The sequence below is a fragment of the Helianthus annuus genome, chromosome 13 (genome assembly GCF_002127325.2).
Source record: "Helianthus annuus cultivar XRQ/B chromosome 13, HanXRQr2.0-SUNRISE, whole genome shotgun sequence".
NCBI lineage: Eukaryota > Viridiplantae > Streptophyta > Magnoliopsida > Asterales > Asteraceae > Helianthus > Helianthus annuus.
Genome location: NC_035445.2, coordinates 148062636 through 148134724, shown reverse-complemented (window position 1 = coordinate 148134724; position 72089 = coordinate 148062636). Strand labels below are relative to the sequence as shown.

The window sequence follows — 72089 nt, the reverse complement described above, 5'->3', positions numbered from 1 at the left end:
CCAGAGTGCCAGTAACACAAATCTTTGTTTTTAAACACACTTTTATCAACCAAAAACTCTATTTTTGGACACATTGAGGACAATGTGTAATTTAAGTGTGGGGGGGGGATGCTAAAACCTTGAAATTTTTGCAAAATCCTAAAACAAGCCTTACACAAAACTCTATTGGAACCGCTAAACACCCCAAATTTTTTCAAAAACTTTTTCATTTTTTATTTACTTGTCTTAGTTTAAGTTGGGAATAACAAGTTATAAAAGGGTTATATTTTTACAAACTTACAACCGATAGCGTCGTGATAAAAAGAACTAACATAAGAAAATTATGAAACGGTATAACAAGTCTAGCTAAAATTCGATTATATATGCTTGTTCACATTAAAAACCCATTCCCACAAAAAGTGAGTTTTGAGCCTATATTGAGCATAAAAATACACATACTTAGATTAAATGCTCATTTTTTTCGTTTCTTGTGTGAATAGCCGCTCGGTCTTTACAAATCTAGAACTTGCCACGACGATACATTCCCGGTCTTTACCAACTTAAACCCAAGTAAGTAAATGACAGAGGCATTAGGACTAACTATTTTTTCTTTCAAAACCATTATTTTTCATTTTTTTTTTACTACCCAAAATCCCCCTAGAAAACCCCTTTGAGCCTAAACCTTTCATTTCATTACCCCCAAAACAATTTTCTACCCACTAAAAACCTTTTTCATTTTTTTCACCTTTATTTTAGTGACAAACTCGGTTTTTCATAAACATACCTTTACGTGATCAAAAAAAAAAAAAAAAAAAAAAAAAAAAAATGTTGAAGTCAAAAACAAACATAAGCTACAAAAAGCTTGTTTGGAGAAATACTTCAAAAATAAATATCACCAAAAATAAGGTATTTTACGAAAACCGACACTTGTTACGATTTTTCGCCCTTTTTACTAACCACCAACCAACCACCCACCTTTAAACCCAAGCCTTCACCCCAAAAAGACCTCTTGATATTTACAAAGGTAAAAGTTAAAAAGGAGGAGGATTGATCGCTTGGCAAGCATATGGAAAATGTAAATCCGTGCCGCTCTCGAGCGATTCACTTAAATATACACCTTCGGCCGAGTGATTGAGTGATCTCCCGTGAGGTATGTGAACTTGTATATAAATGGAATTTTAATAAGGCATGCTATGCCAAATTAAGTAGTTTATCTTATGAAAAGTTCAAAATAAACCATGACGAATAAGATTGTAAATAAAATAAAAATAGAACCTATACAAACCTTGGATTCCCGACACTCTAGGACAAGTTAAAAAACTTCTCTTCTACCTATTCCATTTGGGAGTGTAAGCCACATTAAAAGAGTTTTTGCTTGAGGACAAGCAAAAGTTCAAGTGTGGGGGTATTTGATGTGTGTAAAATGCAACATATAAAACACATCAATTAAGGCATAAAACTAACCCTTTTTAAGTACTAATGTTGGAAAAAGAGTGTTTTTGTCTTCCTTTTGTATTTTCAGGATGAAATGAGCTCAAAATCACAAAAGAAGCAAAAAGACTACTAAATCTACCATAAATACAAGAAAAGGAACAAAAGTGAACTGCCCGGACCCTCAACGGCACCTCCCAAGACAAAGAGAAGAGAAACAGAGCCTGAACACGCCCCGTGTCCAGTGAACACGGGGGCGTGCCCAGGAAGCAGCAGAAAAGACAAACCAGTAGAAGCTTCCATTGCTCACCACGGGGCCGTGCCCAGCGGACACGGGGGCGTGTTGAAAGTACAGCAGGCGCATTAATTGTAATTCGCAATTACAATTAATGAAGAGAGAGAATGTCAGACGGGCACGGGGCCGTGTTCAGCGAACACGGGGCCGTGTCCAGCGTTCTGTTCAGCCTATAAATAGAGGAGCTTGGCTTCATTCTCTCTCATCCCTTGGCACACCACCTCTCTCACACTTCATCCACCACCCACCACCACCATAACACCATCATCCATTGTCCATCATAGAGTGTGTGAGTCGTCTCGGGATCCAAGATTGATCGTAAGAGTTCTTGACAATCAAGGCCATGTTTGCCTAAGTCTCTTACATCACTTGGTGAAGACAAGTGTTTAGTATAATACTTTTTATTTTTAATCTTTTGCACTTTTTATTTGGTTTTGTATTAATGACTTTAATAACTAGTTACTTATGTTGAAGGTGATCTTTCCTTATCGTTTGTCCGTGGTGTCTTGGCGTTATTTTACTGTCTATATAAAATAAAAGATTTTCACCATTCATATCTCCACGGTCTATATGGAGGTATGTTGGCTACCTGGTCGGGGGTTAAGGGAACGGTTTGGTAAAGGTCTTGCCCTTGTTCAGCGTTTAGAGGTCCTGCTTGGGACCTGGGTCAAATTTAGTAGGATCTCCTTCAATGCCCATAGGTATTGGATGGCGGGGATCCAAACTCTTTGACCCCCTCATAAGCTAACTACTATTAATACTATAACCCGGCTATTTAGGACTGTATCCCTGCTGACTCAGACTACTTAGCCGAGGGTAACGTCACCGCCAAAAGCGGGGCCTACCATAATTTGCATTAATAACTTAATTCATTATCTTTCAATAATCCAACCCTTTAGGATTGTATCCTTGCTGACTCAAACTACTGGGTTGAGGGTAACGTCACCTCCGAAAAAGGGGCCTACTACAATAACTAAGATAATCTCTTAAACAAGTGCAAAAGTGCGAAAATAATCAAAGGTTATACTAATACACTTGTCGGATCCAAGTGATTCATCTTGTCTATCTGTTTTTATTTTATTTTATTTTTCAGCATTTAGTTAGTTTTTATTTTTCTTAGTTTAAAACATTTTTCTAACTTTTTGATTTGATTAGACGTTGAGGATAAACCGGTATTAAAAGCTCTTGTGTCCTTGGACGACCTCGGTATCTTACCAACACTATACTACGTCCACGATGGGTGCACTTGCCCATATGTGTGTTTAGTGTTAGTAAATATCGTGTTTTATAAATTTAAAACTTGGCTAAAAGTGTAAAAAGGGCTTAAAAATATATCTAAAATTATATACACACTGACACGCATCAATCCAAAAGTTTCTTTTCTTCTTCATGCACCAATTCAACAATTGGTTTGAAGACAAGACCACCTCTCAGAGGTTGAAAACCTGTGCATACCTTCAAACCACCATCTCAGAGGTTGGTTCGAAGTTTGTGCAGCATTACTAACAAAGTCTCCAAGAGACCTTCGGCACAACAACAGGTGGCAAGCCACCTGGTGACATAAATCGGCTGAGAATTTCGCATCAGACGAAATTCCTTCACCGATACGGAAGAGGCGTCAGATGACCCTTCCAGACCTCCAGCTTGATTTACATACAGAACAGACCACACATGGTCTAGGATCTTCTCCAGACTCCAAACTACCTTCCAAACACCATAGTCCAGTACTCCTCCCACATACAACTTGTATGTGACAGCAACACTAGACTGGGGGGACTTGAAGGGGTATGGTCCCAGATCTCGCGTCAGCATCGACCGCGAGTGACCATTACCCTTATCAAAACCCTCACTAGCTAACAACCTACTTGTGCCCATGCAAGAACGCGTCGGCACAAGGGTTGAATCCAATCTATCTAGTAATGAAGGAGGACTTACATGGAACATGAGAACGGTAGAGTGATGCGACATAGCATCACACCTGGTGTATGAAAATAGAAGTATTCACAGCGATGCGGCCTCGCACCGCATCCAGTGAACACTTCTATCAATACAAGAAAGCCTTACCTTAGGCATAGAAGAAGATGAACATAACGGTGCGGCTGGCACCGCACCATATGGGCATTTTCGTCACGACAAGGGATGCAGGCAAATAGTTTCTGCGGACGACGATGCGGCTAGCACCGCATCTCGCGTATTCCTTGATCACAAGTAGGAGACGCGGTAACTTCAGACGTTACCGCATGCAGCGATGCGGCTTGCACCGCGTCCTATGCACCCAACAAGTGGGACTGACACCACAGTGCAAGTGGCACCAATGGCAGTTACCTGTCAGAGCTACGTAAGCAATGGACTGACGTGGCGTAACCTGCACAACCGACAAGCCTGACACACCTGCAAAGGTGCAGCACGTCGTCAGTCCATCCATCATCATCCTCCTTCACTCCTCGGCTATAAATACCAACCCCAAACCAGGTTTGAGGTATCTCTTCACAACTCTCTCACTACTACTACTATCTTACTTTGCTTCTCAAGCAAACTACTGATTCTCACGCCGGAGAGTGGTAACAAGGAGCACCCCGCACCCCATCCTCCTTGTTACGAGTCACGGCTTGTTTCCTTGTGCAGGAGATCAACCACCGGTGATCCAGCCAGCGATCCTCGAGAGGAAGGGATTAACCCTTCTTGACGAGACTAGTGTGTTAACCCGGCCCGGTTAACCATTGTTTCATCAGCAAGCCTTGCTAAACGATATTGAAACGAGCTCGAGCCGAGTCAAACCAAGCCCAACCTTTGAGTTTTACTCACGAGCCGAGCTCGAGCTCAAATAAGTAGGCTCGAACCGAGCTCAGCTCAAGCTTCATAAAAACATGATGACACGAGCTCGAGCTCAATCCGGCTTGTTTACACCTATACTTACAATCAAATAATCCCAATCACCATAACCTCACCCAACAAACAACCTCGAGACCCGACCCGCATGAAACCAAATAACCCACGACCCATATCCGATTCAAATAATGATCCAATTATAATTTTTTTTTTTTGACTTTTTAAACTTACATCTACATTCATTCCCTCTTACCAACTTCATCTTCTCCAAAACTTAAACATAAACCCTATCATAAGTCTCTAAAATCTTAACGAAATTAAACAATTTTTCACTGCATCTTGTGTGGTTTTTCGAGTCTAACAAAACCCACCAAGTAGAATTTCGATTTAGAGCTCGGTTTGGGGGATTCAAGAAGGGTTTTTGACGAATTTTTTGGGGGTTTTCAAGATTTCTTGTTTTCTTGCTTAGATATGTTTTATTCTTCAACAAGGTACGTGTTTCACTCTCTATTAGCGTGATTATTACAGATTATGTTATTATCTTTTGATTTTGGACTTGCATGTTTGAATGTGGGTGGGAACTTGAATATTTGATGAGTTAATTAGCTAGTTTTGGGGTCGTTATTTGATTTGTTGATGATGGATAGTTGCTTAAATTGATGAAATTTGGATTCTTGTTAGAAAATCATCATTATGATTATAAATTATAATTATAATTATAATTATAATTATAATTATAATTATAATTATAATTATAATTATAATTATAATTATATTATGACGTAAAATAAACACTCAAATTAATTTATGACATAAAAGATATTGTAAAAAAATATAATATAGTATAAATGGGTTGAACGGGTCAACCTGCCAACCCGACCTGGTTGACCTGGACCCGACCATTTTTAGCTAAAAGGGTTCGCAGGTTCTACCTAAAACTGATCCGAACCTGTTTAGACTAAACCCAAACCTGCGAATGTCGTGTAGAAAATCACACCCCTAGCGCCTGGAAGTCATTATTGCTACATAACCCCCACAACCCTCTGTGACTCCGTTAGAGTTACTAAAGGGGTAGCTTGTTTATAATCAAGTTTAAGGGTTATGTTTGAAATGGTGAGAAATTAAATATCCTTTAGTAGTTCACTAGTTCGTTACCTACATATAATATATACTTGATGATGTTTTGTTAAAATGTAGATAGATGGAAACGCCGTTAAAATGTTTGAAAGTTTCATCGTCTTGGTTAATTGCAATTGGTATCTTGTTTAGATTTAAACTCTTTTTAAAGCAATTAAGATATATAATTAATCAATTACCCAAGTTTAGGAAAATGTTGTTGATTTTGAAAGTTGTTGATTATTGTAGGTAAAATGGCACGTACAGGTGTTCGAGTGGATAAGAAAGGGAAGGCACAAGAAGAACCTTCTCATGGGGCTTCAAAGAAGGCAAAGAAGCAACTTCTTGTTGTGGAGGAGCCGGGTGGCTCGAATCTAAAGGAAGAAGAAATAAATGAAGGAGAAGAGGCAGGTGAGGAGGAAGAAGTAGAAGAGGAAGACGGAAATGATGATGAGGTGGAATTAGTGTTTGATGAGGATGGGATACCGAAGTGGGACGCATCAAAGAGATTATCTAGGTATCCTATTGAACATAGAGCAGATATGTATCGTAGGAAGCTAAAACAAAGTACACAACATAGGATAGATTTATTTTTATGTGAGAAGTTTATAATTTTGAAGGACTTTCGTGCATTTGGTATAGAAGAGTGTTTCAAGAAATTAGGTTGGGTTGACTTTCTACAGTTTACCGGCGAGGATGATATCTATATGGATGAAGTTATAGAATGGATGTCTAGTTTAGAAAAGGATGAGGGAAATAATCCACCGGTTACCACTCAGTTGATAGGGAAGGTTAATGGAGTGAAAGTGGTTTTGTCATTCAAAGAGATAAAAAAGATAAGTAAGTATGATACTAAGGCTACTCGGAATGGATCGTATATATATCCTAAGGATGCGGAGTTGGCGGATGAAACAAAGACAGAAGGATGGAAAACGAGAGTTAGAAGTTTATTTGAGGTACCCCCGGGGGTTGATTTGACAAAGTGGTCCTTGAAAACAGATTATTTACGTCCTATGGCTAGGTTCCTTATACGGTTTATAACCTACAATGTTATGCCGCGTACTAGTGATTTGGGTAAGGTACGCTTTCCTGAAATGTTGGTACTTGTAGCTTTAATTACAGGTGCCCCAAAATTGTCAGCCAAGCACCTTATCATGTACAATGTGTGGGAGGCAAGAGAGAGGGAACAAAGGATGATGATCCCTCATGCTAGATTGTTATCTTTGTTGTTGAAAAAACAAGGATCCATCCCTAAGGGGGTTCGGGGGTTTGTAAGGAAGCAAACAAAAATTAATATGCAGTTGTTCACTAAGTCGTCTAGGTGGATGCATTCCAAGACTAGGACTAAACACCGATTGACTGTACAAGGGACGCATGAGGTTCCAGATAAGTATGTAGAGGGACAAAGATCAGATGTGGAAGAGGATGAAGAGGATGAGGAGATTAATGTTCAGGCTAATATAGGTGTTGAGGAGGGTGTTCATATAGAGGTTGAGTTAGAACCAAGGAGAGATGTGAATGAAGATGAAGGTGCCCCGCAGGCAGTAGTGTTGAAACCATATTTGACCGGGTTTACCCCGGAAATGTTCAGGACGCCTTATTATTTTCATATGTATGATGCGGTGATACGAGCTAGGCCCCCAGTTTTTGGGACATGGGATGAATATAAGAGGATTAAGTTTGATAGGCAGTCTCAGGCAATAGAGGAGACTAGGATGTTTCAAAAGTTGGTGATCTGGCAGAATCAACAGCGGATTGGTGAAGAATCGAGTTCGCATGAACCGCATGGCATGGATGCAGTGCTGAGAGGCTATTATGAGATGGTCCGTACGGGACATGATATGCCTCTAGGTGTTTGATGGGTAGTGTATGTTTCTTTTTAAACACTCACTGATCAAGGTTGCATCCACGATCAGGTCCATGTGTTTTTCTTTATCTTCTATTTTGTCTGTTGTACTTGTCTTTTGATATGATTGTTAACTTTACATTTGTTTGGGAGGGTTAGGAGGTGGATTGGGATGTTCTATGGGATGTGTTGAACAATATGGTATCATTTTGGTTAGAACGATAATGGTGGGTTATAGATCTTATTGTGCAAATAGTACTTCGTCTCGTTATTTATAAAATCGTTTTCTAAAAAACCATAAATGTATCCTAAGTGTGGGGATGTAGGAATGTAAGTCCAACGATCTTCAAAAGTTGGTGATCTGGCAGAATCAACAGCGGATTGGTGAAGAATCGAGTTCGCATGAACCGCATGGCATGGATGCAGTGCTGAGAGGCTATTATGAGATGGTCCGTACGGGACATGATACGCCTCTAGGTGTTTGATGGGTAGTGTATGTTTCTTTTTAAACACTCACTGATCAAGGTTGCATCCACGATCAGGTCCATGTGTTTTTCTTTATCTTCTATTTTGTCTGTTGTACTTGTCTTTTGATATGATTGTTAACTTTACATTTGTTTGGGAGGGTTAGGAGGTGGATTGGGATGTTCTATGGGATGTGTTGAACAATATGGTATCATTTTGGTTAGAACGATAATGGTGGGTTATAGATCTTATTGTGCAAATAGTACTTCGTCTCGGTATTTATAAAATCGTTTTCTAAAAAACCATAAATGTATCCTAAGTGTGGGGATGTAGGAATGTAAGTCCAACGATCTTCATAAAATACCACTAACACAATCAAAGGTGCGGAAAACAATTGAATGTGAACACAAAAAAAACAAGAAGAATGATTGTATATTAATATTGCACACAAGCTATAAGCTTGTCTGGTAGAAAATCGTTCAAGAGCAAACCGCACACATCCAACCACCACTCTAAGACCTAGGAACCCCTATTTATAATACATAGGGCGAACCATTTACAATTTGGGCTATGGCCCAACCGCACACTCTATCTAGTATCTAGACAAGCCCAAAACATCATAATTAGCCCACAATACCAACCCACTACCAAGTTATACAAGACAAACATAAACCTACTAAATTATACCCTTACAATATCCTCCTAGATTTATGTTGTCGTGGAAAACTAATTAATCTTTACTTTTTGGTTTCTTCTTCAGCTGTGCATCAGATATCTTGTTTCTAATGTGGGGTCCAAACAACTGCATCTCAACTCGACCTCTTTTTCCAGACCACATCTTCAAATTTATAATTTGAGCAACTCCAACAGTATACGCCCTTATACATACTTCATACTATGGATCACTCTGAATTAAAGATCTTCCAAGCAAATGAATATCATTTTCACCAAAACGCATCAGATCACGAATATCAATAATTCAGAATTCATCATTTTAACACACTATGACAGCTTGACCCGAAACAGGATCATACATCCAAAACTTAAACTCATGCAGGTTGTCATCAGGAAGATCTTTAAGTAAAGGAACTGTCTTTGCTCGTTTGGTTAGAGGCCACATCACTGTCTTCAGCGGCTTGTTAGTGAAAGGTTCAATCACATCTTTATGCACTTTAACAAACGATTTCTGCAGATTCATATCCTTGAAATTCACCAATGCTTGTTTCTGTATCTTGTTATAGAAATTCCATCCTATTTACAGTTTGGATTCCTGCATTGGTCATAATAAGGAGCATGACTCAACTCACGAAGATCAACAGCAGTCCGTGACTCAAACGAACTGGCAGAGTTATAATATTCAACATTTCCATTCTTCCTTGTAACCAAAAGCATCCCCTTCTCATCATTATATGCCCAACTTTTGATTCCAGTTCGATTTCCATATCTATCATATCGATCTCTTCTAGTAGTAACCACATATCTATCAGGCAAATCTTGAAACCCATAATCTTTTTCGCTACCAACATTTCTCATGATAACTTCTTTCTGTTTCAACCGTTGATTTGCGGTACGTGGAGGATTTTCTATATACTTGTTTAGAGCTTCTTCACGTTCCATGTCATGTTAATCTCTTACAGCTGCAGTATACTCTATCCTGGGTTCAGTAAAATCCTTCCCAAACTTTTTTTCCAACTTCTGTTTCAAATCCATCACCACAGTAGAAAGAGATCCTAGATTTGTTTCAAGATCTTAAATCTGCTGATTTTTGTGTGTAATCTCTTCCAATAAACTAACAATCAGAGCACCCTTAAAGATCTTATCTTCTTCAAGAGCTGTAATTCTTTTCATCAACACCCCAGCATCTACATCACCAAACAGATTTTCACTATCAAGACTGCTAACAGGTTCATGAACCTTCTCTTGATCAGGTTTGTCTACATTAGCATGATCTTCACAGCTTGTGCTAACAAAGACGCTGCCTTAAGCACGTCAACATCAGAAGGAGTATTGCTTGATCCTTCTCCAGTTTTGGCAGCAGGCATGAACATGGTAGATTTACGGTTGGACAAAAACTCAATGAACACATCACTAACAGCTGTTCCAGTAGTGTTAATGGGCTGTGATTCCGTAAACACTGGAATATTCACTTTAGGGCTTGTGCTAGAAACTCTAGTCGTGTCACGGCTGATCCTAGGGTCTCTTCTACTACGTTTCCTACGATGAAGATCTGTTGTAGGGTCTTCTTACATCTCATTAGATATTCGCTCAAATGTCGTTGTATGAGGATGATTCACACTTAACATTTGTTTTCATCAATTCGTTCAGCAGTTTGGCTTTCTGTTTCAATCTTTGTTCCACCTTCACCATCATTCTCATCAACTTCAGCATCAGCCATCAAGTTATCTTCAAAAGCAATCTCATCATTATTGTAACGCACCGCATTTTGGAACTTTTCTTAGTTATAAAGTCTGTATTTCTATTTTTGGAAACTTGTATTTCCTTTGTATTCGTTTTTCCTTTCCAAGCATTGTAATCTGAGGCTTTGATCATAATAAAACTCGATCATTTTATACATTGTGTTATACATACATGATACATACTCATTACATACTTATGATACGTGCAAACATTTATACATGCTCATATACGCGAACTCATACTTAAAATACATGCAACATCGGTTTATACATGGATTTATTTATACAATACACATATACATTGCACTTGTATGCTTAAAACACTTAAAACCGGCTAAAAGATGCGAAAATGGTAAATTTAATCCTTCGAGCGACTGGCCATTCTCTTCACGCGAAGAGACCAACCCTCTTCGTGCGAATGACCTCTTTGTCCCAATTCATGTTGCACCAAGCATCCCCTTCGCCTATAAATACGAACCTTCATGCTCATTTCTCACCTTCCACTCACCCAAATTCTCTCAACTCGCTACACTTGAATATTTTGGACAAGGCACTCCAGAAGCTCCAAAGTGAGTCTTAGCTCACTAGCTTCAACATTTCTCCTACTTTTTATACTTTTCTTCAAACTTCACAACTTGGATATCCTCTAGATGATTTCACAGACTTACTTGGGTAGTCTAAAGAGAATCTCACCACATTGAGGTCCAAGATTAAAGTTCTACTTTTTCAAACTTTTATAAAATACTTTCTGATGTTGAAACTTGGCAAAATCTAGAACCCACCGAGCTCACAAGCTAAGTCTATAGCTGTGGGTTAGTGTTGAGGCTGATTCCAACCAAGAAACGAGTTTGTTCAAACAAAACCGAACCAACTCGTCCCAAAACAGAGCCACTCGCACGAATGGACAGCCCACTCGCGCGACTAGAAAGCTTGTTCGCGCGAAGGGACTATATTGACTCTTGTTTCTACAAAATTCTAGGCGTTGGATGTTATCTCAGATTCCCATCTTTAATATGGACAATTTGTGCTTAACAGAGTGTGAATCGTGAAAGCTTTGGCTTTCAATTTAGTTCCACCGCCTCACTTGAACTTGCAAAGGAACACCCAAACAGTCTTCTAGACCTAGAATAAGTTAACCCCGCCTCGCCTCCAACACTTGCCATGTTGGGAATGACACGTCTGAGTTGTCCTTGTTCGGCTGTTTGGTGTTTACTTACTTTATTATTTACTTTCTCTTATATTCATGACCAACCGGTTTGTTAGTGATGCGTGTCAGTGTATATATGTTTTTAGATATATATTTAAGCCCCTTTTTACACTTTTAACCAAGTTTTAAATTTATAAAACACGATATTTACTAACACTAAACACACATATGGGCAAGTGCACCCATCGTGGACGTAGTATAGTGTTGGTAAGATACCGAGGTCGTCCAAGGACACAAGAGCTTTTAATACCGGTTTATCCTCAACGTCTAATCAAATCAAAAAGGTTAGAAAAATGTTTTAAACTAAGAAAAATAAAAACTAACTAAATGCTGAAAATAAAAATAAAATAAAAACAGATAGACAAGATGAATCACTTGGATCCGACACGTGTATTAGTATAACCTTTGATTATTTTCGCACTTTTGCACTTGTTTAAGAGATTATCTTAGTTATTGTAGTAGGCCCCTCTTTTGAAGGCGACGTTACCCTCAACCCAGTAGTTTGAGTCAGCAAGGATACAATCCTAAAGGGTCGGATTATTGAAAGATAATGAATTAAGTTATTAATGCAAATTGTGGTAGGCCCCGCTTTTGGCGGTGACGTTACCCTCGGCTAAGTAGTCTGAGTCAGCAGGGATACAGTCCTAAATAGCCGGGTTATAGTATTAATAGTAGTTAACTTATGAGGGGGTCAAAGAGTTTGGATCCCCGCCATCCAATACCTATGGGCATTGAAGGAGATCCTACTAAATTTGACCCAGGTCCCAAGCAGGACCTCTAAACGCTGAACAAGGGCAAGACCCTTACCAAACCGTTCCCTTAACCCCCGACCAGGTAGCCAACATACCTCCATATAGACCGTGGAGATATGAATGGTGAAAATCTTTTATTTTATATAGACAGTAAAATAATGCCAAGACACCACGGACAAACGATAAGGAAAGATCACCTTCAACATAAGTAACTAGTTATTAAAGTCATTAATACAAAACCAAATAAAAAGTGCAAAAGATTAAAAATAAAAAGTATTATACTAAACACTTGTCTTCACCAAGTGATGTAAGAGACTTAGGCAAACATGGCCTTGATTGTCAAGAACTCTTACGATCAATCTTGGATCCCGAGACGACTCACACACTCTACGATGGACAATGGATGATGGTGGTGGATGATGGTGTTATGGTGGTGGTGGGTGGTGGATGAGGTGTGAGAGAGGTGGTGTGCCAAGGGATGAGAGAGAATGAAGCCAAGCTCCTCTATTTATAGGCTGAACAGAAGGCTGGACACGGCCCCGTGTCCGCTGGACACGGCCCCGTGCCCGCCTGACACTCTCTCTCCTCATTAATTGTAATTGCGAATTACAATTAATGCGCCTGCTGTACTTTCACCACGCCCCCGTGCCCGCTGGACACGGCCCCGTGGTGGGCAATGGAAGCTTCTACTGGTTTGTCTTTTCTGCTGCTTCCTGGGCACGCCCCCGTGTTCGCTGGACACGGGGCATGTTCAGACTCTGTTTCTTCTCCTTTGCCTTGGGAGGTGCCGTTGAGGGTCCGGGCAGTCCACTTTTGTTCCTTTTCTTGTATTTTATGGTAGAATTAGTTGTCTTTTTGCTTCTTTTGTGATTTTGAGCTCATTTCATCCTGAAAATACAAAAGGAAGACAAAAACACTCTTTTTCCAACATTAGTACTTAAAAAGGGTTAGTTTTATGCCTTAATTGATGTGATTTATATGTTGCATTTTACACACATCAAATACCCCCACACTTGAACTTTTGCTTGTCCTCAAGCAAAACTCTTTAAATGTGGCTTACACTCCCAAATGGAATAGGTAGAAGAGAAGTTTTTTAGCTTGTCCTAGAGTGTCGGGAATCCAAGGTTTTCATAGGTTTTATTTTTATTTATTTACAATCCTATTCGTTATGATTTATTTTGAACTTTTCATAAGATGAATTACTTATTTGGGCATAGCATGCCTTATTAAAATTCCATTTATATACAAGTTCACATACCTCACGGGAGATCACTCAACACTCGGCCGAAGGTGTATATTTTAGTGAATCACTCGAGAGCGGCACGGAACTTACGTCTTCCATAGGCTTGCCAAGCAATCAATCCTCCTCCTTTTTAACTTTTTACCTTTGTAAATATTAAGAGGACTTTTTGGGTGAAGGCTTGGGTTTAAAGGTGGGTGGTTGGTTAGTGGTTAGTAAAAAGGGCGAAAATCGTAACAAGCGTCGGTTTTCGTGAAGTACCTTGTTTTTAGTGACTTTTTATTTTGAAGTATTTCTCCAAACAAGCTTTTATAGCTTTTGTTTGTTTTTGACTTCATCATTTTTTTTCTCAATCGTCACATAAAAAGGTGAGTTTACGAAAAAGCGAACTTGTTACTAAAAGAAATAAATAAAAAGGTTTTTGGTGGGTAAAAAGGGTTTTGGGGTAATGAAATGAAAGGTTTAGGCTCAAAGGGGCTATCTAGGGGGATTTTGGGTAGGTAAAAAAAATGAAAAATAATGGTTTTGAAAGAAAAAATGGTTAGTCCTAACGCCTCCGTCATTTACTTACTTGGGTTTAAGTTGGTAAGGACCGGGAATGTATCGTCGTGGCAAGTTCTAGATTTGTAAGGACCGAGCGGCTATTCACACAAGAAACGAAAAATGAGCATTTAATCTAAATATGTGTATTTTTATGCTCAATAAAGGCTCAAAACTCACTTTTGTGGGAATGGGTTTTTAATGTGACCAAGCATATATAATCGAATTTTAAACTAGACTTGTTATGCCGTTTCATAATTTTCTTATGTTGGTTCCTTTTTTTATCACGACGCTATCGGTTGTAAACTTGTAAAAATATAACCTTTTTAGAACTTGTTATTCCCAACTTAAACTAAGACAAGTAAATAAATAAAAAAATGAAAAAGTTTTTGAAAAAAATTGGGGTGTTTAGCGGTTCCAATAGAGTTTTGTGTAAGGCTTGTGTTTAGGATTTTGCAAAATTTCAAGGTTTTAGCATCCCCCCCCCCCACACTTAAATTACACATTGTCCTCAATGTGTCCAAAAATAATATTTTTGGTTGATTAGAATGTATAAAAGTGTGTTAAAAAGCAAAGATTTATGTTACTGGCATCCTGGACACGGCCCCGTGTTCACCGGGCACGGCCCCGTGGTCAAGTGTCAGTAACAAAAATTACAGAATTGAAACAGAAGCCTGGACACGGGGGCGTGTCCGCTGAACACGGCCCGTGTCCAGTTACTTGAACTGGGTGATTTTCTGCAGGGGCTCAGCACGGGGCCGTGTTGGTTGGGCACGGCCCGTGTTGAGCCTTCTGTGATGGAGATTTTTGTCGGGTTGCTATGTTCTTCGTGCATGGTTCCATTTTTCTCGTTCCCTTTTTCATCCATTACCACCATGAGTGTGTTTTATGCTCAAAACAACCATCAATCTTAAAAACCATCATAACATTGCTAATAGAGAGACATTACATAAAGATAAAAATTACATAGATATTAAACTTATGGAGTTCTAGCCCTATGTTTTTATTTTAATTTCGCAAAATTTCCAAGAAGATACTAGTCTTGGTTAGATAAGGCTTTGTAGAACTCCTCCTTTCGGGTGCGGTTCTCCTCATATGTTGGCAAGCCACTCCTCTACCTCCCTTGGAAGGAGAAAAGAGGGCTCGTTTGCATTGGTTTGAGGAGTTTCAACTTCCGCTGGAACTTCTTGTGGGTTTTCCATAGGAGGTTCTGCGGGAAAGTCTCCCCACCCGGTAGGGTTGTTAACACCGAGTGCCAAGTTCCAGTCTTGTTGTGGAAGGACTGGTTCCATAGGGGGTGCTACCAAAATGTTTAACCTTTGGTGCAAAAGGTTAATCTCTTGGAAGCTGCTTTCAAGTCCCATTGTAAGATCGTTAATACGGTCAATGAGGACCTCCTCTACTGACGTCATTTCGTCGAGAGCTTCCCTTAGCGCTATCACGTAGTGCACAAGTGTAGCTTCAACGGAAGGCCTCCTTCCCCTTCGGCTGTTTGAGGAATGAACGGATGATGTTTCGCTGTTTTCGCTCGCCATTCTACGAAAAATAAACCAAAAGCAGTTTATATGACGAAACAGTTTCTGGACACGGCCCCGTGCTCATTGAGCACGGCCCCGTGTTCATCTTTCTGCAGAATTTTGGAGCAAGGAATCTTGGGTTTTTAAGTTATTTTCTGAGTTTATGCAAGCTTTTTGACAGTAAATAACTTTAAACAATGTTACATAACATGTTTTTACCAAGATTCTATGATCAAAACTCATTGTTCCCTACCACAAAGATTGAAAATTCAAACTTTTCATGGTAGTTCTTGAAGAAAGATGAAGAAGAAGGAAATGTCTAGAAGAGGAAAGGACAAGATGGGTTGTTGAAAACTTCTTTTAGACTTACCTAGGATTGTTTGAGAGAAGATTCCTTCAAATCTCTGTCCCCAAGTTGGTCCAAATGTGCAGGATTTTTGGCTGCATTTATAGAAAACGACAGCCTGCTGGACACGGCCCCGTGTCCGCTGGACACGGCCCCGTGTGCAGATGAAATTCTGACACAGTTTGTCCGTATTCTGACGTTCTGATCAGAGGGGAATCTTTTGGTGGACACGGGGGCGTGTTGGCCGGGCACGGCCCCGTGTCGGAAAGCTGTCTTATGAAGTTTTGTCTTTACTAAGGAGCTAATCTATATCGGGTGGCTCTTGACTTGTTGGAACAACCCCAAAGTGCCTAAGATACCTTAATTGTCCTATACTAAGGCGAGAACGCAAGAGGTTGTCGGTGAGGGTAATTCCTATTTTCATTCTAGGTGGACAAGTCCAACCCTTTCCCGGGCTCTCGTTAAAGAAGGTGTATGCCGAATCGCTCAGGTCTATGTATGCACCGAACGAAGTCGATGGGGAGTCCTTCACGGCACAATCGACACAGGGACGACTATCGTCCGCGTCTTTTCTAGGTAAGAAGGTATTTTCGGGAGCAACGAGGTTGTCGGAATGCGGTTCCAACATTTCCTCATGGTCATCATCTTGGGATGGATCTAAAAAATCCTTCCTGAGTTCTTTTGACCAATTGAGAAGTAGTTCTTCTAGTTGAAATAGCTCGTCAAGGAGCATTTCTCCTAGAATATCTGGCTGGGCGCATTCGAGGGAGAAATAGTGCTTATTTTTACTTTCGCCCCTCTTAAGGTTACAAGGAATCGGTGGGTCTATATAGTGGGGCCTATAAGTGAGGAAAAAACATTTTAATTCCTCATGTTCGCCCCCACATATTCGACACCACAAACCATAAGAGTGCCGAAAGTAAAAAGAATTACTATCACTCATGTTTGTGTCAGAAATTACCAACCGCCGGGATCTAACGGTTCTGTTTTCAGCAACTGAATCTTGGGCACGGGGGCGTGTTGAGTGGACACGGCCCCGTGTTCAGCCTACTGTCTGACTTAAAACAGGATTGCCAGTTCCAATGATTGAGCACGGGGCGTGTTCAGCGGGCACGGCTCCGTGTTGAGCTCTGCAGAAGCTAAAAATCTAAGAAAAATCCTAAAAAAAAAATTAAAGAAAAATAAAAATATGATTAGGCCGTTGATTCCTAACTTTCTTAAAATCCTTGTGTCCCCGGCAGCGGCGCCAAAAACTTGGTGCGTGTCAGTGTATATATGTTTTTAGATATATATTTAAGCCCCTTTTTACACTTTTAACCAAGTTTTAAATTTATAAAACACGATATTTACTAACACTAAACACACATATGGGCAAGTGCACCCATCGTGGACGTAGTATAGTGTTGGTAAGATACCGAGGTCGTCCAAGGACACAAGAGCTTTTAATACCGGTTTATCCTCAACGTCTAATCAAATCAAAAAGGTTAGAAAAATGTTTTAAACTAAGAAAAATAAAAACTAACTAAATGCTGAAAATAAAAATAAAATAAAAACAGATAGACAAGATGAATCACTTGGATCCGACACGTGTATTAGTATAACCTTTGATTATTTTCGCACTTTTGCACTTGTTTAAGAGATTATCTTAGTTATTGTAGTAGGCCCCTCTTTTGAAGGCGACGTTACCCTCAACCCAGTAGTTTGAGTCAGCAAGGATACAATCCTAAAGGGTCGGATTATTGAAAGATAATGAATTAAGTTATTAATGCAAATTGTGGTAGGCCCCGCTTTTGGCGGTGACGTTACCCTCGGCTAAGTAGTCTGAGTCAGCAGGGATACAGTCCTAAATAGCCGGGTTATAGTATTAATAGTAGTTAACTTATGAGGGGGTCAAAGAGTTTGGATCCCCGCCATCCAATACCTATGGGCATTGAAGGAGATCCTACTAAATTTGACCCAGGTCCCAAGCAGGACCTCTAAACGCTGAACAAGGGCAAGACCCTTACCAAACCGTTCCCTTAACCCCCGACCAGGTAGCCAACATACCTCCATATAGACCGTGGAGATATGAATGGTGAAAATCTTTTATTTTATATAGACAGTAAAATAATGCCAAGACACCACGGACAAACGATAAGGAAAGATCACCTTCAACATAAGTAACTAGTTATTAAAGTCATTAATACAAAACCAAATAAAAAGTGCAAAAGATTAAAAATAAAAAGTATTATACTAAACACTTGTCTTCACCAAGTGATGTAAGAGACTTAGGCAAACATGGCCTTGATTGTCAAGAACTCTTACGATCAATCTTGGATCCCGAGACGACTCACACACTCTACGATGGACAATGGATGATGGTGGTGGATGATGGTGTTATGGTGGTGGTGGGTGGTGGATGAGGTGTGAGAGAGGTGGTGTGCCAAGGGATGAGAGAGAATGAAGCCAAGCTCCTCTATTTATAGGCTGAACAGAAGGCTGGACACGGCCCCGTGCTCGCCTGACACTCTCTCTCCTCATTAATTGTAATTGCGAATTACAATTAATGCGCCTGCTGTACTTTCACCACGCCCCCGTGCCCGCTGGACACGGCCCCGTGGTGGGCAATGGAAGCTTCTACTGGTTTGTCTTTTCTGCTGCTTCCTGGGCACGCCCCCGTGTTCGCTGGACACGGGGCGTGTTCAGACTCTGTTTCTTCTCCTTTGCCTTGGGAGGTGCCGTTGAGGGTCCGGGCAGTCCACTTTTGTTCCTTTTCTTGTATTTTATGGTAGAATTAGTTGTCTTTTTGCTTCATTTGTGATTTTGAGCTCATTTCATCCTGAAAATACAAAAGGAAGACAAAAACACTCTTTTTCCAACATTAGTACTTAAAAAGGGTTAGTTTTATGCCTTAATTGATGTGATTTATATGTTGCATTTTACACACATCAGTTAGCGATGTTAACAAACTTGTGCTTTGGTGAAACATATAATGAGGTTTATACCTCCATGCATGACTTCTGTGAACTACATGACATACTGGACTGTTAATAATATTACTATATAAGTATTTTACGTAGAATCTAAACTGAAATCAGAACGCTAACCGGTAAATGGTTAAAAGTCACGAACAGACTCTGTTCGCACGAACAGACTTCTTTTCGTACGAAGGGATTTCCCATTCGCACGAACAGTGTTGTGATGCTTCGGTTTTCCGTTTATTTGAGTTCGGAGTTCCTCGTTGCTGATTCTAATGGGCAAAATCTGGAACCCATGAAATCACAGTAACTTAGTGTCACAACGAGTGCCCAGACGAGATATATTTTCTGTTTAGTCATACTTTTATACTTTAAATTCCAAATCTGAATCCTCCGTTCAACTCCAATGACTCACACCTTCGTTTACCCCATGTATGGTAACTTTGGTGTTCCTATTTCAACTCAGCAACTCGCGGATTAACAAAGGAAGCTTTTCTACGTTTTACACTTTTGGGTGCAACTTGTTTACATTATCAATATTACACAAGCACACATACTTTATGCAATCACAAACAAACAATCATCCATACATGCTTATACGTTATTCTTTGATTCATACGTGTTGGAACATTCTTATGTGGTATACTTGTCATTAACTTCGTACGAGCCACCCTTAACATGTATAGCACTATAGGAGTAACGCACCGCCCGTATTCTTGAGGTCATGTTAAGTTAAAACAGAACGGTCCTATCGTTGCTACGATATGATTACGCTAGCGGTAATCTTGGGTTGACATTTATATTTGCATGTCAATCGCATGTTAATTTTAGAAAACAATTTTGCCATGTTGATTGTATAAAACTCATTTTTATACTTATCCGATTATTTAAACTTGTATACTCGCCAATACATTTTTTATTGAACTATACTTTGAACATGTTGCAAGATGATGACATAGATGATGATGAAATCTAGTAGGGTTAGCTAGATACATACTTAGAATGCTAGAATATGTTGTTGTATTTTTGTTTCTTGTAGTACTTGTTGTATTTCAATTTAAATGTTGTACTTTGATTTCAAAATATTGTACTTGAATTATTATCAATGAAATGAAATCGGTTTTGATTAAATATTGTCGCAAATAGTGTTATGAAGTCTCGAGCAATCTCGTCCTCATCCCGCCCTGATGTTTCCGCCATCGGTTGGGGTGTGATAGATTGATATCAGAGCCATAACTATAGGGAATTAGGTAGAATTTTCATGATTTGACCTAATCTGTAGTTTAAGTCCCAAACATTGACCATTCTTGTTTGTCATGCTTAAATGTTACAACTTCTTCCAACTTTGCTTCTATCTTATTCTTTTGTCTTAAATTATGCACGCGTCTTTCCTTAGGCGTTACAAAATACACACTTGAAGACTCGAAGACACTCGTATTATACACACGAGACGACTTCACCAAAATAGGCGTGAAACCCACACTTTAGTGAACGACTCTAAATTCGCGTTATTCGATTTTTCACGAAATTACGCCATCAAGCTAGGAGTGAAATTCACATCTTGATGAAAAATTTCCAATTCTAACTCTAGTGGACCCTCGCCAACGTGTAGAAATTAACTTTCTCAACCCGTTCGACGAGTACCAGCCACACTTAGGGTACGATGTTGCCATGTTAGGGGTGAAACCTGCATCTTGACAACTAGTCCCACTCCTCGATTTTCAATCCCGTCAAAGTTTTGATTTTTCAATCGATTAGGGATGTGTAGTAACTGGAAGGGTGAATACCGTTAGTCGCTTCTCGATGAGAGTATTCTACCTGTTAGGCCAAAACACGTTTCCCTAACTCGAAAAAACTTTAGATTCACTTTGGAATAGTCTTAGTTACATTCCATGACACTCCATGATTTACGTTAATTCTCTTTTATGCTATCTCAATTTTATTGTGTTTTATACTTGATACTTCGTTAGTTTCAAAATCGATGCTTGCACGTCTCTCGCAATAAAAAGCAATAATAATTCTCGAGAACAAACTAAATTTATACTCCTTTCGTCTTTATACATGATTAGGGCTGCAAACGAACTGAACGAATACGAACAAGACCTTGTTCGTGTTCGTTTGTTAAGAAATATATGTGTTCGCGAACCGTTCACGAACACTTATCGAACGAGATTTTATGTTCGTGTTCGTTTGTTAAGAAAATGAACTTGTTCGTGTTTGTTTGTTAATTTTAGGCAACAAACGAAAACGAATGTTGACGAACCCAAATGAGCACAAACTAATGTTCATGAACACAAATGGAAACAAACGAACACAAACAATCGTTTCATGAATATAATATATAATACACTGACACTTATTAGATATTTAATTTGTCGGAATTTTGAAGTATTTAAATAGATATAAACACTAAAAACACTAATGAACCATCGAACACCAACGAACACGTTATCGAATGTTCACGAACATAAACGAACGAACACGACCTCTGTTAATGTTTGTTCATTTAACTAAACGAACGGAATTTCCTGTTAATGTTCGTTTGTTTAATAAACGAACGAACACAAATGAATTTCCCGCCGAATGGTTCACGAACTGTTCGCCGAACGTTTGGTTCGTTTGCAGCCCTATACGTGAGGATACATTGTGAATACATGCGACATACATGCTATACTTATGCAAATACGTGAAACTTAAGTGCTACTTGGATTGTTCATGCTCATACATGCAAACAACGTGATTTTTATAAACATATTATGATTAAGTCTCATCCTTTATCCTCTATTTTCGGTCTTTAGATGTCTTCAAATCGTCTCTCCAACTCTCGCAAGGGCTCCAAGGCCCAACTCAAACTCGATGTCGAAAAAGAACATGATCAAGTTCATAGCCAAGGTGATACCATACATCGTCAGCAAAGTTCAAACCCCGAAGAACACTGAATCCCCCAATGGCTCGGCCGATTCCAAAACCAACCCACCCACCTAACTCGACCTTCACCCTCAAGCAGTTCAATTCATGTAGCCTGATGCCTTTTACGGGCGAAGATGGTGCAACCAAAATGCTTCAGTGGTTCAACGCCATTGAAGTTACATTCTGTCAGAGCGGGTGTCCCGATCACCTGCGTACCACCAATGCTACAAGAGTCTTCCGATCGAGTGCTCTCGATTGGTGGACCTCTGAGCGTGACGCTCGTGGCGACGTCGTTGCCTATGCCCAAACCTGGACCGAACTAAAAAAGCTGATGAAGGACGAGTTTTGTCCTCCACACTAGCTCCAACAACTCAAAAATGAGTTTTGGAACTCAAACAGGTGGGGAGCGACAATATTGGCCTCACTGCTAGGTTCAAACAGCTGAGTGCATTATGCCCTGGCCAAGTCGACACCACTAACAAAGCCATCGCTAAGTACATTCGATGCCTTCCCCCATCCATCATGAACTTCGTCAAGTCAGCTCAACCGAAGACCCTCGAAGATACTTTTCGTTTGGCAGCCAAACTTAACCACAACCGCATTCTAGATGGAACCTTCGATAACAAGGGTTCATCCAAGAATGTTCACCAAGCTACCACTGAACCCACCGTTGAACCTACACCATCTAAACCACTCACCAAAAACAACAAGGGTAAGAAGCAGAAGGCTTTAAACCAAAACTATGCGGTTGTTACTCTGCAAAACCCTCAACCCCTGCAACAAATTGCTGTAACCCAAAACCCTGAACCAGCAAAGAAAGCCTACACTGGGACTCATCACAAGTATAACACCTGTTTGTACCACCATCCCATACACATACCGTGTCGCCTTTGCACCAACTGCAATAGGTTTGGACACTTTGCAAACCAATGCCGAAGTGGTCAAAAGCCACAAGGTAACCAAATGCTAACCCCTGCTATAAACCAAACCCCCGCTCAAAACCCAGGCCAGCCTCAAGCAATCAATGGACAAGCCTGCTTCAAATGTGGAGATCCAAACCACCTAAGCAACACGAGTCCGCAATGCAACAACAACAACTAGCAGTAGCAAGCTCGCGGACGAGCCTTCGTTATCATAGCAACACAAGCACAGAACACAATGATGTCATCAACAGTGCGTTCCTTGTGAACGATGTCTATACTTCTTGTTTATTTGATACTGGCGCGGATAAAATTTTTGTATCCGTCGAATTCGAACCATTGCTTAAGTGTAGACGCTCTAAGTTGCCAAAATCATTCGCGGTCGAAGTCGCTAACAGTAAGTCGATAACTGTCGAATCTATTCTTCCTAAATGCTCTTTGAACCTCAATGATCATAAGTTTTCGATTGACCTCATACCCATGCAATTGGGTAGTTTCGATATCATAGTAGGCATGTACTGGCTTAGGCGAGTTCGTGGTGAAGTCGTTTGTTCTGAGAAATTTATTCGTCTTCCTCTTCCTGGTGGTGACTCTTTACACGTCTATGGTGAGAAACCTTCTACAGGTCTCAAGCTTATGTCGTGTACTCAAGTGAACAAGTACTTGCGCAAGGATTACTTTGCCTTTCTTGCCCACGTTGTGGAAAAGAAGGATAAGGTTAAGAGCGTGAGTGATGTTCCTGTTGTTTGTGATTTTCCCGACGTCTTTCCTGAAGATTTACCTGGTCCTCATCCTCCTCGTTCTGTTGATTTTCGTATCGATTTAGTCCCTGGCGCTACGCCTGTTGCTAAATCTCCATACCGACTCGCACCCTCGGAAATGCAAGAGCTATCGAGCCAACTTCAAGATCTATTTGATAAAGGCTTTATATGCCCTAGTACTTCTCCTTGGGGCATACCACTACTCTTTGTCAAGAAGAAGGACGGTTCCTTTCAGATGTGTATCGACTATTGTGAAATTAACAAGCTTACTGTTAAGAATCGTTTTCCAAGTGTGAATTTTGGCTAAAAGAGGTTCAATTCCTTGGTCACGTCGTCAACGAAAAGGGTATTCATGTCGATCCCACGAAAATCGAAGCTGTGAAGAATTGGATCGCACCTATGTCTCCGTCTGAAATTCGTTCATTCCTTAGATTGGCGGGTTATGATCGTCGATTTATCTCTAACTTTTTGAAAATCGCCATTCCTCTCACTTCTTTGACTCAAAAGGATAAACCTTTTGTTTGGGGTTCCAAGCAAGAGGAATCTTTTCAAACTCTCAAGGATATGCTCTGCAATGCTCCTATTCTCGGTCTTCCTGAAGGAAATGACGACTTCGTCGTGTATTGTGATGCATTAAACCAAGGTCTTGGTTGCGTTCTGATGCAGCGGGATAAGGTTATCGCCTACACGTCGAGGCAACTCAAGATTCATGAGAAGAATTACACTACACATGATCTTGAACTTAGTGCAGTTGTTTTTGCAATGAATATATGGCGACACTACCTTTATGGTACTAAGTGTGTGGCCTTCACCGACCATAAGAGCCTTCAGCACATCTTCAATCAAAAGGAACTCAACATGTGTCAACGTCGCTGGGTAGAGTTGTTAAACGACTATGACTGCGAGATTCGCTACCATCCAGGTAAAGCGAATGTCGTGGCTGACGCTCTTAGTCGTAAAAATCATGTCAAGGGTATTCGTTGTTTCCAACTCGTAGACGATCTTCGAAACCGCATTTGTGAAACTCAATACTCATCTGTTAACGAGGGTAACCTCTATAGCGAGATGAAGTGTGGTGCAGAAGATCAAATCAAAACCAAATCCGATGGTATTCTTTACTATCTCGATTGCGTTTGGGTGCCAAATCATGATTACCTTCGTGAACTCTTAATGAAGGAGGCACACAAGTCTCGATACTCTATTCATCCTGGTGCTGACAAGATGTACCACGATCTTCGTACGTCTTATTGGTGGCCTGGCATGAAGAAAGATATCGTCGCCATTGTCTTGAAGTGTCTCACTTGCTCAAAGGTGAAAGTTGAACATCAACGTCCCTCTGGCTTACTCGAACAACCAGAAATTCCTGCATGGAAATGGGAGAGTATCGCTGTGGATTTTATCACCAAACTTCCTCGCACTTCTTCTGGTCATGACAGTATTTGGGTGATCATTGATCGATTGACCAAATCTGCTCACTTCTTCCCCATTCGTGAAGATTACAAAGTCGATAAATTGGCTCATATCTACACAGATGAAGTCATTTGTCGTCATGGTATCCCCATTGACATCATCTCGGACCGTGATGGTCGTTTCACCTCTCGTCTTTGGCAAATGTTTCAATCCGCTCTTTGTACTCATCTTAATCTCAGTACCGCTTTCCATCCTCAATCCAAACCGAGCGCACTATCTAAACTCTAGAGGATATGCTTGTTCTTGCGTAATCGATTTTGGTGGCAACTGGGATATGCACTTGCCTTTGATAGAATTCTCGTACAATCACAGTTACCACGCTAGTATTCAAATGGCACCGTTCGAAGCATTGTATGGTCGTAAGTGTCGTTCGCCTATTTGTTGGCACGAGATCAGAGAAGCTCAAATCACCAGTCCCGAGCTTATACAAGTGTCACACCCCGATTTCCGGTGGGCCCGGAAGGGTCTAGTCGTGACGGTTGGATACCAGTTACAATCACAAGTTAATTTAATAACAATGCAGCGGAAGTACTTGGAGTAAAAATAACATACATTTCATTCACAATGTTTAATATTCAAATTACAAATGATTGTTCAAGTTGTTCAAATAAAGCCCATAGGCGGATCGAGACGAAAAGAAGCTTAGACATCATAGGCCTTAAGCTAGGAGTTGCAAATTTCATTGCTTTTATCTTAGCCGACCCGAATTCCCAGCCTAACAGTCAAGGTTCAGTACCTGCAGTTTAGTCTTTTGAAAATACGTCAGCTTTCGCTGGTAAATACAATTAACTGACTCATTTTGAAAATAGATTTTCAAAAATGGTTAATACATAGAGAAAACCCGTAGGTAATCATTTAATATTTCTTGGGATTTATTCTTGTCACCAGATTTACATATTTGTCATATGATGGGAACCAGATATCAAAGCCGGTCATTTTCAGTGCTATAATAATTACTGTACTCGCTAAAGTTGAATAAAACGTGTCTTATAGTCGGTATGCCTGCCCTTGCACGCTATTCCGTATAGCCATAATAGTATATGAGTCGGGACGTCCGGACACGGTACCAATAACCCCCAATCATTTCAGTTATCAAGTATAACGGATTAAACCGAGTTCTTACATTTATGGGTTATCATAGGCAACCCATTTATGTAATAGCCGCGCTCCAAGTGGCGTATTCGCCATACCCCGAGTTTGAAAACAAAATAAGTTAAGAGTATTTACCTTTTAGCTAGCTTCCAACAGTTACCGATTTTCAAATATAGTAAAAGTCGTATAAACAAGAACTAAACTCAAGTCCGATTATCTGGGGTGTTCTATAGTCTAGAATGAACAGATTTAGCTATCTGTTAGAATGTATACGAGCCAAATGTTAGTCCCTTTAGATGTGACCCTATACTTAAGAATAGGTTCGCTAGATTAAGCGTATACCGAATAGAATGTGGTTTAAACCCAACAAGTACTAAGACTTGTATAATATGGGTAAACAATGTAAATTCTGGAATTTGAGACAAAAATGATAAGAATTAACCCGTTTCGGTAAACTTACGTAAACTAGTTACATAAGCTCAACCTTACGCGTATAAGCGACATTGGGTAACCGATGAGTCATAATGTCACACCCCGATATTTCCACATATCACCGGTGGGCCCGGTGGGGAGTATCGTGACGTAGTTGATATCATCATAGTCAAATATACACAATTTATAGCATAGCGGAAGTCTTGGAGGAAAATACTATTACAAACCGAAATGTAAAGTACAAATAAAATGTAATACAGACGGTTGTATGATGGGATCCACAGGCGGATCTAAAATATAATACAAAACGTTGTTCAGCAGATTTTAAGCATTAAGAACTTGCAAGATTCTTTAACTAATGCCCAGAAGTTTCCAGCTAATTTCGAGTAGTACCAGCCACTTATTCTTTTTGAAAAATACGTCAGTTTACACTGTAAATACAATTAACCGACTCTTTTGAAAACATTTATGAAAATTTATTTAAGTGCACAAGGCACAAATTTTCTTTTATAACTTGGGATAATTATATAAAATAATCTTGTATACAGATTTACATGTTTGTCGTACGTTCAGGGCCCAGGATAGAAGCCGAGACAAGATTAACAGACACACCACTAATATAAACCCACAAGGAGTTATCCTCACGTGTGGGTATATCATTTTACATACGCAACTGTCAGGTGTATGCCTACACCCCGTGCTTAAGTCGTGGCCATTTTCAAATGAAATGAGCAGAGGATATCCAGGACACGGTCATATTAACCCCCAAATGTTTATATATCAAACAAAACGGATTAAAACGGGTTATGTCAATGAATTAACCACTAATCGATTAAATATTCCATACCGACCAAGTGGTAATAATTTACCGTATCCCAAGCCCGTATAAGGAAAAGTTAAAAGTATTTACCTAAGCTAAAAATACAAATTTTTGTATACTCAGCCGTATATTCTATTCAAACAAGTGTAGGTAGCTTTTACCGGGCTCCTAATCTGGAACGAAGGTTATATTAACCTATTAGATTCCTAACGGGTCTTATTTAAGTTGTAAACTTAGACCGGTTAGTCTAAAGAAAGGTTTACGGTACGAAACGCGAGATTAAGCGATGGCCGGATTAGAATGTGATTTAAGCCCAACAAGTGTGAAGAATTGTATAAAATGAGTAAACTAAATACATTCTGGATTTTAAAGTAAAAATGATAAGGTTTGATCCGTTTCGGCTAATTTATGCAAACTAGTTACATAAATTATACCGAATGCGTATATGCATAACGGGTAACCGGATGAGTCATGTACAAGTTCCATAAGTTATTATGCTTCATATACATTATGATATCAGTAGGATATCAACAATTATGCCCAAAAAGATTTTTAAACCAATTTAAGTCCCGTAAGGGTATTTTGGTCATTTTAAAGTTTATAAAAGAGGTTTAATAGTAAACTGTGGTTCTGGTCTAAAACATTCAGTAAAAATATTTATTTTATCATGTTACATCAGTAAGATATCATACATATGTGAGGTTTACCATTTATGGCCAAACTATGCACCCTAGGGGCATTTTGGTCATTTCACATATGTTTTTAAGGACAAAATTGGAAGTCTGAGTTCAAGCTTTATACTTACTGTTAAAGTATTAAAATTTATTTATGAAATCAGTAGGTAACAAGTCTTAGGTGTTAAATATGGTTTTAAACCATACTATGCACCTAATTATCGTAAAAGTTGGTAATTGACGATATTTGAGATGTTGATGAAATCCTGAGATTTTTATCAGCCTTTAATGTTTAAAATATTTTATTTAACATATAACATCAGTAGGAAAAGGTTTGACGTGTTAATCATATGTTAAACTCATTTTATTAACAAAAAGGGTATTATCGTCATTTATCGAATTATACAAGAACTCAATGATATGGTCAGTTTATAATCTGACCCAAAATTCCAAAAATCCCTAAAAATAATATCAAAACAGTAGATAATGAGTTTGGTGCCAAAATTTGGGTTTAAACATGATTTATGCTAAAAAGCGTAGTTTAATTATAAAAAGATTCATTTTACGACATCTTGCATAACTTTAGTTTGAGACCAGAAACTGATGTCAAATTTATTTGACATGCTTATATATCAGTAACAAAGATATTTGTATACTCATATACCCAAAAATCTCGTTTTTATATTATAAGGGCATAATAGTCAAATTTTAAGCAAATAACGGAAACATGCAAATGAACTCTAATTTCTAAGGGACCATGTAGTATAACCTCAGAGGGTTATACTAACATATAATATGGTCACATAGGAACCCTAAGGCATAAAGATACTAAGCTAATTCGGGTCAGAACTGAAAGTCAAATCAAAAGTCAACTTTTGCGACTTTCGGTTGCGAACCGAGCCTAAACTCAGAATTGTCGGGTTGAACATGTCTAAACATGTTCTTATAATATTTACCAAGTTATTAAAGTGATAAAACTGATTTTATAGCTTGAACATTATCAGTTATGAGTTTTATTTAAAAACTGATCCGTTTGACTTTTATTTTAATTACTTTGACCCGACAATTAAAAAAGTAAACGTGATAATTAGGAGGTGCCCTTTTGAGGGATTATCACCTACTTAATTACCAACACATAGCCAATATCAATTCGAATCATGGCTGGACCGTTAATGATTAAACAAAAAGTCAAAGTATAATTACGATATCTTTGATTTTCGGTCCTCATACTAATAAAAACTTAACTACAGAAGCTAAGAACACTTACAAAGGTCCCTTAGCACGAAAATTTAACTTGAGAGAGCTTCCTTTAGGTTCAGGATGCTCCAGAGAAAGATTTGAGGTTGAAGGTGCAAGTTTCAAATGATCAAACAAGCTCCTTTATATAGAAATTTGAGAGCTCCTAGGATCATTCCAGCTGTTATTAGGAGTTACCAGATGATCAAAAGTGTTAATGTGGCAGTAAAAACCGTTTACAAGCCCCTGGTATTGCTCAGAAGCCATGCAATGGCGGTGTAAGAGCTGCAACATGCAGCTGTCCAGATTTCTGTCGCTGGCACCTTCCTCGCGGTCCACGAAGATGTTTAGGGATGGCCTACGCGGCCCGTGACACTCCCTCAATCCGATTACAAAACTTTCAAACTTTGCACTTTCAGTCCCTGGTCCTTTAATTCTTGAAATATCTTTCATTTATTGCACTATTAACCCCCATAGTTAACTTTTAAGTGTATTGGGTCATAAAATAAACATCGTTAAGCTTCTGATCAGTTACGGGATCACCCCAAAGGTCTTATTTTCAAACGTTGATGCTTTTAATCCTTTTTCTTGGGATTTGCAAATTAAATCGTTTAATTGTACCGAAACTTCATGAAATCGTTATCCGATATTCATGAGAGTATAATAAGATATTACAAAGCCTCGGGATCGTTAAAAGGTCACTCAGAGGTAAGAATTAACATGTTGACACGTTTAACCCCCGTGCTTTATAAACTTTTGATTTTTAAGCACAAACGGCTTCTTGCGTCCAACAATTTACTCAATAAAGAATACGAACATAGTGTGAGGTCAATCGGAGGCACAATTTTGGCATGTTGACACTTTTAGTCCTTCCACATACATATTTACACTGTTTGTCAACTTTAGTCCCTCAAAGTTAAGTTTTTACATGATTAGTGTTTATGACACGTGTTATTACTATATTGGACATGTTTTTTTTGCGAGGTGTTACATCCTCACCCCCTTAAAAGAAATCTCGACCTCGAGATTTACTGAAATAAATGAGGGTATTTTTATTTTATCGTGGATTCAACTTCCCACGTATATTCTGGGCCTCTACGGGCATCCCATTTAACTTTTACGATTGGCACATTCTTTCTTCGAATCTTTTTAACCTGTCGATCCTCGATCGACAAAGGCTTTTCAACAAACTTCAAGCTTTCATCAATCTGCACGTCCTTATAGACATTGCTAGCGACTCATCGGCTACATTTCTTTAAATTGCAGTTGTGGAACACATTGTGTATTCCGCTAAGTTCTTCAGGAAGATTCAGCTTATAGGCCACACTTCCAACACATTCGATAATCTCGAATGGTCCATATATCTTGGGCTCAACTTGCCCTTTTTTTCCAAATCGCATCACTCCTTTCCGGGGTAACAGTTTAAGTAATACTTTATCACCTACCTCGAATTTTAGAGGTTTGCGCCTTTTATCTGCGTAGCTCTTCTGCCTATCCCTGGCAGCTTTTAGACGATCACAGATCTGAATAATCTTATCAGTCGTCTCCAGGACTATCTCAGGTCCTGATAGTTGGGTTTCTCCAGCTTCCGCCCAACAAACTGGCTTTCTGCACTTTCTTATATACAAGGCCTCAAAAGGCGCGGCTTGGATGCTCGAATGATAACTATTATTGTATGAAAATTCAATCAAAGGAAGATGGTCATCCCAACTTCCACCTAAATCAATAACACAAGCCCGGAGCATGTCTTCTAATGTTTGAATCGTACGCTCACTTTGCCCATCCGTCTGAGGATGGTAAGCAGTACTGAAATTCAAACGAGTGCCTAGAGATTGCTGAAAGCTTTTCCAAAAATGAGATATGTATCTGGTATCCCTATTAGAGATAATAGATACTGGCACTCCGTGGAGAGATACAATCTCATCCACATAAAGCTGGACTAGTTTATCGGAGCTATGTGTCTCCTTTATGGGTATGAAATGAGCTGACTTTGTCTTTCTGTCGACTATAACCCATATTGTATCATTCCCATGTTTCGTCTTTGATAACTTGGTAATAAAATCCATAGTTACCATTTCCCACTTCCAAGTGCGAAGTTCAGGCTGTTGTAGCAAACCTGACGGCTTTTGATGCTCGGCTTTAACCTACGCGCACGTCATACATTTAGCCACATAAGTGGCTATGGATTTCTTCAAACCCATCCACCAGTAATTTGCCTTTAGATCTTGGAACATTTTATCACTGCCCGGATGTACCGAATATTTAGAACTATGAGCTTCTCGGAGGTTTCATTTCTAAGACCTCTATGAATTGGAACCTAGATTCTACCATTTAATCTAAGGATTCCATCATTCCCAGGTGACAATTGATCAACTGTTGCACCTAATCTTTCTGCTGGAAAGTTTTCCTCCATTAAAGCCTCTTTCTGAACTGACAACAATTTTTTGTTCAAACTGTTCTTTAGTTCAATGCTTTTGGCATTGATCCCAATAGGTTTTCCTCCATTAAAGCCTCAATTTTTTTTTCGCCCTTTTATTCAACAACTTATAACTCATATTTTTGTACTTTTTTTTCAATGATTTTCTATTCTTTTTCGCAACATTTCTGAATTTTCGCTTTTTTTTTCGCAAGTATAAATCACAACTATACAAACACATAATCCTATAATCGAATTTTCATCACACGGGTTTAAAAGAAAAAAAAAAGGTTTAACGGTTGTGGGTTAAATGGGTTGTCAAACGAAAGGTTTAGGCTCAAAGTGGGCGACTAGAGGATTTATTTGGGTAAGGATAGATAAATGGTGTAAATGGAAAAAGGTTTACCTAATGCCTTAATCATTCTTGTGTTTGTATTCGGTCTATGGTCTCAAACGTATCAAAAGTTGCAAGTTCTACAATACATGACTTATGGTCCACTCAAACAAAGAAACATAGGTACGTAATCTATGATATAAAAGTGGCTCAAAACCTCACATATATAAAAGGTATGGTATGTGACATGCATGATATGCTAGTTTCTTAGGCGAATTACTCTCAAATAACCACCCGCTAAATACCCGTCATGCTAATTGTTTGAACTTGACCACGACAATAGACCAAATGGGTTGTGTCATCCGTCGTTGACTTAGTTACTTGTGCTTTTTAGATTGATTCAAACAAAGACATTTTTGAAAAATTTTTGAAATTTTTCCCCCATCCCCACACTTGAGGCAAACATTGTCCTCAATGTGTAGTGTTTAAATGAACGGGTCAAAAAATCAAAACTTTTTACTAACTCCCCCATCCCCACACTTGAGGCAAACATTGTCCTCAATGTGTGAGAACTAGAGTTTTTAAATCGCACAAGGGATGTGACACGGTTAACCTCCCCAAAATTTCACCCTGGAAAATAAACTACAATTTACAATCCACTTATTTGCTAACTAAAAATCAAAAGTAAAAAGGGAACGTATGCACCTGATTTTTGGAGCTCATTCCTCGTGTGCTCTTCTTCTCTTCAAGAAAGCGGTCGTCCCACGAACATAATGTACCTATAAATCTTAACCCTTGTGTAGAAGCATGTTTCTCACAACCATTAAAATTTATTAGCTACCTAGTTCTACCACTTTTATGAAAAAAAAAATTATCAAGCCATACATTTATTTACTTTGATCTATGTGGAAAAATAATTTACAACAATAAAAAGCCTAACTCACTTTCGTAGGAATCAGGTTGCATTTAGCGTATGCAACAAGCCCTTTTAAACCTCCCGATAGCTCGGGAGGACGAGTAGGTCTCGTGAGGGTTATATAGGGAACACACCCACAACGTTCATTTAACTATTAAAATAAAATAAAATAAAACAAATAATAATACAAACTCTACAACAATCATACCTGATTTACCACTCATGGTGGTCGAAGTGCACATTTGCCTACCGAGTTTCCAACATATGCACGGTAGTTGGCATGCCGAATCCACTCTCTTTTTCTTCTATTCGGCATGCGTAATGTACAACTTCGGGGTCGCTTCTTACCAAACCGGCCAATATCTTGCAATACCACCCTTCGAATCCTTATACCCGAACCTTCATCCCCAACTTTGTTGGTTGGAGTGATAAGTATGGGAGAGGGATCGATATGAACGTGGGCTTCTTTTGGCTCTGACCCGTCTCGCGGCGTTATGTCTTCCTCTTGGTTCAAACATTCATTTTCTTGCTCCGGAAGTTCTATAACCTCTTCCACCACATCACCATCCACCCTTGTACCCTTAGCCAAATCCTCTTGGTCTCGTCTAAGTTGAACCAATTCTTCGGCGAGTTGACCCACTTTCTTTACCAAGGCTTCATGAGCTTTATCTCTTACTTCAAATCTTTCTTCATTTCAATTTTAATTTCTTGATTTGAATTCCGCATTTCAGTTTTAAGTTCATGATGTGAGTTGGTAAGAGCATTCATGATGGCATCAAGCTTGGAACTTATTGAGGCTTGAGGTTCCTCGTATGCCGGTTGAGGGTATTCATTATAATAATCATCATACACCTCCCGGTAACTTGAGAAATGTGGCAATTCGGGTTCATAATAGTACTCTTGATAATGTGGTGGTGGTGGATTATTGTATGGATAATATGAGGATGGACCATTGAAATCTTCATAATCCGCCCTCCTATATTCAAACAATCCGCTGAGGTAGTCTTCCCGTTCCTTGTTGGCCTGAACTTTTTCGTAGAAAACAGAGCAATCCTCTAAATAGTGCTCTCCGCTTCCGCAACACTCACACGGATCATCATCTACCCAATTCATATTGAAAGATGGTACCTGCAAAACATCTACCTGCACAAACAAGCTCGACCACCCAAAGTAAAATCACGAATATACAAGAAAGAAAGAAAAAAAAACTAAACTAAAATCGAACAAGCAATGAAATACTAAGCGCACTAGCTCCCCGGCAGCGGCGCCATTTTGACGTGACCCTGTCGTCCCGATCAGTCAAAAACCCAATTAACCTAGGTAGCTAGGGTAAGTCGAGTATCGTATCCACGAAGAGCATGTGGTCAGTATCGCACGACCTGTTCGATTCGTTAGACTATTTACAAATAATGTACAAAGTGATTATGAAGCTTGCTAATTTTTATTTTTAGTTTGTTTAGAAAAATTATTAGAAACCACTAATTAGAATGAGTAAAAATAACAAGTTAGAAAGAAGGGTCACACCCGGTTCGACAACTGAAAGACCTAGAGTTTCTGTACGTTAGGCTTAATTTACTTGCATTTGATTATTAACGGATTTAGTATTACGGGGCTTAGGTGTCAAGAGCTATCAACGTCATAGACAACGGACCGCACTACACTTCGTTACCAAGAACATGTAAATCCTAACCTATAGCAAGGCATAATTGCACATATTCATTTCACAAAGTCAAATTTAATAACTCATTCGACAATTCATGAATCCAATACAAATGCAAGACAGTTGATATAAGTTTCAAATGGTTAAATACAACTAGTCACAAATTAAATCATAAACAAAATATTGAAACCCTAGAATTCTTACAGAGTCTACACCGGGGTGAAACCCTAAGAAGATTAGCCGAGCATTATGTGTCAAGATCGTCACCAAAAATCCTTTTTTTCTTCTTGAATTCCGTGCCTAGCAGCCAAGGGCGCTGCCTTCTCTCCAAAATTGCGGACCGTAACCCCTGTGCGAAAACCGTAACCGTCCCCAAAAATTACGAACTCCCTTTAGTTGCTTCTGTCGTTATTCTTTTTCACCTCTTGTTCATGGGCCCTTGACTTTTGATTTATTGCAAGTTATTTATAAAGCCCATATTAAAATTGAGTCTTTTAATATCTTGTGATGCCCTCGTTCCTCTGCACAAAATACAAATGAAACAAATTATTCATTACCACTTAAATATATTAAATGCAATTAATAATTATATTAATTGTTATTCTTTGTTTATGCGTGACTTCAAGACTCACAAAACATTTTAATCATTAATTGCAATTAACATTATAATTTAATTTTCCATGTTTACATTTTGTAGTTTATTTGTCATAAATTCATGGCTTTAAACTCATTTTCTCTACAACCTATAAAATAACAAAAGCGATCAAAGTAGTATCTTTTGTAACAATATCGATGCATATTACTATGATTAATATAAACTAGAGTGTACATAAAATGCACCGATCACCTGCTTAGAGCATCAGCAACCACATTCACTTTGCCCGGGTGATAGCGAATTTCACAATCATAGTTGTTCAATGTTTCCATCCAACGACGTTGCCTCATATTGAGATCTTTCTGGTTAAACAAATGTTGAAGGCTTTTATGGTCTGAATAAATCACACACTTGGTCCCATATAGGTAATGCCTCCATAATTTTAGTGCAAATACAACGGCACCCAATTCTAAATCATGGGTGGTGTAATTTTTCTCGTGCACCTTCAGTTGACGAGATGCAAAAGCAATCACCTTGCCTCTTTGCATAAGCACACAACCCATACTTGTGTGCGATGCGTCGCAATACACCACAAACTCTTGTATCCCTTCTGGCAATGTCAACACAGGAGCATTGCTTAATTTCTGCTTAAGAATCTCAAAAGATTCTTGTTGTTTGGGACCCCAGTCAAACTTTACATTCTTGCGAGTTAGCGAAGTTATGTAGCAATTCTTGAAAAATTTTCGATAAAACGCCGGTAGTAACCTGCCAAACCTAGGAAACTACGAATTTCCGTGCGCGTCTTAGGTGCTTGCCAATTCATAATCGTTTCTATCTTAGCGGGATCCACCTGGATGCCACGCACACTTACCACATGTCCAAGAAATTGGACTTCTCGAAACAAGAATTCACATTTAGAAAACTTTGCGTAGAGCTTCTCTTGTTGCAGAAGTTTAAGGATGCATCGTAGATGTCTTTTATGATCAACTTGACTCTTTGAATAAATAAGTATGTCATCAATGAAGACAATGACAAACTTGTCTAGATACGGCTTGTAGACACGATTCATGAGATCCATGAATGCTGCAGGTGCATTAGTAAGCCCGAAAGGCATCACTAAGAACTCGTAATGGCCATATCTTGTTCTGGATGCGGTCTTGTGTACATCTTCGGTTCTGACCTTCAACTGATGATACCCCGACCTCAGATCGATCTTTAAGAAGTAACTTGCCCCTTGCAGCTGATCGAACAGATCATCGATCCTGGGCAATGGATAGCGGTTCTTGATTGTAACTTTGTTCAGCTCACGATAATCAATGCATAGACGCATTGAGCCATCTTTCTTCTTCATAAATGGAATAGGTGCTCCCAAGGAGACGAGCTTGGTTGAATAAAACGGCCACACCCCAACCGATGGCGGAAACATCGGGGCGCGGCACTAAGCGAAACAGATTGACCAAGAGAAATTCCATAACAACTACTTTACCGAATAGTTAATATTATGTCCCATACCATAACCTATTAAGCAAGTAAATTATTACAGACAACGATATCTCAAAGTCAAATAACATGTTCCGACAACTCAGATTTAAACAAAAATAAAGTAGATTGTCTTTGTTTCTAGACTCTCGATCCTACTTGATTCCATGAAAAGCAAACAACATCCTAGCATCTCAAACACCTGTCACATATGTTAAAATACAGTCAATGCACATAGTGTAAATGTGAGCATACAAGTTTAATAGATATAATAGAGTTCAAAATCGTTTACGCATAACCAGCATGTAACATGTAATAAAGTGAAGGCAAGTAGGTTATCGACAGAGAAATATGCACAGACGTGACTGCGAGTTGTAGAATGCGCAACACATATCCCCACTGGGACACGTGAAGTAAAGCCCTTAACAACCCCTGTCCATGACAGGTGCTGAGTCCAAACTATAGTACTATCGTTGCTAAGGTGTCAGGCAACAATCACTGTATTAACAAAACATACAAGCATTCATTGAATAACACGTAGCACGCAATAGCGGTTAGCTTATAAATAGTGTTTGCGTTGTGTGTCGATTGTGATTTGAATAAGTAACGTATGTAACACCCAAAAGTGCGTAAAGCAAAAAGGGATCGAGTATACTCACAGATTGTGTTTAACAAGTAAACACCCTCTTGGATTGAAGGGAGCGCTGAGAGAGATTAGCCTGAACAGTTAACGATAGTATAAGCGAGGAACGGCGTTCGGATGGTCATTCGATCGGATGTCAATCCGTTCGAATGGTCATCCAATCGGATGGCCATTCGGTCGGATTGACACCTTGTTTGGTAAGGATGTGTTTGTGTATGATGGCTTATCTTTTGAAGTTTTTGTTGTAGCATTTTGAAAACAGAGAAGTATCTCTTCCTTTCAGGTCGTTCGATCGAACGGCGGTTCGATCAGATGACGATCCGTTCGGTGAGATATTTCTCAGAGAACAAGTTCACAGCAGGATTAACATCCAATCGGATGGTCTACCGATCAGGTGACAATCCGTTAGATCTGACTATACATTGAACATGTTGAAAAGTGTTAAGTGTTGAGTCTTAAGTGCAATCCGATCAGATTGCGAATCGATCGGATGGAAATCTGTCCCGCGACCTGATTGTGTTGCTAACTTTGAAAATTCGTTAAGTTTTGCGGTTGTTCGAGACGATATGACAACGTGCTAAACACCGGAAACCCCATCATGACCCAACTAATTCTATCGAACAGGAATCACCCAAGTCCGATCAGTTTAGAGGTTCGTGACAGTGGTTTATGTTTAACCAGAAATCGATTATCTCTTTGATAGAAACCAGATCTTGAACCGACACTTCACTAGGAATGAGTAGAAGATCAGAACGAGCTCCGATTCTTTCGGTTTTGAGTGCATTGAGTGTAAAAGAGTTGAAAGAAGGTTGGAAAACCATCTTTCAATCCTTTTATCCATGGAAATGTTTAGATCTATGTGAGAACCATGTTTAATCATGTGGAAATCCTTCAGACCTGAGTTGTTCTTGGTGGAATGAGGCCAAAACTTGAAGTTCATAAGAACTCCATGATGACATCACCCTAGAACACCTCAAATCCACTGATTTCCCAGTTAAAAGTTAAGATTCAAAGGTCAAAAAGATGAGGAAGTGTGTGTAGATCATAGAAGTACAAGATTTAGGTTGAAAACTTACAAGAATCACGAGAAATCAAGAGAAATGAGTGCTTGAGCGAGCTGGTCGAGTGAGAGAGCTGTCACATCACAAATGATGTGATAGCCGGGTATTTATAGGGTTTCCAAAAGAGGAAAGTGTGCAAGGTCGGATGGGTCACCAATCGGATGGCAATCCGATCGGATGGCCACTCGATCGTTGGCCACTCGATCCTGGTGTCCGGCGTGTTGAGTTTTGTTGTTTCGATTCGCGTGTTGAGCGTTGTGATGTGTTTCGAGTGAGCGATATGATAGTTTAATAATACCCACACAAATACTATATCTAACATACAATCATCATAAATAACTGGCATTCAGCATCTGCGATTCGATTGTGATAGAGTTGCGATTGCGTTTCGATTAATCACCACAAACATAAACATAATTAAAGATGCACAAGTAACACATAATTAGCACACACACGTAAAACAATATCCAGAACGCATAATTCGAGCTGTGAATGCGATTGCGATGCGATAAGCGATAAAGTGATAAAACATGCGATTAAACCTCGATTATACACAGATACTCCACATAATACAACTAAAGCAAATATAATAAAGGATTCCATTACAAGTCAAAGAAATCAAAAACAGTAGTTGAGCAAGGAGTGACAGATCGCAATTAGCAATCTTTTCTTCCTTTGACTTCAATCTTGACTTTGACTTTCGAAACATGGGGTGTTACAAAAACCTTTCTCCAATAGATCATCCAACTGTGTTCTTAATTCCTTCATCTCGGTTGGTTCCAAACGATAAGGAGCTCGGGTGATTGGTGCTGCTCCTGGAATAATATCTATCCTGAATTCCACTTGTCTGTCGGGAGGTAAACCAGGTAGTTCTTCAGGAAAAACGTCTTGAGTATTCTGAAATAACAGGAATGTCTTCTATTTTGGGCTTTGGCATGTCCACTGTCACCTGGGCCATGTAAATGACACAACTTTTCTTCAAACACCTGGATACCTTAAGCATAGATACTTGTTCAGGTACTCTATACTATGTATCTCCTTGAATAGTAATCGATTCACCATAAGGGGTTTTTATAACAACTTGCTTTTTATTACAGGCAATTTGAGCTTGGTTAAAAGATAACCAATCTATGCCTATAACTATATCGAATCCTGCCAATTTCATCGGTAACAAAGACAACGGAAAAGAGTGATTCCTAATGGATATGAAACATCCATCTAAAATTGTTGAAGCAGTTTCTAAGGTACCATCAGTCAATTCTACCTCATATTTTATGTCTAGAATTTTAACAGGCAGATTTAGCAGTTTACAAAATTTATTGTCTACAAAGGACTTATTTGCGCCAGAATCAAATAAAACTCTAGCATAAACATCATTTATGAGGAAAGTACCTGTTATAACATTATCTTTCTGCACTGCCTCCTTGGCATTCATCTGGAAAACTCGAGCATTTGTATTCTTGGCCTCTTCAGGCTTCTTTGGGCTTTTCGGGCAGTTGGTCCTTATGTGTCCCTTCTCATTGCAACCATAACATGTTGCATTCTTCATATTTTTACACTCCAAAGTTTTATGATCCTTAGACTTGCAGATTCCACAAGCTTTAGGCTGCGAGTCCAATCTACATTTCCCAAAGTGCTGTTTCTTGCAGGTTTTGCACTTGGGCTTCTCACCTGACTGCTGGGAGTCCTTCTTAAACCCAGAACTCTTCTTATGCTCAGAGTTACCCTTCCTTTTCTTATCGGAGCGGAGCTCTCATCTTCCCGCTTTCTCTTTCCCTCATCAGAAGCCTTAACAGACTTATTCCTAACTACATCAAGCGTGAGGGATAAGGACAAATCCACCACAGACCTATAAGTGGTAGGCCTGGAAGCTTTAACGTTTCCTTTGATTTCCGGGGCCAGGCCTCCAATGAAGCGCGCTATGCGCTTAGGTTCAGGTGTAACCAGATAAGGGACGAGTCTAGACATGGTGTTGAAATTCGTAACATAAGCTTGGCAATCCAAATTCTTCATGACCAGAGTCAAGAAGTCAGTTTCAATTTTTTTCTACCTCATGCTGGGGATAGAAGTTTTCTTTCATCAGTGCCACGAATTCCGCCCATGACAAGTTATAAAGAGGGATTTTCCTTGTGGCTTGAATTAACGATCTCCACCAAGCCAATGCTTCTCCTTTAAACGACTGCGATACAAACTTCAAAACATCCTGTTCAGCACATCCGCTGATGTCCACAACGGTATCCAATTCATCAAGCCATGTCATACGGTCAATGGCACCCTTTTCATCTGTAAAATCCCTTGGTTTGCACGAAACGAAGTATTTATAAGAACAAGTCTTAGCACGCGGTTCCTGATCGAACGCTATTTTCTTAGACGGTTGGCTTTTCTGATTCGAAGAATGGTGGGAATCGTCCTTCTTTGATTCATGTGTTTCAGAAGGGGGCTTACTATGAGCCACGAATTGGATCTTAGTGTGTGCATTACTTGGATCCTTGAACATTCTGTCAACCGCTTTGGTTACTGCATTGTCTATCAATGCTTGCAAATCTGCACTCGTTACATTCATTCTTGTGGTATTATCATTCCTCACATTGGGATGACTATTAACCTCTCCTGATTCAGGCATGGTGAAGCTTGATTGCTATAAAACAATTGAAAACAACTTTTTTAGCGGTATATTTTGGAATCATCATTTTCGGTGATTCATTAACCATGGTATAAATAGACCATATTTGGTTAATTTGTAAACAAATTTATTTAAATTTTTCATTATAATTAATCGTAGTTATAAACTATTATGGATATCATGGTGGCACAAATGGCCTTGTCACAAGGACAATTTTGAATTTATAAGCCACGATCTCATAGGATTGAGGCATTAAGGTTTGAACACAGTTCTTCACCTTTCTTGATAGGGAGTCATAGACTACACTGCCATTTGTCATATAGGACAATAAGTATAGCCCTTAGGCACTTCATCACTAATGGATGTTTATAATGTGACCATCACATTTGATGATATAAGCCATGATTTCTAGATCATTAGGCTAGATAAGGAATTGGAAGAACCCAATATAAGGATGACTAGTGTGACTTTCTTGAACCACATTTGTCAAGAGTGCTAACACGTTCTTAGGTGTTAACAAGGATTTATTATCTTAAAAAGATTTTACCATCATGGCCATGTCTAAAATGGCATATAGGCTAGGTTATACCTTTAAGATTTTCTTTTGAAATTTAATGGCAGATCAATTATAAATTGAAATGATATTTTGATTTGTGATATAATGTATATGTATATGTTTAATGCCAAATGTAATTTCATAAAGGAAACTTTTCATAATAAGTCCTAAGAATTATAATAGTTGCCCTAAACGGGTCTTTTAAACAAATAACTTGTCCACGCAGGGACTAAATAAGAAAACATGTTCACACAGGGACTAAATATATAAATGAAATGTCCACGCAGGGACTTACTTGAAATGAAAATTACAAAACAATAAACAAGGGTTCTTCAACGGTCTTTCTTATTTTTCCCCTTGATAAGGTTTGCCAAACCTTTTAGAAAACTTTTGTGACACCGATCATGCTCTTGTACCCTACTCTCCACTTCATGCAACCTTTGGAGAATTTCTTGTTGCTGCGGTTGCTGGATTGGAGGTTGCGGTGGCTGCTGCTGCTGAGGTTGTGGAGGTGGTGGGTATTGATACCCATATGCAGGGTACCCAATTGGGTACGCGGGTGGAAAGGGAGATTGGTAAAGAGCATTAAAATTTGCTGCTTCAACGTATGGGTCGACGACAGGTGCATGGTAGTTATAACCCGAGTAAGCTTGTTGCTCAAACGGGTTGTACCCAGATGCATCTGGGTAAGATGGAATTAGGTTTTCATAACCCGTGGGTGGTGGTGCAGGTGCGATAGGTGCAGAGTCAACTTCAGAAATAGCATTTGAAGGCCCACCCATTTGTGGGTCCTCAAAGATAGGAGGATAGTTGCTGGAATGTTGGGGGGGGGGGTGCTGAAATGAAAACCCCCTCTCACGGACATCCGTGCACTTCTTCTCCGCCTTGACGGTTCTGGCGGCGGTGGTTGCTCCGAAGCTGGCGAGGGCGGCAGCATGACCGTCTGAAAGTGTGGGTCCTCAGAGGGGACTTGTTGATGTGGATATGAGTTGCGGTTAGGGGGAGTAAACTCCCCCTTATATGTGGTCCACCTTTCGGCCCATATATCAGGCCCTCTGTATAGTGAACCATGAAAAGAAGATCCGCTGGAAATTTTGATGGGATGCGTGGGCGTCCCTGATGGCGGCATCTCATGATCTGGATCATCTTCGATATCCATGTCTTGGAACTCAGGAAAATAGCCTGCTGGCCCCAATGGGTTATGATCCATTGGTTCGTCATTTTAGTTCATGGGGTTAAAACGGCTTTGAAAGTATGGCGTGGGGTCTTGAAAAGAGTGGTGAGAGCCCGAACGCTGCAAGGGAAGGTATGAGTGGTGCGAATCATGGGGCTCGTCTTCCTGTTGTGGCCGAATGAGTTGTGGTACGAGGGCGAGGAGCTGAGCGAGACAGAACGCCTCGCGGGTTCAAGATAGTTTCTCCAATCCGGATGCAAATCGGAGCTGAAAGTTGCTGATGGGGTCCGTCTATGTGAGGGCCCCGCTTCATGATCATGTCTTCCACGCATAGGTGCCTTACCTCGTCCACTCTGCCTCTAACTCTTGGCGGCATGATAAAAAATAAACCTGTCAAAACAAAGAACAAACAAAAGATATAAACCAAAAAGTTTAGGATTAATCCTAGGTCGTTTGCCTAGACTCGGAAGTCAAGGAATGTGCTACTGTGTCATTGAGATTAAACACAAAAGGCTAGTGTTTAATTCACTCAATGTTGGCTCTGATACCAACCTGTCACACCCCGATATTTCCACATATTACCGGTGGGCCCGGTGGGGAGTATTGTGACGTAGTTGATATCATCATAGTCAAATATACACAGTTTATAGCACAGCGGAAGTCTTGGAAGAAAATACTATTACAAACCGAAATGTAAAGTACAAAAATAAAATGTAATACAGACGGTTGTACGATAGGATCCATAGGCGGATCTAAATATAATACAAAACGTTGTTCAGCAGATTTTAAGCGTTAAGAACTTGCAAGATTCTTTAACTAATGCCCAGAAGTTTCCAGCCAATTTCGAGTAGTACCTACCACTTATTCTTTTTGAAAAATACGTCAGTTTACACTGGTAAATACAATTAACAGACTCTTTTGAAAACATTTATGAAAATTGATTTAAGTGCACAAGGCACAAATGTTCTTTTATAACTTGGGATAATTATATAAAATAATCTTGTATACAGATTTACATGTTTGTCGTACGTTCAGGGCCCGGGATAGAAGCTGAGACAAGATTAATATACACACCAGTAATAAAAACCCACAAGGAGTTATCCTCACGTGTGGGTATATCATTTTACATACGCAACTGTCAGGTGTATGCCTACACCCCGTGCTTAAGTCATGGCCATTTTCAAATAAAATGAGCCGAGTATATCCAGGACACGGTCATATTAACCCCCAAATGTTTATATATCAAACAAAACGGATTAAAACGGGTTAAGTCAATAAATTAACCACTAATCGATTAAATATTCCATACCCGACCAAACGGTAATAATTTACCGTATCCCAAGCCCGTATAAGGAAAATAAATTAAAAGTATTTACCTAAGCTATAAATGCAAATTTTTGTATACTCAGCCGTATATTCTATTCAAACAAGTGTAGGTAGCTTTTACCGGGCTCCTAATCTGGAACGAAGGTTATATTAACCTATAAGATTCCTAACGGGTCTTATTTAAGTTATAAACTTAGACCGGTTAGTTTAAAGAAAGGTTTACGATACAAAACGCGAGATTAAGCGATGACCGGATTGGCAAGATAGTAGATACACACTTAGAATGCTTGAATATGTTGTTGTATTTTGTTTCTGAGTAAATTACAAAAAACATTCTTTATGTTGACACTATATTGCAAACTATGTCCTTTATCTTCAATATATACAAGAAACGTACTCGATGTTTGTAAACCCTTGCAAGTTATGTCCTTTAGACCTAACACAGTTAGTTTTCATGGTTAAATTTGACTAAGTCAACCCCACATAAGGGTATTTTGGTCATTTTATCCTAAATGCTAAAATAAGTAATCATAAAATTAGGGCATATGTTAGAAGAGGAGATCCCACAACTGCATCAAAAAGAGTACGCACAAAGAGTTTTTAATGAAATGTCTTCGAAAAACAAACAATCTACAAACCCAAATACCTGCGCGTGATCTACGCGACACAGACATAAGAGGTCAAGAAACTCTTCTCTGAAAAAACAAACAACCCCTAAATCTCAAATCACCGTCACATTTAACGGAACTCATTGATCCAAGTACCATCTGAACAGAGTTTCAAACCGCCACTCTAGAAAAGTACAGGGGTTAAACTGTAAATACCACATCCATAAAATGGCAAAAGCCCCTGCCGTTTTATCTCAAAAGGGGGGGTCACGGGATTTCATCGTTCTGGCGATTTTGCCCTAATTTTCCGTCAAACCCTAGCTGTCTTCATCAATCGGATCAAAATCACAAAAAATCTCCAATCGATGACCTTCATAAAGCCGATTCACAAGATCAACTGCTGAAATCCGATATTCGTTTCGTGTTTTAAACGATTTATGCTTCATACTTACAGATTTTCAACTATTCGAACCAAAATCGCACTATCGGTCGTAGATCTGTGAAATTGGAACCGAATCTGTCACTGTTTTCGAAGATTCAAGCGTCGGAAGAGGTTTTTGCGGCAAGCAGAAGAGTTAGGGCTCGTTAATTTCTTCAGTTTTTGTTGTTATTGAAAGTTAAAAGTTCGTGTAGCGTGTTATTCGAAGAATCTACGCAGATTGATCGAGATTTTGAACGGATGAACGGATTCAGAGCGTGAAGATGTTTCGAGGAGCTAATTGAAGTTGTTTATAGTCGGTTTGATCTTTTTCAGAGTTATTGAAGAGTGGAAAAACGAAAAAAAAAATAGAAAAAGGAATTTATATTGATTGTTTGTATTTTTATTTTATGTTTTTTTTTTTTGGTGTTGATTAAGGCGATTGATATTTTTGGTTTATATTGACGCCTTTATTGATACTGTTTTGTTCTTGTTTATTGATTTTTGAGGGAAAAGAAAAAGGAATTTGATAATATTAAGTTATGGCAGTATATTATAAGTTTAAAAGTGCTAAAGATTATGACTCGATTTCAATCGATGGCCATTTTATAACAGTTGCCTCTTTGAAAGAAAAAATATATGAATCTAAGCAGTTGGGCAGGGGTACTGATTATGATCTTGTCGTCACCAATGCCCAGACTAATGAAGGTTGGTATTAAGTTCTGGGCTTAGTCATCTTTTTATGTTCTTGAATTCATTCTTTGGCAAATTACACTGAAACATAAATGGCATCAAAATGATTTTATACTTATAATTATAATTAATATAAGATTGTGTTGGTGTTGAGGGGTGCTTTAGTTTTAATAATTTATGTTTAGTAGGATTGGATGTAGATGATTGTCGTTAACCCATGTAAAGGGTTGTTAAAATAGGTTATTATGTCGTGATACGGGTTGGTCGTCTTCTGGGTGCCACTAGAGGGTTATATTGTAGTCTGTTGAAATGGATTAATCTATTAATGGTGTTTCACAAAAGTATTCTATTTGCAATTTCAGAATATCTTGATGAAGACATGTTGATTCCAAAAAACACTTCTGTTTTAATACGTCGAATTCCTGGGCAGCCTCGCAAGCCTATAGTTGCAGCGCCAGTTACTGACCAGCCCGAGTACAGTTTCAAAACCTTTATATTTTAATCAGTTAATAGTCAATGTTTCGGTTTCTTTTGATGTGTCATATTTGCTGATGGCTTAGGCTTGCTTTAACCGCTTGTTTTGGTGACATAAACCAAACCATGGTTTATCAACCCTGCAAAAGTTTTGTGCATGTCGAATGGCTACATTATACGTGTCAAGTTTTCGAACATTCGTTTAGTTATTGTGTGTGATTTGAACTGCAGGCCGAAAGGGGCTAACGAGATGGATAATGCCCAACAGGCTAAGAGTAACTTTTCAGGAGCTGGTCTCTCTGTAACCAATTACGTAAGATTTGTCTAGCACTACTATTTTCGTAAAACATAGCCATAGTTCAGGATTATAACATCTTTTTGTGGTTTTGTAGCTTGATGGTTCAGAATACGATGAATTCGGAAGTGATTTGTATGAAATTCCAGAAGTTGTTCCTGTTATTTTTAATAACAATCAACTTACCGACGCCCCTGCTCCTAGTAAAGCTGACGAGGACAGCAAAATTCAGGCGTTAATTGATACACCAGCCTTGGATTGGCAACAGTGAGATTTCATCTGAGTTGTAGCTTCTTTGTGATGATTTGATTTCACGATAGATGACTGATGTTGTCTTTTTTTGACTTGCAGGCAAAATTTTGATGGGTTTGGTGGTGGTAGGGGCTTTGGGCGTGGAATGGGCGGTAGAATGGGTGCACGTGGTTTTGGTAATTATCTTTTAGCTGATTTAGTTATAAAACGAACTATATGTGTGTATTTCTTCATTATGAATTGAGATGGCATGTTATTCTCGGTAGGGCTGCAAACGAACCGAATGAACTCATTCGGTTCGTTTGTTAAGGAAATGAACGTGTTCGTGTTTGTTTGTTAATTCTAGTTTACGAACGTTCATGAACACAAACTAATGTTCATAAACACAAATGAAAACAAACAAACAAACAAGCGTTGATGAACATAAGATATAATACACTGATACTTATTAAGTATTTTATTTGTCGGAATTCTGAAGTATTTAAATAAAATATAAAAACTAAACTAAAAACACTAATGAACTATCAAAGCATAATTGAACACATTACTGAACATTCATGAACATAAATGAACGAACGCGACCTCTGTTCATATTCGTTCATTTAACTAAACGAACGAAATTTCTTGCTCGCGATCGTTCATTTATAAAACGAACTTCCCGCTGAACGGTTCATGAACTGTTCGCTGAACATCGGTTCGTTTGCAGCCCTAACTCACAGACTTGTATCATTGTCTAAATCTAAAAGAAAATCAACAATTTTGTTTCTATTATATTCATTTTTATACAGCAATTACAGTGTTGAAAACCGAATTACACTTATTAATTTGTTAGGTCGGGGAGGCGGCGGCTTTGAGAGAAAAACACCACCTCCAGGCTATGTATGCCACAGATGCAAAACACCAGGTAGATTCATCAGTCTTGATGTTCACTACTCAAGTAGAAATAGATTTGTTTATAATTTCATAGTCAGAAGCTTATAATTACTAAATTACCCTTTTGCCAGGTCACTTTATTCAGCATTGCCCTACCAATGGTGATCCTAATTTCGATATCAAGAGAGTGAAACCTCCAACTGGCATTCCAAAATCTATGCTAATGGCTACCCCAGATGGTTCGTACGCCTTACCCAGTGGCGCAGTTGCAGTTTTGAAGCCAAACGAGTATGCGTCACGTGCTATAGCTTTTTTAATCTTTCATGTTTTGTAAATCTTACATAACTATTTTTTTTTCAAAACTATTATAATAATAATAGGGCTGCTTTTGAGAAAGAGATTGAAGGCATGCCGTCTACGCGTACTGTTGGTGATCTCCCCCCGGAACTTCACTGCCCTTTATGCGCACAAGTGATGAAAGATGCTGTTTTAACGAGCAAATGCTGTTTCAAGAGTTTCTGTGATAAATGTATGTTTTTTTTTTGGTCCTTGAGTTTTGGCTGTATTTGAACTTTATTCTTTTCTTTGTCACGACTAGTGGGTTACCACCCGCGCTCCGCACCGGTTCGAAATGTTGATAAAAATAAGCCAACGTGAGGGTTATAGTTGTTTGATGTTTTAGTTAAGGGGCTAAAAATGTCATTTTTAAAGTTTTTTATTATTAAAGTTGAGGGGCTAAAGTTGTTTAGTATTAGAGTTGAGGGGCTAAAGTTGTTTAATGTAGTTAAGGGGCTAAACATGTTGTTATTAAAGTTGAGGGGCTAAAGTTGTTTTAGTTAAGGGGCTAAACATGTCACTATTAAAGTTGAGGGGCTAAACATGGCACTATTAAAGTTGAGGGCATAGTTGTCTATAGCAATCGTAGCGATCGCTAGAGCACGCTACATAGCGTATAGCTCTACTGTCGCTATTTGGGTTAGCGATGAATAGCGAGAATAGCGACACTTTATTTTTTTAAATTTAAATAGCAATTAAATATAGCTATACAATAGTTGGATTTTAGGTTTTTGTTAAATATACATGTAAAATAGCATATATACCAGGTATTTTGATATAATATACATATAATATTTAAAAAAAAATTCTAGTGTATCGCTATATATAATATAGCCGTCCGCTATTTATCGCTATTCGCTATGTAGCATATAGGTACCTTATCGCTATTTTTCGCTATTCGTCATTAACAACTATGGTTGAGGGGCTAAACATGTCACTATAATTAAGTTGAGGGGCTAAAGTTATTTATTATAGAAGTTGAGGGGGTAAAGTTGTTTGATGTTTGACAAAATAGCATATTTATACTTATATATAATGAAATATTTTCCTTTTCTTTTTTCTTTAAATTCTAACAGGTATACGTGATCACATTATTGACAAATCAGCCTGTGTCTGTGGTGCAACTAACGTGCTAGCAGACGATCTTTTGCCCAATAAGACACTACGCGATACGATAAATCGAATCTTGGAGTCAAATAATAGCAGCGGTGAAAATGGTGGCAGTGCTTATCATGTTCAAGGTGTGTTGTACATCTACAACTTGTCAACCAAATTACTTCTACCAATAATTATAATTAATCCTTATATATATATATATTAATTATTAATCTTTATCTCTATTTATTTTATTAATTTTTACTTTTCAGATATGGAGTCTGCTAAATGTGCACCGCCACCGCAACCTAAGATTCCGTCCCCTGCACCGTCTGCAGCCTCTAAGGGGGAGCAGCCGCCACCACAGGACGAAGGTGATACAAAGATGCAACTGGGGCCCATGGAACATGATGCAGCTCCTGTAACTCAACAGACAGTATCGGAGAAAGGAAAAGTCAATAAAGCCCCTGATGTATCTGAAGCTACGTATGAGTCGAAGAGTATGATGGAACCAGCATCGCAGGGAAGTGCTCGGCCCATTGATGATGAAGTACAGCAGAAGCAAGCTCCTACCGAAGCAGGTAAATGTTTTAAGATTAACGAAGAACAAAAAAGGAATTGCCGTATTTGTAATTATTCAGTTGGTGATAATCTCGTGCTTAAATGTTCTTGTCAGTGAAGAAGAAGAAAAAGAAGAAAGTCAACATGCCTATGAATGGTAAGAGTTCTTATTGATGTTTTGGACTAACTAGGCCTGTAAATGAGCCGAACGAATATGAATCAAGGGATGTTTATGTTCGTTCATTTAACTTTAACCGAACACTAACATATAATCGAACTCATTTCTTTGTTCATGTTCGTTTATTAAGAAAATGAGCACGTTCGTGTTCGTTTATTAAGAAAATGAGCACGTTCGTGTTCGTTTAAAACCTAAACGAACAGTTCACGAGTAAACAAACTTAAACGAAAATAATTTAACAAACAATAAACAATACAAATGAACATAATTGAACAAACATAAATGAACACAACTGACTAAACATAAATGAACACCAAGTAATTTTTTATATGAATTAGTTGTTGATTATTGATTACGATAAATTCTATTGCAAACCCCATTTTTATTACTAGAAAGCCCAATTAGCAATTAGTAATATTGATATAAGTAGTTAGGAAGTTCCTTTTATGTAATATTCATATAAATATATAACTATTGGTGTATTTAAATTGAAACGAACATAAACAAATGTAAATAAACAAACATAAATGAACGAATATAAACGGACCTTCACGAACATAAATGAACGAACAAAACGTGCGTTCATGTTCGCTCATTTAATTAAATGAACAAAAAATTGTGTTTATGTTCGTTCGTTTAATTAAATGAACAAAAAATTGTGTTTATGTTCGTTCGTTTAATTAAATGAACAAAAGGTTGTGTTCATGTTCACTTCCCGCCGAACAAGTTGATGAACATTCGGTTCGTTTACAGGCCAAATAGTGTTGATCAATCGTATATATAATTAAATGGCTAACATTTTATTTATTTTTATTTTTGAAATTCTTGCAACAGCAGAGATGCAGTGGAGGGCCTCACAGGAGTACGCCCCCGAGAACTATATGATGCCTCCAGGCCCTAACCCTTACAATCCGTATTGGAATGGGATGCAGCCGGGAATGGATGCGTTTATGGGCCCGTACGGTGGTGGCATGCCTTATATGGGTGGTTATGGGCTTGGGCCCATGGACGTTCCTTTTGGAGGCATGTTTCCCCAAGATCCGTTTGGTGTACCCGTTGGGCCCATGATGCCTCCTTTTATCCCACCTCAGAGGTATTGTTTGTTGTTTTCACTTTTCATCCTGCGTTTAGTAATTAATTATTAATTAATTATTTATTCACTGGAGCAATTAATTAATTATTAATTTTTATAATATATGTTTAGGGACCTTGCTGAGCTGGGTATGGGCATGAATTGTGGTGGACCCCCCATTATGAGTCGCGATGAGTTTGAAGCACGGAGAGCTGAGTTAAAGCGGAAGCGGGATTTTGAGAAACGCGGTGGATCCGGAAGGTTAGTTTTTGAATCTAGTGTTACTGTATAATTTAGAGGAAAGTACACTGATGGTCCCTGTGGTTTATCAAAATTTTGGATTTGCTCCCTAGCTTTCCAAAAGTACACGGATGGTCCCCATGTGGTTTGCACTTTGTAACGTATTTAGTCCCCAGCCAACAAATCCAAAGGTTTTAGCATGTCCAAGTTAGGGACTAAATGCGTTACAAAGTGCAAACCACAGGGACCATCCGTGTAGTTTTGGAAAAAGCTGGGGACTAAATGTGTTACGAAGTGCAAACCATAGGGACCATATGTGTACTTTTGGAAAGCTAGGGACCAAATGCAAAATTTTGGTAAATCGTAGGACCATGCGTGTACTTTACTCTATAATTTATTCGAACATTTTAGCTTATATTGGTTTACTTTGTTACAGCAGCAGAGAATTACCGAAAGAGAGGGAATTCAGTCGAGAGGCACGCGGTAACGATGATGGTCCTCCAATGAAGTCAAAAAATGTAAGTAGCTATTTTTATGTTTTATACTTTTATCTTACTATCTGTTTATTTGCACTTTTCTAAAACTGAGGGTTTGTTTCTGCTTCTTTTTGGTTCCAGAGACCGTTTCCGCCGCCAAGCAGTGACGGTCACCGCCACAGATCCGAGAGACCGTCGCCGGACCGCCGTCGTTCCCGTGACGACGGCTACGATGCTCCTCCACACCCATCCACAAAGAGGAAATCTTCTAGTGATCGATATGATTATGACGACTATGATGACTCACACCACCACCACCACCGTTCACAGCAGCACAAGAGTCACCGCCAGTCGGAATCATCGTCTACTAGAAAACAAACCCAAGCTCCGCCAATCTCAGATTCCAAACCAGTTGCGGCAGCAGAGGCAACTGCAACCAGTGGCGGTGATCGGAAACATAAGCCAAGTGTCTTTTCTCGCATCAGTTTCCCTGAGGAAGAAGCGGCGGCGGCAGCCGCTGCAGCAGCTTCTAAGAAACGCAAACTCACATCAAGTTCGTCGGAAGCAGTGTCTGTAGGATCTGCGGCGGTGTCTAGGAAAAGCAGCACTAACACTGCAGCTGCTGCCGCCAGCGTAGATTATGAATCTAGTGATGATGACCGGCATTTCAAGAGGAGACCCTCGAGATATGAGTCGTCTCCGGTAAGGGAGCGGGGCCGTGACCGAGATCGTGAACGTGATCGAGAGCACTACAGCAAGCACAGATAGCTGAAATTGAGCAGTCGTGCAAGATGATCTCCCTTTTCGCCCGTTGAGAATCCAAACACGTTTATGTGGTGGTGTTTTTTTTTTGTTTTTGTTCTGTTATGTATCTCACCGTAACCTTTGATTTGATGAAAATAAGTAAAATATTTGAGTTTTGCAATTTGCATTTCTGGGGTTTTCACCTTTCATTATGAATATAAAGAAAAAAAATGCTAAAAGATATGACATTAATTGGTTAGATGTTTGTTTAAGAGAACGTAATTGGATTTTTATATAAAATAACGTACTATGTTTTTTTGGAAATGTCTAGTGTCTGCATAAACATAAATTACCAAATATGTGTAATAAATAATTGTTTTTTCTTTGCAGTTTTTTCTTTATAAAATAACAACCTTTTAGTTCATGCATGTTCAAAGCTCCAAACCAAAATGTCATCGTAACCACCCATGGCATTATAGCCTAGTGGTATCTTGGTGGTGGGATAAGACTTATGACCATTAGGTCATGGGTTCGATTCCCACAAAGGGGGTTTTTCCAGATTTATTGGATTTCCTCCTGAATTGGTGTATAGGCATTATGCCTAGTGGAGATGGATATGATCGGGTGGTTCCGCTGGTGGCACGATGATACTCCAGTGGTCCGTCAGTGATTCAAATTTGCCGTTCAAAAAAAAAAAATGTCATCGTAACCAAAATAGACAACCACTAAAACAAACTCTGGTGTTTGACCTTTTTTGTGAACTTTAAGTTGCAATGAGGTATTCACGATTTTTTTTTTCTAATTGATGCATTTTCCTTATTTATCAACATTTTTGAAACTTTAAATCTTTGCGAACTCGTTGAAATTTTTTTACAGACTATCATGGCTACTCAAATCATTCCACATTAACATACGGAAAATCGAAAGCTAATAAGCTTGTTTTTATGTTGCAGACACTAGCGTTTACGTATGATTTATAAGTTGTTAAGCTCATGAGATTATCATAATATTGGAACTATTAACAAAACAGCTTGCCACATGATTTCTCTGTTTAAAATTTGTTAGGAAAGAAAAAGGGATGGAAAGGAACAAGAAATTGTAATTACTCTCATTTGAAATTTTGTTTCTTATGAAAAATACATATTTCATTTACTCAATGCATTTTAAGAAATAACTAGGTGTACCAAATCCGTGCGCTGCGGTGGCAAGAAACTCGATTGATTAAAGGAAAAAAAAAACGTTTATAAAATAGTTATTAATGTGGTGACCGTCAAATTTGTAATCAAAATGAATGATTACAAAATACTATGGAAAACATCTTTTGTCTACAAACTTTGGATGACATCATTTGCCGTAGACAAACTTTGCCATCAAATTGTTGAAGTCAATTTACTAGCACATGGTGTACTTAACTCTTAGTTTCTCTAGCATTTTCTGCTAGATTAGCAAAGTGTCTACGACAAATTTGTCTATGGCAAATTTTGTGCACGAATTCTATTAACGCAAATAATTTATTATTTGTCATTCAATCTAGTACCATTCCGCAAGTGGTATCAGAGCAAGTTGCTCTTTCTTATACCACTTGCGGAATGGTACTAGATTGAATGACAAATAATAAATTATTTGCGTTAATAGAATTCGTGCACAAAGTTTGCCATAGACAAATTTGTCGTAGACAAGAGTTAAGTACACCATGTGCTAGTAAATTGAATTCAACAATTTGATGGCAAAGTTTGCCTATGGCAAATGAGTGCACGAATTCTATTAACGCAAATAATTTATTATTTGTCATTCAATCTAGTACCAAACTTTGGAAGGCATCATTTGCCGTAGACAAACTTTGCCATCAAATTGTTGAATTCAATTTACTAGCACATGGTTTACGACAAATTTGTCTATGCCAATTTTTTTTTGTCTGTTGGGACATTCGTTGGCATAATGTCATTCTTCAGAACATATCCAGCAACGACATTTTTTCTTTCCTTGAGGACAAACCTTAGGTACACCTTATCTAGTTTAATGATTTCTTTGTTGGCAATAATTGCCTTGATATCTTTGAGAGCGTTTTCCCATAGATCATCAGGAATTACATTGCAACAGTTTTTATTAAAACGTGAATTGGTAAAATCATAGTATAGAACAACTATATAATCATACATAGCATTTATACAACATAGCATAGACACAAACAAAAGTGCCATTTTATAGCCTACTTGTTTTAAAGATCTATCTGTCACCTGTAAATGAAATTGTATATATGTCACGTCTCAAAGGGTGATACATACCACGACTAATCCCGTGCCCACGATCTGTTCATCTCATCAATGCATCCATGTTTCTCTAAATTAGATAATAAAGTGCACGTTTCCATTTTCCCATGTTTCGGTGATTTATATTCCATACTATATATTGTAATTTGATTTTAGTTGAATGAGCAGAGAAAATTGTTGCAAAAGTCTTATGTCTTTTATGTAATGTTTGAGTTCTTGTTCTTCTTAATTCTTGGAGCTTGATCCACTCAACGGATCTCTATCAAAGGGTCACCGCTGGCCGCTGCACTGTGTACAAGCGACAACCAATTGTTGGGCCAAAATGAATAAACTAAAATCAAGGGTATATGTATCAGTTTCACTAGTTTCTTTTGAGCCAGAAAGAACCAGAGTCAAACAAAACCAAGAATCTGGAATCAATCAAAAGACTTGTTGGTGTTTTGTTTAGCACTAGAAGTTATGAACTAATATATACATATGAAAGTAAAGAGATCAATTGTTGGGATGTGGTTTATTACTAGTAAATATTTGAATAAAAAAAGCTAGGTAAACAAATATTATTATTTATGGATCTGGCTAGGGTGCATTCAGTATCGAAGAATGTTTTTTTTGGTGAAAGGTTGTAAGTGGGTCCCCTCTAAATACAACATTTTTATTTGGAGGTCGGCTCTTGACCGTATTCCAACTAAACAAGCTTTGGCTAAGAGAAATATCTCGATCGATTCTGAAGATTGTGTTCTTTGTGGGGATATGCTTGAAACCGTCGATCACCTTTTCACTGCTTGTAGCATTTCCGTTCAGGTCTGGGATCTGGTTAGAATCCCTCCGATTTTTGCGTTTTCTTTCATGGATCTGTTGGAAGTTTTCATAGGTTTTGAAGGTAACATGGAAGCTAAGGAGATTGTCCGTGGGTTAGTTTAGGTGACTTGTTGTCTTTAGAAATCAAGGAATGCGAAGACCCCCGTAGTGGAGCGTTTTTTTTTTAAATTTCAAAAATAACGTCCAAAAACGCCCGGAACCCATCACATGGGGCGTTTTTTAGCGTTTTTTTCTGAAAAAAAATTGATTCAGCGTTTTTTAAAGCACGTCTTGCCCCCTTCCTTGTCCAAGCATCTTTCATCTCCCTTTTTGTTATCCAATAAGATTTTTAGGTATTTTTTCTTTATTTTATTTAATGCCCCATCACCACTACACTAATTTTAGAAAACGCCCAATAATGCCCCTTTGCTGACTGGACCGCCACATGGCGTAAAATGCCCTAGGGTAGGGGGCATTATCTTCCCCTTCCACTACACATGGTCTAACGGAAGAGGCGACTGTGCCGATATCTTTGGGGAGGTGAAATCTCTTAGTTTCTTCTGGTTAAAAAGTAGATCCAAACATCGTAACTTAGTTTGGAGAGAATGGTGTAAGTTCCCCTTGTATATGTTGTAATCGGTTCTTTGCACGGTGGCCAACCGGTTTTTATAAAGTTTTCCTTTCAAAAAATTTTTATGAAATCGTTAGTCTTATTTATAAATGGTTTGTTTAAAAAATCTCTTCTCCAATATATTCTTGGTGCTGTTTGTTTTTTCTGCACGAAAACCTCTTCTGCTGCAGACCACATCTGCAGGCATCTGCAGGAGAAGAGGTGGACCAAATGTCTTCAGTCTGCAAGGAGAAGAGGGTTTTTTTTTTATATATAAAACCTCTTCTTCTAGGTTTAGAACACACACCACACAACAATCTGCACCTCCACTCTCTCTCTACTCTCTCTCTAGTCTACAATCTGCACCACCGCCATCATCACCACCGCCACCACTTCACCACCGCCATCATCACCACGGCCACCACTTCACCACCGCCATCATCACAACCACCGTCACCACCTCCGCCTTCACACCTCCACCTCCACCGCCATCATCACAACCACCGAGCCTGCAACGACCGTCACCACCTCCGCCTTCACACCTGGCCGGAGATTGAACCGAATAAACAATTGATGATGATGATGAGGGTTTTCGATTTTAGGGTTTTTGATTTGGGGGTTTTGTTTGTGATGTTGTTGATGATGATGATTTGGGGTTCGATTTGATGATTTGGGGGTTCGATTTGATGATTTGGGGTTCGATTTGATGATTTGGGGTCGGAGTGGCGGAGCAGTGGCGGAGGTGGAGGTGGTGCCAAGAAGAGGTAAACCTCTGCTTGGAGAAGCTTACCTCTCATCACTTCCCCAAGAAGAGGTTGGGGAGAGGTAAAAAGCACTTCTTGAAAAAAAAAAACACTCTTCTGAGACCAAACCTCTTCCCGCGTCTGCACGATGCAGACAGAAGAGGCCGGGAAGCTCTTCTTCCAAAAAACAAACACCACCTTTATGTCATAAATTTTAAATATGAATGAAACCAAAAACCAAAACGAATATTTATTAAAAAAATTTAAGGGACAGCCGGCAGGGTAGGTACCGCCCTTGAATGGTGATTGGTAGTTGGTGAGTGTGCAAAGCAATAGCTAAACGTTGACCATAAATAAATCTGAATCAAACTCTCTTCATTATTTCTTCAATCTTCAGTCCTTTTATCTTCATCACAACTAAATTAAAACCCGATTCATCAACAATCTGACCATAATCAATGGCGGCTGAACTCGTTCTTTCTGCCTTTCTCGGTGTGCTCTTTGAGAAGCTGGCCTCTGCAGCTTTGAAAAACATTGCTTGCTACAAGGGAGTTGATGCTGAGATCAAGAAATGGCAAAGATCCTTAAAACAAATCCAAGCTGTGCTTGCTGATGCTTCTCGCAAGGAGATTACCAATGAGTCTGTGAAACAATGGCTCATTGATCTCCAGCATTTGGCTTACGACATAGATGACATACTCGATGATCTGGCAACTGAAGCTATGCATCGTGAGTTCACCCATGACTCAGAAGCCATCACCAGCAAGGTAAGAAAGCTGATCCCAACTTGTTGCACAAATTTCACAAAGAGTAGTAGCATGCGTGCCAAGTTAGATAAGATTACCACAAAATTACAAGATCTGGTTGAGGAGAAAGCTACACTTGGTTTGAGTGTGGAAGGGGAAACTAAGAAAAAAAATAAAAATAGAGAATTACAAACCTCTGTTGTCGATGCGTCTAGTATTGTTGGACGACAAGTTGAGGAAGAGGCATTGGTCCGCCAATTACTAGCGGACGAACCATGTGATCAAAACTTTAGCATTGTTCCCATAGTTGGTATGGGTGGGGTTGGAAAAACTACTTTGGCTACACTTTTGTATAACAACCAACAAGTCACAGATCACTTCGAGCTCAAGGCATGGGTGTGTGTCTCGGATGATTTTGATAGCTTTGGTATAAGCAAAGTTATCTTTGAATCTGTGGCCCAAGAAAACAAGAAATTTGAAGATTTTAATCTGCTTCAAGTAGCTCTTAGAGATCAACTAAGGGGGAAAAGATTTTTATTGGTTTTAGATGATGTGTGGAGTGAGAGTTATGAGGATTGGAAAACCTTAGTCGGCCCGTTTCATGCATGCGCTCCTGGAAGTAAAGTCGTCATAACAACTAGGAAGGAGCAATTACTCAACAAGTTGGGTTACAATCATCTAAACAAACTACAGTGTCTATCACATGATGATGCAATGTCTTTGTTTGCTTTAAATGCATTAGGTGTGAATAAATTTAATTCACATTTGTCACTCAAACCATATGGTGAGGGTATTGTGAAAAAGTGTGATGGCTTACCTTTGGCTTTGATATCACTTGGTAGATCACTAAGGACAAAACAAGATGAGGAATCTTGGAGGGAAGTGTTAGAAAGTGAGATATGGATGTCAAAAGACGATGCAATTGTCCCTGCCCTTAAACTAAGCTATCGTGATCTTTCTGCACATTTGAAGCAATTGTTTGCATACTGCTCATTATTCCCTAAGGATTTCATGTTTGACAAGGAGGAATTGATTTTATTATGGGCAGCAGAAGGGTTTTTACACCAGTCAACTCCAATTGACTCAACAAAAGAACGTTTGGGTCATGATTGTTTTGACGAATTGTTGTCAAGGTCATTTTTTCAACTTGCACCTAATAATCAATCATTATTTGTGATGCATGACCTGATGAACGACTTAGCGGCATCTGTTGCTAGCGAATTTTTTGTCAGGTTAGAAAATGATATGAAAAGGAATATGAGGAAGGAGATGTTGGAAATGTGTCGTCATATGTCATTTGCACGTGAGGAATATGTAACTTACAAGAAGTTCGAGACGTTTAAAATAGCTAAAAGTTTGAGAACATTCTTGGCAACATTTGTTGGTGTGGAAGAAAGTTGGCAGAATTTCTACTTATCGAGTAAGATTTTGGTCGACTTACTTCCTGAGTTACCAATGTTAAGAGTTTTATCTCTAAGTGGTTTTTGTATAAGTGAGGTACCACAGAGCATTGGTAGTTTGAGGCATTTGAGGTATCTTAATCTATCTCGAACGCAAGTAACCCATTTGCCTGAAAATGTTTGCGATCTCTACAACTTAGAGACACTGATTGTATGTGGTTGTCGCTGCTTAGCTAAGTTGCCAAACAACTTCTTAAAGCTTAAAAACTTGCGGCATCTTGACATTAGTGACACTCCGTTGTTGAATCAGATGCCTTTTGGAATTTGTGAGTTGAAAAGCCTTCAAACTCTCTCAAAAATTGTTATCGGAGGTGAAAGAGGATTTGAAATAGCCAGACTTAAAGAATTCAAGAATCTATGTGGGAAAATTTGCATTGAAGGTTTGGAAAAAGTGCAAAATGCAATTCATGTTCGTGAGGCGAACTTTTCACAAAAGAGGCTTAGTGAACTAGAGGTTGGATGGAGTGATGAGCCATATGATTCACGAAATGAAATGCTTGAAAAGGAAGTCCTAAATGAGCTAGAGCCTCGTAATGTTAAGTTAATACAACTCATTATTAGATCATATGGTGGCTTAGAGTTTCCAGATTGGGTTGGGAATCCTTCGTTTCTTCATTTGAAGCATGTGTCACTACGTGATTGTAAAAGATGTACATCTCTACCCCCACTTGGGCAGCTACCTTTACTTAAGGAATTGTTTATTGAAGGCTTAGATGAGGTGGAAGCTGTGGGTTTGGAGTTTCTTGGAACAAGTCGTGCATTTCCTTCACTTGAAATTCTAAGTTTCAAGCATATGCATGAGTGGAAGAAATGGTCAACCAGTAGTGGGGTTGTGTTTCCATCATTGAATGTTCTCAAAATATGTGATTGCCCCAGTTTGGTTGAAGTCACACTTGAAACACTACCTTCAGTGAATGTTCTAGAAATAAGTACATGTGATAGTGGTCTGTTAAGAAGGCTTATTGAAATAGCTTCAGCAGTCACTAAGTTGAACATAGAATCTATTACAGGGCTTAATGATGTGGTGTGGAGAGGTGTTATGAAGTATCTTGGTGCAGTTGAAGAATTAAAGATACGGATGTGTAATGAAATAAGATATTTGTGGGAATTAGAAGCAGTTGCAAGCAAGGTTCTTGTGAAGTTAAGGAGATTGGATGTGTATGAGTGTGATAACTTGGAGCGTTTTATATGTCCAGATAGCATTCAGGTGTTGAGGTTGTCGGATTGTAAGTCAATTACAATTTTCTCCTTGCCAAAAGAAGGGCAAAACCTCAAGTCAGTTTACGTTTGGGGTTGTAATAAATTATTGGAAAGGGAGTGGGGAGGACAAAATATGAACAACAATAGAAGCAGCATGCCGATGCTTGAAAATGCACTGATAAAAGATTGGACGAATCTGAAATCAGTCAAGAATCTGAATTACTTGGTTCACCTCACCACATTGACAATAGTGAATTGTAAAAATCTGGAATCATTTCCTGATAATGAGTTGTCCGATTTGACATTGTTAAAGGAACTAAGGATAATAGATTGTCCAAGTATGGATGCTTCTTTTCCTCGTGGAATTTGGCCTTCCAAACTGCAAATATTAAGCATAGGGATGTTGAAGAAGTCCATCTCAGATTGGGCCCCACAGAATTTTCCAACCTCACTTGTGGCACTAGAGTTATACGGTGGTGACGATGGAGTGAGTAGTTGTAGTCAGTTTTCTCATCTTCTTCCTTCATCTCTTACTTCTCTCACTATATATAAATTTGAGAAACTGGAATCATTTTCAGTGGGACTCCAACACCTCCAACGTCTCTTATTTAGCAATTGTCCAAATCTGAATAAATTGCCTCATCCCCATCCCCAAAACCTCACTAACCTTCAACATCTCTATTTTTCTAATTGCCCAAACATGATGGATCTACCAGAAGTGCTGCTGCCTTCACTTTTGAGTTTAAGAATTATTGAATGCCCACATCTGAAAGAAAGATGCAGCAAAAGAGGATGTTACTGGCCCCTCGTCTCCCCTATCCCCTTTTTGGAGTTAAGAAGATAAAGGTGTCTCTCCCTCCCTCCCTCCCTACCTTTAATGATTTAAAATCAAATAACTGATTTATTTTGCCTTTCTTTAAACAAACAAAACAGTTTTAAATATGTCTCAATTATATGGTTTATTGTTTTCTGTTTAAATTTATCTATTGAACTGTTCAATTTAACATGGAAATTAATGTTTATAGTGCCAACTTATTAACAACATTTTCTGTTGCCTAAAGTAGTTAGTAAGATTATTAATTTTTGCTACGTTTTGGTGAAAACTTTTTTACCCATCTTTTTTGCTTCTCCTTTGCTTTCATTTGCATATGATATTACTTTGTTTATATGTAGACTAATACTTTAATTTCAAAACGATATTTTAGCCTTCCTTTTTAATTATACAACTTGATCTATAAGGAAAATGACAATTGAAGAAACACTGACCTTAACAACACCAATGGCTTCAATGATTAGTGATTCGAACGAGTAGCTGCAAAACAGAAACACCGTTAGGACTCGTTACAGGAATGGGGTTATTCCTGTAACCACCCTCCGGCGTGAGAATAAGTATTCGTTCTTGGGAGAAGTATAGTATAGGAGAGGAAAAACGTAGAGGAATTAGATAATCATACCTTACACATTTGTCTCTATTTATAGGTTTTCCATTAGGGTTTCCTTTGTTTCAGGATACGTCCCGATCGGTTGGAGATTTATGCGATCTTCCCAAAAAGTGGGAGATTTAGTTGTGCACCTTCCCTGTAGATATGGAAGGTTCTAGAATAAATCTTTGTATTTATATTAATATAAAAGGTTGTAACCGGGTCGGGTGACCGATGCGGGTCACACCTCGTCAACAATGATTATATCCTTGGATTATTTGATGGTGCAGGCAGGCTCATGTGTTCCAGGAAGCATTTACTAGAGATTTTTATTTATAAATGGTGTTTGCGAGCAATGACAAAAGATGATGTTTTGCCAATTTCTGCTATCAATAGCAACCACATTATTGCTCAATTTTCTTGTAGTGTTAATGAGTCGGATATTCTTCCTGCTTCAGCCAACATAAGCCTATACGGTTAAAAAGGTAGCAAGGTGAACCACATCAAAGTATTTTATAAACTTTGTTTTTAAAGAAAGCAGCTTTGAGTATTCATACACCTCTGTTCTCTGTTTATAAAACCACATCAAAGTATTTTATAAACTTTTTTTTTAAAGAAAGAACAAAAAAGCATATGCTGGCGCCCTGGCCCGACCCAACCCGTTTTGACCTGAATGGCTTCCGGAGAGGCATGTGTTCGGGAATGTTTCCAGTGACATCTGTGCCAATGAGACAGAGTCTAGCACTGTCTGAATATGACTCAAAGCTTGCTTTAGCAACTAAGTAGCAAATGCTCCATTACGGTACCGACACCTTTAACTCATGTTTATTTTTAATTTTTTATTATTACTCTTAAGTCTAGTGTTAAGAAATTTGCCACTTTACATTAATAAAAATTTTAGGCTCTCACTATTCCCACACTCCTAAAATATTATTCTCACACCCTTTTTCACTCACTCTCTCTCTATGTATATCTTTGTATATATAGAAAGGAGGGATGTGGGAATATGAACACCCTTATTTTAAAGCATGTGTTTTATATATAATTAACGAAACTATATCAATATATTATTTGTTGTACAAGATTAACCAAAGTTTCATATTTCTCTTAGATAAACAGGGTGATTTTTCAACAAGAGAGAAGAATGCACGATATCTATGAAATTACAAAACCGTAATTATACTGCAAGTTTGACATCAACAGAAAGAAAAAAACATTATACTACCCACTCGCTCAGTTTCTTCACCTACATGCCTGGAAACGCAGCCATGAAATGATTTTAGTCCACAAAGCCGAGCCTGCTAGAGAATGAACAGAATGCAAAGACCTGTTCAGTGTCGTTAGATGTATGAAAAGACGAAAATGTTGGGTTTTTGGGCCCAAGAGGAAGCCCAACAATTTCCATGGCCCATTAGGTTTATTTTGGTGAATTATATAATCAGCCACAAAAATCACAGCAAAGTTTTGCACAAGCTTATCATTTTCGTCACCTACAAACCCAGAGATTGTCAATTTCCCGGAGATTGACCCGTTGGATCGTTCTGAGTTTTGGAAAGAGTCTTCACAACATCTAGGAGACCTTATCCAACGGTGGGTTTGTGTTAATCACGCCGGAAGTCGAGCTTTACAGCTTCTGTTCCTAGCTGCAGAATTGTTTGTGATATTCTTTCTTTTCTCTTTGTTTTGATTCCATATGCTTGAAGTTGTTGATTCCAAGTATATGATGTTTGTTGTATGCCTCTAGTATACCTAGAGAAGACTTTGTATTGCTCTAATTTTGTGATAGTGGATTTGAAGCGGCTCTAGTAGTCCCGTGGTTTTTACTCTCGTCTTGAGAGGTTTTCCACGCTAAAATTTGGTGTCTTGATATTATTGTTTTGTGGTTGTTTAGATTGTAGTCGATATACCCTATTTGTTTGCATCCTCATAGGTTCATTCAAGTTTGGGAAAATTCTTGGTCAAACAAAGTTTGCTTCCGCGTTTGCGTTTACCGTTTGTGTCCAGGTTTCGCGTTTTTCCCATCAGAAAATGCCTAGAAAACCAAGGTTATGACTGAAACTCAAACGTAACCTTATTATGGATTCATTTGAACTCGTAGTATGCAAAGGTTAAGATCATACCACAATCAAAAAATATGAAAAAAATTGAAGAATGTTGAAAAGATCTACAGAGTTTATTTTAAGACTAAAAGATATCTACATTCAAGTATTATTCAATTTATCCAAGAATTGAGCCTTCTAATATAGTTTCAATCAAATTATAAAGATACTCCTGTTTGCATAACATCAAGAACCTGCAACATCCATTGACATTATGCATGCAAAATCATATGATACTATTATAGTGCAGGATAGTTGCTACTTATCAGCGTTCACTTGGCACAAAACAAATTATACAATATGCACCCTTAAAAAAACACGCAAAGAATTGTATTCATCTTGAATTAAACAAACAAATTATAGCATAAAAACAAGGCATTTGAAACATGTTATTTAAGATTATTCTCGGTATAATTTCCAGAATGTTTTTGCATTTTTCATGATACTGCACGATATATAATGAAGTGGCAAATATCTCTTTGTCTTTATATTGAAACAATCATCGGGTGTTCCTATACGACATAACATTTTGACCTCTTGGCATTAAATACTTGATATGGTCTCCAGAACTAAGTAGTTAATGAGGTAAAATATCGGATATCGGTCAAGGACTGATATCTGAGATATCGGTTATTGCGGTGGGATATCGATAATTTTAGTATCATGCTAAACAGTAACATTTAACAGTAACAACTAACAACTAAGACTTAAAACACTAATAGCAGCAATAAGAACAAAGACGAATGGTAGAACTAAGAAAAAAGATACTCATATCGGGAAAATCAGTGATATATCAGTCAATATCGTTGATATTATCGATACCGATATTTTGCACCAATGTCTCGGCAAGGGACTAATAACCGATATATGACTATATATCGGGGTATTAACTACGTAGCTCCAGAACATTAACATGTTCACAATATTCTATGGTCTATTTTAGCAACTTTTTACAATGTTTCGCTAAGAAAATCATCGTCATGACGACATTACCATATGTTATGGAGATCTTATCTTCCCTTCCCAAGATAAGTGTGACATATATCAAACCATTTATATGACAAAATCATGTTTCCACCAAGTGCAAGGTAGAAACTTATAGAATTCATATAGGGATATGACCCTAACCCTACGCAATGAGAAAGAATGATTTAGCGTCGGAAAGAAAATGGATGTGTTTGGAATACAAGTCGAAATCCAATGTGCCATGTTTGAATGACTTTCAAGGGTCACGTCCAAGCTCGTTCCCAATGGAACAAAACTTGATACTTGACAAAGGGGATGAAGAAGACAAGGTTGATGCAAATCAATATAGGAGACTCATTGGTCGCTTACTTTACTTACAAGCTACACGACCTGACATAGTCTATTTAGTGAATGTGCTTAGTCAGTTCGTGGCAAATCCTAGAAAGAATCATTTGAAGGTCGTTCCCAGAGTTTTACGTACTTGAAGAGCACACCGGGACAGGGAATTCTATTGCCTAACAAAGGGGGATGCAACTCATCACATACTGTGATGCAGATTGGCTTGGATGCCCCTTTAGTAGAAGCTCAAGAACCGGGTATTTACTCTTACTAGGGGGAGCGCCATATCTTGGAAATCAAAGAAAGAGTATGTCGTTTTCCGATCATCAGCTAAAGCAGAATATAGGGCTATGGCAACGACAGTCAGTGAAGTATTATGGGTTCGTTGGTTGCTTTAGCAGTTGGAATTCCCACAAGATACTCCAACCCAATTATTTCGCGATAATCAAGCTGCGCGACACCTAGCAAACAATCCAGTGTTTCATGAACGAACAAAACACATTGAAATGGATTGTTATTTTGTTCGAGAACGCGTCTAGTCAAAAGAGATTGTTCCCATGCATTTTGATTCAAAATTACAAATTGCAGACTTACTTACTAAAACGCTTGGTTCTCATCAGGGTGTGATCTTTTTATAGTTATTAGGTTGGAGCGTTCGCAACTTACACGCTCCAACTTGAGGAGGAGTATTGAAATAGTTTATTTTTAGTGCATATATTGGGTGTGATGTTTTTATAGTTATTAGGAGATTGTTATTTCCTTTTAACTTGGTTTCTTCTGTATACAAATATCGATTGAATCAATAGAAGAAAATAATCTTTGGTGCCAATTTCTTTAGACAGGGTCTAGCACTGTCTGAATATGACTCAAAGCTTTCTTTAGCAACTAAGTAGCAAATGCTTCGTTACGGTACTGACACCTTTAACTGATGTTTATTTTTAATTGTTTATTATTATTTTTAAGTCTAGTGTTAAGAAATTTGCCACTTTACACTGATAAAAATTTTAGGCTCTTACTATTTTCACACCCCTAAAATGTTATTGTCACACCCTTTTCACTCTATGTATATATAGAGAGGAGGGATGTGGAAATATTAACACTCTTATTTTAAAGGGGGATTGACCTGTAATAATCTCAATTAGACGTCATTGGCCATTGCCAGTCTCACCTTTGAATATTCCAATGCCAGTCCCGTCTTTCACCTATTTTTCCTTCACCGGTCCTCAGTTAAAAAAAAACTTAACGGAGTTAAGTTATTTTTCCGAATTACAAACTGACGTATTAGGGCTTTTGATCAAAATGAGGATACGACTCTATTGATTTAAAACTTACCTCAAAACGGTGCTCCAAACGACTTGATTTTTGTTAATTGGAAGTTTAAACACCCGAATTGGAGCACCGTTTTCATCGTTTGAAGCACAATTTCAAGGTAAGCTTTACATCATTCAACTCGTATCCTCGTTAGTTTTTTTAACTGAGGACCGATGAAGGAAAAATAAGTGAAAGGTGAGACTGACATGGGGAATATTCAAAGTTGGGACTCACAATGGTCAATGACGTTTAGTTAGGATTATTACATGCCAATTCCCCTATTTTAAAGTATGTGTTTTAATATAATTAACAAAACTATATTAATATATTATTTGTTGTACAGTATTTGGTTCTAGTCATGCTATTAACCGTATTTGTCTGTGGTTTAATTAAGTCAAACTTGAAAGTAGCATAAAAAAGGGAACAGATGCTTCTCGAGTTATCTTCAAGTCCATTTCGGGTAGTAAAGGGAGCAGGTAACATATGTTTCTTGAGTTTATGTGAATAACTACACTCTCTTTCTTAATTTGTTAAATCAAGATCTGAACTCATTTATTGTGACAATTTATTCAATGATTTTATCAAATTAATTTAGGCTAGTGACTCACAGTTGTAGAGTTCCAAATATATGAATATGTTTTTTTTTTGAATAGCAACAGGAACTTTATTCAACCTCAAAAACAAAAGAGACCCCCAGCCAGGAACTGGGAAGTCATATTACAAGCAAAAAGTGCACTGCAACTAGCTACATGAGTTTCAACTTAATATTACATTAAAATCCCACCACTCTTGCCTACTAACCCTCTTGAATTTTGATCTCAACTTCACCCCTTGGAAAGTTGCTTCCTTGATTTCTTCTATTGTCGTTTGGATCGCGCCCGATTTGCCTCTAAAGATCTTTTCATTTCTAATTTTCCATATACTCCATATAGTTTGCGTTGCGATGGTGTGTATGGCCTTTTTTATATACCGACTTCTTTGTAAAAACTGCAGCTCCTGCATTAATTCTCTTAAATTACCCGCCGTGAACATGGGTATTTTAACCCAAGATACAATCTTCTCCCATATTTCTTTTGCAAAACTGCACTGCAATAACAAATGAGATACAGTTTCTTCAGCAGCTCCACATAACTTGCAGTTGTAATCGGTTAGAACCATGCCTCTTTCCCTTAATGCCGTTGCGGTTGGTATTCTTCCGTCTACTGCCCGCCATACGAACATCACACTTTTGGCAGTTGCCCATCTGTTCCACACAAATTCATTTGCCTGCTCGTTTAGATTAATCTGTGAAGCTAAAGATTGTCTCACACCTCTTACAGTAAAACCTTCCTGCTCGCTATTCTTCCAGAACCATTCGTCTTCTTTCAGTGATATTGATTGCTGTTGCAACATTGTATTCAAGGCGTTCATCTCTTGAATTTCTGTTTCACAATTCGGTGCCCTCGCCCAACCCCAGTCCCAAATCTTTCCCACGTTATTTACCCGATAGCAATCCTTTACTAGTGCTTTCTTGTTCAGTGCCAATTGATAAAGACCCGGGAATTGAACCAGCAGTGGTTCATTTCCTAACCATGTTTCGACCCAAAACATTGTTTTATCTCCCAACCCGACTTTACTCTTCAGACTTTTCGTGACATCAACATTGTATTTCATGAATTCTTTCCCAATTTCCCCAATGTTTTTCCACACACCCGTTAAAGTCTTTTTTACCGGTATGGATACTATTTTCCTATTACTATGATGTATAGCTTTTATTACTTTCACCCATAGATGATTCGGCTCCATTTTGAATCTCCACCACCACTTTATTAAGAGTGCCATATTAAGGTCCCTGATGTTCCCAATACCAAGCCCTCCAAAGTCTTTGCGTGCTACCACTTTTTCCCATTTAACCCACCGTATTTTATTATTGACGCTACATCCACCCCAAAGGAATTTCCTTCTAATACCTTCCAAAACCTTCAGTACGGCCAATGGACACTTGTAGATCGATAAAAAATAATTGGGTAAGCTACCAAGGACAGATTTTACAAGAATTACCCTCCCCGAAATATATGAATATGTAGAAATCATGAAGTACTTGAATTATATATTTGTCGCCATATGACATTTCAAATTATTATTCTGGATATTTGTTGATGATGTCTGTTGTAACGAACATGCAAAAACCAACTAACTCTATAGCTAGGGTAAGTCGGGTATCAATCCAGGGGAGTCTGGTGGAAAGTGTCGTGAATAAAGAACTAATACTAATTGCAAAAACAGAAAATCTTGGTTGTTTGAGAGTTGATTGACTAGCAATTTACTAAAACAAGGTTGTGATCAATGGGAGAAACAATGGTTCCTCCGGATTTCAGATTCAAGGTGAATTCAGTTTATGTTTAATTGTTACAGTTACATAGACATAACTGTATAATCCGATTAATTGATTGTGATAAAAGAGGACTAAGTACTCTCATTGGTTAACAACGAGAGGTTATCACACGATTATCAATTGCAATTACCAAACCTAGATTGAAGATCCTGTACATTAATCCAGAAGTGTGAGAAGTGTATTATAACACTATATAACACCATATAAACATCATATAACAATATGTAACACCATATATCACTATGTAACACTATAGAACAAATATAACACTATAGTTCGTCTGGTAGCATGTCTTTGATAGATGTATAATGTTATATATTGTTATATAGTGTCATATAGTGTTACATAGTGTTATATGGTGTTACAAATTGTTATACAGTGTTTATATGACGTTATATAGTGTTATATATAGTGTTATAATACACTTCTCATACTTCTGGATTAATGTACATGATCCCTACCCACCAACCCTAATCCCATAGCAAATATATCCCAATTACTAGAACTCTCAGGAATTGTATGATTAAGAATCAAGGTTTAAGTAAAAACAACTATTTACAAATCAATCAATTCAAACTAACCGGTAATAAGCATCGAATGCTTAGATTACCGGGTTTAACAATTGTTCAAACATAAAACAAAGTTCACCTAGTCGAATCCTCCATCCCGAGGAAACCACAAAGGAGATTAGCCACTCATCTTGCACATATGATCTTCAACAACTTGTAGAAACGATCATTGCATGATTGATTCGGTAAGATGTGAAGATATGAGGATAATCGATTGATTGAGCTTGAATGCCAAAAAGTTGCCTCCTTAGTCGATCCCTAAGTCAAGAATGATGAAAAACTAGGGTTTTTTCCTTATAAAACCCTCCAAAATAAGCCCTATTCGTGCCCCCTACGATTGTTGTTAACGTCGTTCCGTGACAGTTACGAATCGTGGGTCACAGTGTAATATTGCTGTGCTCGCCAAGGACTGTGAACTGGGGGTCACGGTTTGAATTGGGGGTCACAGTATAGACCTGCTGATGAAACAGATATCCTAAGCTGTGGGTCACAGTAGGGATGAGCTCGGTACCGTCCGGTACCGAAAATCCTCAAAAGTGGGTACTGGTACCGAATATACCCGGTTCGGTACAGTTCGGTACCGGTACCGGTTCGGTACCGGTATTTGAGGGTAAAAACCGGTAAATACCGGTACCGTACCGGACCGGTACCGAACCAGTACCGAAAAGGTACCCGATTCGATAAATTTGGTACCGGTACCGGGTCCATTTTGCTCATCCCTAGGTCACATTGTATACTGTGGCCTACGGTGCAACTAAATTTAGCATGACTCATGGGATCTTGTAGCTGAACATATGTCCTGAACCGTGACCCATGGTTTGTAAACCATGGGTAGAAGCGAATCCATATCTCACTATACACCATGCACAAGCTTCATCCATTGACAAGATTAGCCCCCCAACTTTACAAACTCTTGTTTCTTCACATATTTCAGTCATTAGTAACTTTCAACTAATTACCAAACGACCCCTATACTTTGTAAAATCTTGTTTCTTGCACATTTAAGCGCAAAGTAACTTCCAATTAAGTACCGAATGGTCCCTTAACTTTGTTCTTTCATGTTTCTTGTATTCTCAAGTTGTTTTCCCAACCGAAAAATTCTGAATCCATACCGAAAGCTGCAATAACCATTCCAATGCACTCCACGCCATCTTTAACCTTCATAACTTCACCGAATTACGTGTTTAACCTGCAAAAAACGAATACCCGTAGTTATCTCATTCAAGGCAAGTAAACACATAAAACACATACAAAACTCACGAAATAGGCACTTTAATGCTCGGGTTTCACCCTCTCCATCAGTTGACTATTACCTTAATTTTGATAATGATCTTTTAGCTTTCCTAGTTAAGCTAACAAGTTGATCTATGAGGAAACTGACCATGATTAAAAAAAACTACCTTTGAAATCAACATGGATGAGACTCGAAGGATAAGGGGTGATCTAACTTGTAACACTTGAATTTATTTGTGCTCACTATAATTCTAGCATCACTTCACATTTTATACACTTTATCTTTCAGTCTCATACATGTTGATTTTAAATCATTCGCTGCTCAAATCATTGTACTATCATCGCTACTAAAATCATTCCACATTAACATACGTAAAATCGACGGCTAAACATGAACATTAAGCCCTGTTTTTAAGTTGCGAGTGTATCTAACACATATATGTAGCATTTAGTATGATGTGTGTTGTTAGAATGTATTTTTATTTATGCCATTTGTATCATTATTTGTTTTATTCACAGGGAAGACAAATGATTAGGGTTGCTAATCCTGTTTTTTGAAATAAGCACTCCCAAACATGAAACACCACTTAAATATGTTCTAAGACCACATGTTAACAAACAAAAGCCATCGACAGTTCAAATAAAAAGAAAGCTTGATTCCGACCATAGAGAATCACCGGACACATAATCATGCGCAGATATTAACCATAACATTCTTATTTCTCTTAGGGTGAAAGGAGTGGGCGGTAAACTGGAGCGGTAAACGTGTTTACCGAGCGGTAACACCGCCGCCAATGGTGTTTACCGCTCGGCTGCATTGTTTGATCGGTGAAGGGTTACCGTTGAGGGAAGGGGGAGAGAGAAAGATGTGTGGTGGGGTCCATGCCTTCGCAACCAATCACACATTTTTCCTTTTTTTATATAGTTTACCTAAACCCCATTACATAAACCACCGCCAAGGTTTTTGAGCATTAGGTAAACAATTTAGGTGAATTGATGTGGCACTGTCTGATTGGGTGAATGGGGAATTTACCTATTCCAAATAGGTAACCACTCCCTTCACCCTTAGGTGATTTTTCTTCAACAAGAGAGAAGAATGCACGATTTTTATAAAATCACAAAAACGTAATTATACTGCAAGTTTGACATCAACACAAAGGAAAAAAACATTATACTACGCGCGCACTTCTTCACCTACATGCCTGGATATGTAGCTTTGAGATGATTCTTGTCCACAAAACCGCGGAGAATGAACAGAATACAAGGACCTGCAAAGAACTGTTTGGTGCCATTAGATGTATGAAAAGACGAAAATGCCAAGAAAATCAAGGTTATGATTGAAACTGAAACGTAACCTTATCATGGATTCATTTGAACTCATACCACAACTAAAGAATATGAACAAAATTTCAATAATGTTGAAAAGATCTACAGAGAGTTCATTTGAGACCATAAGATATATCTACATTCAAGTATTATTCAAATTATACCAAGAATTAAGTCTTCTAATATGGTTTCAATCACTTATAAACATACTCCTCTTTTCATAACATCAACAACCTGGATCATCCAGTGCCCTTATGCAAAAACATACACGGCT

At 38.6% G+C, this 72089-nt stretch overlaps 5 protein-coding genes across 11 annotated transcripts in view; 3 read left to right on the top strand and 2 right to left on the bottom strand.

Annotated features, from left to right (window-relative positions):
• The first annotated feature begins 4773 nt into the window (after window positions 1–4773).
• LOC110899693 lies at window positions 4774–8221 on the top strand. The gene is made up of 3 exons (XM_022146581.2): window positions 4774–5025; window positions 5900–7380; window positions 7853–8221. The coding sequence occupies exons 2-3, from the start codon at window positions 5905–5907 to the stop codon at window positions 7979–7981; spliced, it is 1605 nt and encodes a 534-aa protein (XP_022002273.1). The 5' UTR covers window positions 4774–5025; window positions 5900–5904; the 3' UTR covers window positions 7982–8221.
• A 36661-nt stretch (window positions 8222–44882) lies between these two features.
• LOC110899694 (E3 ubiquitin ligase PARAQUAT TOLERANCE 3) lies at window positions 44883–52537 on the top strand. Of its 5 annotated transcripts, none has more exons than XM_022146582.2 (15): window positions 44883–45769; window positions 46117–46228; window positions 46460–46541; window positions 46621–46790; window positions 46875–46951; window positions 47608–47679; window positions 47780–47936; window positions 48029–48177; window positions 49061–49225; window positions 49352–49660; window positions 49756–49797; window positions 50653–50911; window positions 51023–51151; window positions 51567–51648; window positions 51748–52537. In XM_022146582.2, the coding sequence occupies exons 1-15, from the start codon at window positions 45604–45606 to the stop codon at window positions 52372–52374; spliced, it is 2598 nt and encodes an 865-aa protein (XP_022002274.1). In that variant the 5' UTR covers window positions 44883–45603; the 3' UTR covers window positions 52375–52537. The 5 variants fall into 5 exon arrangements, with proteins under 5 accessions (XP_022002274.1, XP_022002277.1, XP_022002278.1 ...); XM_022146585.2 differs by having other exon boundaries at window positions 45296–45769; window positions 51570–51648; window positions 51748–52531; XM_022146583.2 differs by having other exon boundaries at window positions 45462–45769; window positions 50656–50911.
• Window positions 52538–57068: 4531 nt separating this feature from the next.
• On the top strand, window positions 57069–63331 carry LOC110899695 (putative disease resistance RPP13-like protein 1). Of its 2 annotated transcripts, XR_004876273.1 has the most exons (3): window positions 57069–61023; window positions 61889–62400; window positions 62710–63331. XR_004876273.1 is itself a non-coding variant. In XM_035981629.1 (2 exons), the coding sequence occupies exon 1, from the start codon at window positions 57230–57232 to the stop codon at window positions 61019–61021; it is 3792 nt and encodes a 1263-aa protein (XP_035837522.1). In that variant the 5' UTR covers window positions 57069–57229; the 3' UTR covers window positions 61022–61023; window positions 61889–63331. The 2 variants fall into 2 exon arrangements, 1 of the variants encoding a protein (XP_035837522.1); XM_035981629.1 differs by having other exon boundaries at window positions 61889–63331.
• Window positions 63332–67069: 3738 nt separating this feature from the next.
• LOC110901929 lies at window positions 67070–68098 on the bottom strand. The gene has a single exon (XM_022148685.1). The coding sequence runs from the start codon at window positions 68096–68098 to the stop codon at window positions 67070–67072; it is 1029 nt and encodes a 342-aa protein (XP_022004377.1).
• A 3477-nt stretch (window positions 68099–71575) lies between these two features.
• Window positions 71576–72089, bottom strand: part of LOC110899696 (3-isopropylmalate dehydratase small subunit 1) — a 2067-nt gene continuing 1553 nt past the window's right edge. The window contains exon 2 of one of the 2 annotated variants that reach the window (XM_022146588.2): window positions 71576–71767. The gene's annotated coding sequence lies outside the window, so the exon portion shown is untranslated. The remainder of the gene's footprint in view (window positions 71768–72089) is intronic. The other variant, XM_022146589.2, reaches the window with a different exon arrangement.

Coding starts and splice junctions, on each gene's coding strand:
- LOC110899693 (XM_022146581.2), top strand. CDS start 5,905: ATGGCACGTACAGGTGTTCGAGTGGATAAGAAAGGGAAGGCACAAGAA. Junction 7,381..7,852: donor CTAGGATGTTTCAAAAGTTG/GTGATCTGGCAG, acceptor CTTCAAAAGTTG/GTGATCTGGCAGAATCAACA.
- LOC110899694 (XM_022146582.2), top strand. CDS start 45,604: ATGGCAGTATATTATAAGTTTAAAAGTGCTAAAGATTATGACTCGATT. Junction 46,229..46,459: donor CCAGTTACTGACCAGCCCGA/GTACAGTTTCAA, acceptor TTTGAACTGCAG/GCCGAAAGGGGCTAACGAGA. Junction 49,661..49,755: donor GCAAGCTCCTACCGAAGCAG/GTAAATGTTTTA, acceptor TGTTCTTGTCAG/TGAAGAAGAAGAAAAAGAAG.
- LOC110899695 (XM_035981629.1), top strand. CDS start 57,230: ATGGCGGCTGAACTCGTTCTTTCTGCCTTTCTCGGTGTGCTCTTTGAG.
- LOC110901929 (XM_022148685.1), bottom strand. CDS start 68,098: ATGGAGCCGAATCATCTATGGGTGAAAGTAATAAAAGCTATACATCAT.